Source organism: Seriola aureovittata, chromosome 8, assembly GCF_021018895.1.
Source record: "Seriola aureovittata isolate HTS-2021-v1 ecotype China chromosome 8, ASM2101889v1, whole genome shotgun sequence".
Classification (NCBI taxonomy): Eukaryota; Metazoa; Chordata; class Actinopteri; order Carangiformes; family Carangidae; genus Seriola; species Seriola aureovittata.
This window is the reverse complement of record NC_079371.1, coordinates 21744894-21815880: the sequence shown is the minus strand read 5'-3', so window position 1 is coordinate 21815880 and position 70987 is coordinate 21744894. Positions and strand designations below refer to the sequence as shown.

The 70987-nt window shown below is 42.5% G+C and overlaps 6 protein-coding genes across 6 annotated transcripts; 5 read left to right on the top strand and 1 right to left on the bottom strand.

Annotated features, from left to right (window-relative positions):
- Positions 1 to 165: 165 nt before the first annotated feature.
- On the top strand, positions 166 to 8739 carry LOC130174097 (mucin-2). The gene is made up of 3 exons (XM_056383715.1): positions 166 to 505; positions 3005 to 3319; positions 3693 to 8739. The coding sequence occupies exons 1-3, from the start codon at positions 491 to 493 to the stop codon at positions 7128 to 7130; spliced, it is 3768 nt and encodes a 1255-aa protein (XP_056239690.1). The 5' UTR covers positions 166 to 490; the 3' UTR covers positions 7131 to 8739.
- Positions 8740 to 16420: 7681 nt separating this feature from the next.
- On the bottom strand, positions 16421 to 19807 carry hmgn6 (high mobility group nucleosome binding domain 6). Its single transcript, XM_056382984.1, has 6 exons — positions 19653 to 19807; positions 18664 to 18690; positions 18446 to 18475; positions 17648 to 17695; positions 17427 to 17546; positions 16421 to 17331 (listed from the first exon to the last, which is right to left on the bottom strand). The coding sequence occupies exons 1-6, from the start codon at positions 19665 to 19667 to the stop codon at positions 17284 to 17286; spliced, it is 288 nt and encodes a 95-aa protein (XP_056238959.1). The 5' UTR covers positions 19668 to 19807; the 3' UTR covers positions 16421 to 17283.
- A 910-nt stretch (positions 19808 to 20717) lies between these two features.
- sh3bgrl (SH3 domain binding glutamate-rich protein like) lies at positions 20718 to 31634 on the top strand. Its single transcript, XM_056382983.1, has 4 exons — positions 20718 to 20968; positions 28258 to 28443; positions 30243 to 30323; positions 30715 to 31634. The coding sequence occupies exons 1-4, from the start codon at positions 20924 to 20926 to the stop codon at positions 30748 to 30750; spliced, it is 348 nt and encodes a 115-aa protein (XP_056238958.1). The 5' UTR covers positions 20718 to 20923; the 3' UTR covers positions 30751 to 31634.
- A 302-nt stretch (positions 31635 to 31936) lies between these two features.
- On the top strand, positions 31937 to 47339 carry LOC130174080 (sodium/hydrogen exchanger 2-like). Its single transcript, XM_056383691.1, has 14 exons — positions 31937 to 32617; positions 37803 to 38058; positions 38619 to 38841; positions 39598 to 39838; positions 39966 to 40216; positions 40326 to 40543; positions 42592 to 42788; positions 42908 to 42997; positions 43427 to 43497; positions 43690 to 43824; positions 44895 to 44991; positions 45117 to 45245; positions 46510 to 46573; positions 46957 to 47339. The coding sequence occupies exons 2-14, from the start codon at positions 37815 to 37817 to the stop codon at positions 47139 to 47141; spliced, it is 2145 nt and encodes a 714-aa protein (XP_056239666.1). The 5' UTR covers positions 31937 to 32617; positions 37803 to 37814; the 3' UTR covers positions 47142 to 47339.
- si:dkey-237j10.2 (uncharacterized protein LOC568721 homolog) lies at positions 32614 to 35141 on the top strand. Its single transcript, XM_056383689.1, has 2 exons — positions 32614 to 33558; positions 33818 to 35141. Exons 1-2 carry the CDS (start codon positions 33390 to 33392, stop codon positions 34513 to 34515), a joined length of 867 nt encoding a protein of 288 aa, XP_056239664.1. The 5' UTR covers positions 32614 to 33389; the 3' UTR covers positions 34516 to 35141.
- Positions 47340 to 47697: 358 nt separating the features above from the next.
- LOC130174079 (transmembrane protein 182-like) lies at positions 47698 to 52781 on the top strand. The gene is made up of 5 exons (XM_056383690.1): positions 47698 to 48034; positions 49224 to 49335; positions 49757 to 49855; positions 50398 to 50535; positions 50856 to 52781. The coding sequence occupies exons 1-5, from the start codon at positions 47861 to 47863 to the stop codon at positions 51074 to 51076; spliced, it is 744 nt and encodes a 247-aa protein (XP_056239665.1). The 5' UTR covers positions 47698 to 47860; the 3' UTR covers positions 51077 to 52781.
- The last annotated feature ends 18206 nt before the right edge of the window (positions 52782 to 70987 follow it).

The following is a 70987-nucleotide window of genomic DNA, read 5'->3' as shown; positions in this document are numbered from 1 at the left end:
AAGACGGACAAACATGGAGCTGCCACAAATACTCGAATTAACTCTGACACCTGTTAACGCCCCCCGCGCCACCACCACAACACACAACCCCACCATCATTGTTGTGAGCTTAGACCGCTGTACACGCACACACACACACACACACACACACACTCCACAGTCATAACTGAATGACGGCAGGTCGCTATGGAAACTGCGTTACGCTCCTGGCGGTCGGAGGAGAAAACAAGAGCGCGAGGACTCATTTCGGTCCTCATTTCAGCACCACGCGCCTCCTGGACAGCGCCCGAATGAACTCGCGCACAGACTCCAGCCTCGTTTGCCTCGGAAGGGACAGAGTCGCATCAGCACCGAGTCTAACCGGACAGGATAGGGACCTCAGAAGAAAAACAAACCCACGTACAAGAGACACAGACTCTGCGAACCTGAAGGTCGGTGGATACTTTAGGTTTAATTCCGCTGTCAAGCCAGGAGCCAGTCGCTCCCTCAAATGCCACAGCAACAGGTAAGAAGCTTCGACTTTGTAAAGTTGAATAATACACTTTTGAGCGGCTGTATGAAGCACATACACGTATCTGATTTGTTTTAATCCTGGAACTCAGAAGTACTACTGCCGTTTATCCTGCTAGGTACTTAACTGTGGTTAATTGCGTTCAGCATCTCAGGTGTAAGTAAGTGCGTAATTAGGTGGTTAGAGTGAAGCCCAGCGGGGCAGAGTGAAGCTGTGGATCATGTCCAGTAAATCATAGGTAGTGATGGAGTGTGAAACTGTACAAGAGGAAAATTATAAGCTCCAGTTGGTGGTTATTTCATTGGAAAATAACTGCCATTCTTTTCAGAAAACTATATTTTCAGGGAACAAGTTTAGAAGCTGCATTTTAAAGATCCTATATACTATATAAGGAGAGACCTATATGTATATTTTTTTTTTCAAAAAATATCTGGTCAGTATACATTGAAATAACCTAACAGCAAATATTTAAATATTAAGCAACAAATATTTAGTTGTTTACCTTTTCTTGCAGTATTAACCAGTATCATCAATTTAAGTGAATGGCAGAGAAAAAGTAAACACATTTAGATAAATGCAAGTATACTGTATAATTCTAAAAAGTCAGGGACACATAGGGCTATTCTGGTAGTATCTAGTGTTTTCTACACATAGGACAAAATATATCTCTGTCTCTTGATAAAGACAGGGTATCTGTACACACAGGGCAGACTTGTTTGGTTTCTTGTGTGCTACTTTATAGAATTTAAATCTGAGACAGGAGCATTATTGTTTGTGTTTGTTTTAGATTTAGTTCAGCGTCTATGAGATCCTTGTATTTGTTGGGTTTTCAGTGGCCATAGATTATGTGCGAGCTGAGCCGATACGCCTGGATGAGTCACTCAGGCTGCAAGTTTGCAGAAGAGTGAGGAAGGGGAGGGGGAGACATGGGGGCCAGCTGGAAAACAGTCCCGCAGTGCCTCTCTGCCTCCTCAACACATTGTCTCACTGTATATATATCTAGTGTCAACATCTGGACTGTATTTATCACCTCTGGATCTATGATTACTATTTTCTGCAAGCTGAAGTTCACCTTGTTAAAGTGGGGTACAGACAGATGTCTCAACCACAACAGTTTTTTTTTAGGAGCTTTTGTTCTCAGACCCAAATTTTTTGTCTCCTGGTAAGGAAGCATGCTGTTTTTGAATGAGCACAGAGGGTGTTATTTGTAGCTTTACAGATGCAGTGGAGTTAAGTGCTGTTTGCTGAAGTGTGTACAACATGGATTCGAACATTTTATAAACACTGCCTATAATAGATTGTTTGTGGTTGTTACAGACTATAGCCCTCTGATGTCTGACAAACTGCTACCAGAAAGCATCCCATTACTGCTCATTAGTATCCCAATGTTTACCCTGCTAGTATTGACAAATCATAGCAATCAGCAGCATTCAGCTGTAGCGCTGAGTGACAACTATTGATTAAAGCAAACAATAGATCATAATGGGCTGCTATGAACCACAGTTGCACTCAAACACAAGCACTCACTCCCTGAAACACTTTGACGTGCGCCCACAAACACACTCTCAATCACTTAACAGAGACTCTTCTGACCAACTTAGTTAGGAAAATGTTGTTCGGTTTATTAAAAAAATGAGTGTAGTTTGTAGAGATTGATTGATGGAGTTTGGATTCAGAGGCTACATGCATAACTGCCAGGAAGATTACATGTGTGAAAGCCAAACAGAAATAATTGGCTAAAATTAAATCTCACTTTGTTCCAATTTATGTTACAATTTACAAAAGGTGTTACATAAAAGCTTGTGTGCGCTCACATGAATGTGTGTAGGAGTCATTGTTTGTAATCTATACACATCATGTGCTGCACACACGGACACAAAAACAGATGTGTGTCTTTAATTAGTGACGTTGGTGTGATTAATGCAGTCTGCTGTTGATGACTCATTCAGCTTAACCCTTGCTCCTCTGGTGGAAACAATCAATAAACAAAGATTTAGACTGGCTTTACATCTCATTGTTGTCATTATTATTTTTATCCTACACAATAATTGTTTATATGTAAATATTTATTGTTCTTTGTAATGCTAAAGAGCTGGACTGGACCCTGATGTGTTTGATAAGTGTAAAGAAAAGAGCTACTTGGTGTGATATGTCTTGGTTAGTAAATACTATAATGTGTTTCATTTTATGTGATTCCAGTCAAACACAAACCTCTTAATTTGTTGTGATGTGGTTCAGCAGTGGAAGAATATTTATGCGGAGCACATCTACATGGTTCTCTCCATGTGTCAGCTTGTCAACACAGCAGTTACATTAGCATTGTGGAAAAGCTGTCAGCCAAACTGTGACTTACAGACAGCAGACTGGCAGGGAGTGAGAGCGAGTCCTAAGTGTGTGTGTTTGTGTGAGAGACAGAGCAAGCAAGAGAGTTAAACACATCGCACATTTTGCCGGGGGAGTTGTAATAAACTCGCCCTCCTTCCCTCCCTTCAGGGCAGCAGCATGTCTGAAACCAAATCCAGCCAGCGGTTCCACAGCCTGAATGCCGAGCAGGTGGAGGTTCTCCATCAGGTTCTGTCAGAGGTGGTTCCAATCCACGGACGTGGGAACTTCCCCACGTTGGAGCTGCGTCCTCGAGACATCATCATAGCTGTTCGGGCCAGGCTGCAGAAGCAGGGGATCACTGTCAGAGATGTTCGTCTGAACGGCTCCACGGCCAGCCACGTCCTCGTCCGAGACAACGGAACCAGCTACAAGGACCTGGACATCATCTTTGGAGTGGAGCTGCCCAGTCAGGAGGAGTTCCAGGTATGATTAGTGTACTGCTTAGTTATGAAAAGGAACCAGGTCAATGTAATTGGAGGTGAGCACTGGGGATCAATATCCTGCATTGACCAGCATTCATTCTGCTGTATTATCCATAAGCACAGCACTGAATATCTCCTTTCCCTGGGGTGTTGCAGTATTGATTTTTGTGGCGCTATATTGATAATGATGTTGCACTCCTAACTAATTTTAATACATTTTACCATAGGGATGAATCAGTGGTATCGAATTTAATATTTTAACTGCATTGAACAGAAAACTATCACAATATTCAGTTCAACAATAGAAGCAAAATTGCACTTAGATAGCAGTCATTAGTTGTAGCTGTCATGTTGTTGACCTCTTCCTCTCCCAGGTAATCAAAGAGTCAGTGCTGGGCTGCTTGCTGGACTGCCTACCTGCCGGGGTCAACAGGGAGCGGATCAGCAGCGCGACAATGAAGGAGGCCTACGTCCAGAAAATGGTCAAGGTCTTCAATGAACATGACCGCTGGAGCCTCATCTCCCTCTCAAACAACAGTGGCAAGAATCTGGAGCTCAAATTTGTGAGCGCGTTGAGGAGGCAGTTTGAGTTCAGCGTCGACTCCTTCCAGATCATTCTGGATCGTCTCCTGGAGTCCTACATGCAGCAGGAGTCACAGCACAAAACTAATACTGTTGATCTTAAGGAGCAGCCTGCAGAAAATCAGAATAAAGACTCTACTTCTCTGCTTAAACAGCCCACTGCTCCAGAAACAGAGAGGACCACTGGTAGAGACTCATCCAGCAAAGAGGGTGCTCCAATCAGCCAGAACCAGCAGAGAGATGAGGTGCACGAAAAGGGGTCGCAGACAGACCTCTCACAACAAACTGAACATTCAAACCAGACAAAAGAGTCCAAAGTTGAAAAAGACAACAAAGAGGAAACACCTGCAGAGCGTAAAGACATGTCAGAACATAGAGAAAATTTAAAGGAGACAGACGTCTCTGAGCAGACACCTCTAAACCCATTGTCAGAACAGAAACAAACCTCTGAGAAAACTGAAACACCAACACCAACACAGATTGAACTCAGACATGAGCCAGAGCTCTCGGACAACACCAACTGCTCAACGAAGGTAGAACAGTCAGAGCAAATCCAGTCCAACGAGGGCCACCAACCAGCACATTCAGATCACGAGGAACTCTCTGTCCGGAAAGAACCATCTAACCACAAAAAACCCCCCGATGAACAGAAAGATCTCACCGAGCAAATGGGAGAGTCCAAGTTGCCAGAAAACTCAAACGAAACCCAGGCAGAATCTTTAAACCTGGAAGAAGAATCACACGCTACAGAGCACTCTGATAAAACAGACATCTCTAAGTGTTTCAATGTGGATCAGAGTAGCAATGATAAAGATAAAACACAACATGTGTCTGCTGCAGACGCTATCACATTTCCACATGCTAAGGTAGAGACACAGTTAGCAGATGAAAGAAAAGTAGAAACAGAGACAGGGGAGCAGACACAAGCAGAGAGGAAAAATGACTCTGAAACCAGCGAAATGGCAGAAGAGATTTTAGCATCAGAAGCAAAAAACACAGAAAACACACAGGGTAGTGATTGTTCCTGCTCCTCCTCTTCCATATCTCTTACATTTCACAACACACAACCTACCGGCACACAGGATACACTGGAGGTTCACAGCACAGTACACACAGATAACTCAGAAAAATCATCTAACATACTTGATGCTGTCAGCCCTCCAGATACTCAGGATATTTTACCTGCACCACCCAGCCTTGTTTCTGACAAAAAGACCTCCTCTTCTCCCTCTAGTAAGGCCTCAGATAGACTATCTCACATGGTGGTGCTCAAACACTCGTCTCCCAAACCCCCCCGGAGGATGTGTAGGAAGGTTACCCCGAGTCCTAACTCCGGTCCGGCCTCTGAAAGTGAACCTGTCATAGCGCCATGTGTAGATCCAAACCCCTGCCCCAGCCCTGAACCTGAGATAGCCTTTAACCCCAAGCCAACAGCTCCCATTTCAGACCCTACACCTACTCCAACAACCAGTATCATTACTAAAACAAACCCCGAGCTTGAACCCAACCCTTCCAGTGACCCAGCTTCAAAGCTAGACCTTACCTCAGATCCTGATCCAGCCCCTGATATAGTCTCCACTTCTGCTGTGGAGCCCATGTCTTTACCTCAAGAGCCATCGTCCTCTCAGCCAATCACAGATGGTTCATGTGAGACGAGCCTAAAAGAGGAACCATCTACACATGTGGCTTTTGATGAAGAAAGCCAGTCCTCGCCTGAAGAACCTGTCTCTACATCCAAACAATCAGAGTCTCTCGACTCAGCGGACACGTTAGTGTCACACACTGATGCGTCCAGCTCAAACACCCAAGAACCTGTTCATACCTCAGAAGTTGAGCTCAGCGATGAAGACGAAAACAGAGAACAACCGACCAAAAAGATGGAGTTGAATCAGCCAAACACCAGCCCACAAGAGACCACACTCAGTTCACCCTCCTCTTCCCACTGTGTCACCCCTCCCGTTTCCTGTCCCACCCCTCCCGTCCTCAGTCTCTCCCCTCCCTGCTTCACTCACTCACCCCCCAGTCTCAGTCCTCCCCCATGTCCTACCCCTCCCCCTCATTGCCTCTCATCTCCGATGCCGAGCACCGCCAGCCTTGCTACGAGCTTTAGCTCTCCACCCCTGAGTTTCAGCCCTACCTCATCCTGCCTCAGCTCACCTCCTTACCTCACTCCTCCTATGCTCAGCCTTAGCCCTCCTCCACTCTGTCTTACCCCACCTTCCCCCTGCCTCAGCCCTCCCCTCCTCTGCCTCACTCCCCCAGTGGAGTCAGAGGACCTTGTACCTCAGGTATCTTCAGACATGGAGCCTTTGATACTGAACACAGACAGCGAGGAACAGATTGAAGAGTCATCCCCTCAGCCACGAGTTCCTCTCCTACAGTCGGAGGACGAAAAGGAACAAGATTACATTTCGTCGTTGCCTCGGGTTGCAGAGCCTGTCTCTTTTCCAATCACAATCCCGAGCTCCACCTCACATGTGCTGCCTCACTCTCAGTCTGTAGGCCCAGGGGAATCTGCCCCTCCAAAAGCCGATGAGGCATCCAGCTCCATGCCTGAGAACAAAGAGGCCCCTAAGGTAACCGCAGACATGCCTGAACAGAGCAATGTTCCTTGGGCCTCTGGCTCGGTCCCTGCTGTTGAGGTCCTAGCAGAGAGCATGTATGGTGACTTTGAGGCAGCCATGGACCACCTGCGCTACCGGCTAATCGCTACCAGGAACCCAGAGGAGATTCGAGGGGGTGGCTTGTTAAAATACAGCAACCTGTTGGTCAGGGACTACCGACCGGCCAGTGAGACTCAGATAAAGACACTGGAGCGCTACATGTGCTCACGCTTTTTCATCGATTTCCCCGACGTGCAGGAGCAGCAGAGGAAGATCCTGTCCTACTTGAAGAACCACTTCATTGGTGAAGAAAGAAGCAAGTACCAGTACCTGATGACGCTGCGTCGCGTGGTAGACGACAGCACGGTGTGTCTGATGGGACACGAGAGGCGTCAGACGCTGAACATGATCACGGTGCTGGCACTGAAGGTTCTGGGAGAGCAGAACATTATCCCTAACACAGACCATGTGACATGCTTCTACCAGCCTGCCCCGTACCTTGCTGAGCACAGTGCCCCTTATCTAGCAGAACCCAGCTACTGCAGCTACTACATACCCCAAGGGGGATCAACTCTGCTTTACCAACCTTACCCCTTACACCTGAGCACACAGACTGGACTAGTCTGAAACACACAAACACACACTTAATTACACATAAGACATAATCGTGCAAGGGGAAGGTGCTCTGCCATGATGAAAGAGCTGGAGAATGGAAATATAATCCAGGGATAAACTGTTTGGTCTATAATAGACTTGTGGGGGTGGGATTGAGTGGGTTTTTACAGTAAACTCCCAGAGTACTCTGTAAGGTCCTAACATGATTATATGTAATTATCTGGGCTTTGTGGGAAAATAATAATTCTTCCGATATTGTTGAAATTCCAGAAAATGCTGTATGCACTGCATGAGTCATAGCCCTTTGGTCTCCCTGGGAAACCAACTGCGCTGTTGACATTCACACATGCACGGACACACACAAAACACACACACACACAAACACAGACAGACACACACACACACACACACACACACACACACACACACACACACACACACACACACACACACACACACACACACACACACGTGCAAACACACTTCCAGGTTCTTGAATTGTTGTACACTCTTTTCATGTTCTTACTGTGTTGTTCTTAATGGGTTTGTTCAGAACGTGGACCTTGCCTGTGGTTGATATTGTGCATGGATAAATTAGGACTGTTCTCTCACTGCCAAATACTGTGTGACTACTATGCTTCTTAAACAGTTTAATGTAACTTTGTTATTCCTTTACTCAAGGGGGTGTATTCTGAAAAAATACTGAGGGACAAGTCTACCGGTGTGTACAGTATTTTCATCAAAACACACGCATGCACAACACATACACCCAAATACACATATATACATACAAACAAAGAAACGTGCAGTCTACTGTATGCACACAGAGTTGGACAACGCATGAGTAGCTAAATATATAGATCACATCCCGAAGTCAAAGCAAAGGCTTTTAATTTAATAAAAATTGATCTATTTTTGCAAGACTTTCCAAGATAATACTCAGTGGTAAACAGACTGGTTAGTTCCTACATGAAAATGCCAACAACAATGCCTTTGCAATAGACTGTACAGCGTATTGATTACAGTATATTGTGTGCGAATACACTGCATTGTTTCAGGTAAATTGTGTTAAGATGTAGTGCTTGATTTCTTTCCCTTGTGGAGTCTTTTCTGTAATCACGTGAAGTACTGTACCATCTAGTGTTGATTTATTTAATGCTAAAGTTTGCTCTATGGAGGTGGTCAGGTTATAACCATCTTTGGGTCATCTCTAAACATGGCAGATGCAGATCTGTCCAAACTGAAAGAAATTACATTTAGACTTGTAGGGACTCCTCTCAGCATGAATCAGCATTCTCTAATTCACTCAGTCCGAATCAACAAGTTCAAATCCACCTCAAACCTGTTTGAATCTAAGTTTAAAAGCCGTGCAACAGCAACTATGACCAAAGATGGTTCGGTAGGGAAATCAAGTGCCTAAATGTGAGACATGATTGGCATGTCTTTATCTCACTGCACTGGGGGTGTTAATGGGGTGGGCTTGGGGCTGGGTTGGGTGTGTGTTCAGTTGTTGACCCCTGTTATTGCTGCCTGTTTTGATGTCTTCTTTAATGTAGTCCTTTGTTGTAGTTTGTTCATGTACATTTTGATAAAAAATAAAGGGGAACCCAACAAACCTTCAGATGCGAGAGAAATTGAATTCTTTCAAAGCAGCTAAGCCCTGTCTTTAAAGAGAAGAAGAACTCCAATATCACTGTTTTCTTGTCTTTTTTTCCTCCTTTCTCATTCACCCTCCCTTCCACTAGTCCACAAAATGACATGCTGTACAGCTTACGTATCCACCCCATGATTACCCTCTGCAATGATCCACTTAAGCGTGACCGTCAAATCACGATGGTGCCCAGGAGAGCGACCCAAAGCTGTGAAATTCTGTCTGTGTGAGGCCTCTTATCACAAATCACCTGTCCTTCAGATGTGTTTGGACCCGAATGACGCATGGTCTACGCAACACAGGAGGCTCAACAATGTGTAAATGTGAGGAGAATACGGTTTGTGAGGTGTGAGACTGAGAGGGGAGACAGGAGAGGAGGGGGGCAGAGAGAGAGTGTGTGTGTGCATGTGTGTGTCTTTTTGTGCGTATGTGTGTGTGCTTCAGATGGGAATACATGTGCAGAGGTGGTATCAGGTGCTCCCCCTCTCCACCTACTAATTGAAGAGACCTACAGTATAATGAAACAATAGGGCTCGCTCCTTACTCCCTCTTTGCCTCCATCCTCTCCCGCTTTTTCACACCACTGATAGTCCATGAGGGGAGGGGGGTGTTTTGTGTGATGGCAGGTAGTGGCATGGTCACACACTGTCTATTTACACACAGTATAGGCTTGCGCTTATGTGCACAAGGTTGCAAGCATGTGGCTCTCTGGGAGAGAAAGAGAGCGTGTGATCTAATAGGGTCTGTATCAGTGTCTCACAGACCTCTGAGCCACTCTTGTCCACTCGAGGTTTCCATAGAGACAGAGACAGGCAGCATTGTGGGCGCAGAGAGCATGACGGAAAGCAGGGAAGACCCACACACCAAATGAGGGGGAGAGAGATGAAAACAAAAAAGAAAAAGGAGGTGGGTGAAATGAAAAGAGAAAGATAGTGGACTGAGACATGGATGCGTGCGAAAAAAGAGTTGAGGGGGAGACAGACGGCGAAGGACAGAGTGAGTGGAGTGTGTGTGGTGGGGGGCGGGGTTATAGATAAAGCGAGGCGAGAGGAGGGGGAGCAGGGGAGTTGATGGGGAGAGCGTGGGAGGTTGTCAGGCCCTCAGTCACAAGGGAGTCACTGTGAGGTGGCTGCAGTGACGGCAGCAGTGATGTCAGAGCAAGGGCACACACACACACGTGTACACAGCTGCATGCACATTAATTTTCCTAATGGCCTGCCCACCCATCCACCCTCAACAAACATTTTCAAACTCACCGAGACAAAAAGAGAACATCACCCACACAGCTGTCCTTCTCCCTTTCTGTCTCATGCATACATTTTATCTCACTGTCTCCTCAGAATCATCATACAGGTTTAACAGGTTTAATAGTCAAGCTTTTTCTTTTGCTCAGATTTCCAAATCTTTTCATACCTCAGAGTTAGTTAAACATGAAAAACAGATTCTGAAGTATAAATAAAAACAGAAGCATCAAGTTGGGGTTAGTAGAAGCTTAAAGGGGCAAAACATGTTGCTCCATCTCAGGTGTGAGTTGAGATAATTGTGGCTGCCAGACAATTTATTTGAATTCCTTCATCTTATTGTCCAGATTAATTCCTCTCTAACAGTCTGTCGATTACCAACCCCTTTAAAGTGTCATTCTAAAATATGACAGTCACCATTAAATAAACCTGCAATTACAAAACACTTAGTGACACACAATTAATAGACACCATAATCATTTGTGAGGGTTTTATGCTCCATTGCAGGCAGAATTTCTGTCTCTGAGACTGATGAACACCAGGTAATAAAATGGATGCGTAGTATTCACCATTCATAATTTTTTTTCATTCACTACAATCTCCCCCCTCCTCTTCACCCATACCACCCACGTCCTCTACCTTTCTCCTCACCCCCACTCCCCCCCTATCCACTGTGTGCCTCCCACCCACCTGCTTCCTTGACTGAGCTATGACTCAGTCCTCTCCCAGCTGAGGGTACAAGAGGATAAAAACCTTGATGAAAAACAGCCAAGAAAACCATTTTACTCAAAGAAATAGAGCAATTGGCAAGGTAAGTGGCTGCTGCATCTTTAGTTTCTAATGCCACCCACCATACACACACACCCCTCCAACCCCCCCTCATCAGAAATACACACACACACACACACCGCCCCGGCATTGAAATTGATGCACTCTTACTTTATCCACTAATTCATGCTTAAAAGCAAAATTGGGAAGGCAGTGAGGAGTGTTTCAAAAATAGTTTTTCATTTCTCTAGATAGAAGTCTGTGTCGTCACGACTCTGTGACATGGATGGATGATTTCTTAAAGGCGAACTTGCCAAATACATGCCATACATGGAGCCTGAATCAGAAAACCTTGAGGAATCAAACCTGTCATTCATATTACTTTCTTATCCCACTTACAACTTTAACCCGTCTGTGCTATTTTCAGGCTCAAATTGTACCATAATTACTTAAACTCCTCATGCACCAATCCAAATGGTGCAGTGATGCAGAATGTAGTTTGAGGCGATTATGTTCCCTAAATGGTGTCTGCACTATCTGTCTCTCAGGTATCAAATCTGTTTAGGAATCTGTGGGTCACTGAGACCTTTCTTTGTTAATTATGCAAACTAAAAGCAGCATGATGGATCATATTGTTTGCCATGTGACAAAGACACACGCTTGTGTAACAGGCGATCAATCAGGTGGACAGACAGGCAGATTTACATCAGAGTGAGGGGTACAGTTTAGTGAGAAAGGCAGCTCCGGCGTACATGCAGCTGGCTGGTGTAGAGGTTTACCATTTATTTAACATCGCACAGCAGCCTATGTGGCTCTGTGTTATTGGTCATATAGGTTTTCTCAATCATATGGCTTTAGTAAGTAAACGTTGAGATACAGACCACCGGTTTTGCACATAAAGATCAGTTTATTTGTTGTGGCACTACAAATTCTGGTCATTCCTCTTGAGATGTGTCTACAACTTCACTGGAGTCCATCTGTGTCAAACCAAAATGATTGGACACAGTTTAGAAAGAGCACACGTGTATATAAGGTTCCACAATTCACACTGCATATCAGGACAGAAACCAAGCCATGAAGTCTGATGAACCCCTTGTAGACCTCCGCAATAATATTGTGGTGAGGCATGGATCAGGGCAAGGGTATAAAACCATTTCTAAAGCTTTGAGTGTTCCCAGGAGCGCAGTGTCCTCAATTATGTGAAATGGGAGAAGTTTGGAACCACCAGGACTCTTCCTAGAGTGGGCTGTCCTGCCAAACTTCTTTGAGGTGACCAAGAACCCAGTGGTCACTCTAACAGAGTTTCAGAAGTCCTCTGCAGAGATGGATGAACCTGCTGGGAGGACGACCATGTCAGCAGCTCTCCATCAATCAGGCCTTTATGGTAGAGCGGCTGGACAGAGGCCACTTTGACAAGAAGGCACATGACAAAACGTGAGCCCTTTGGGCAGAACTCTAAATATGTGTGACGTGCGGCCTGATACTTGGGCGACGGTTCTCCTTTTAGCACAGCAATGATCTGAAGCGTACCAACAAGACAACACTGGATAGGCTTCAGGACAACATTGAGTGGCTCAGCCAAAGCCCAGACTCAAACCCCACTGATCATCTGTGGAGGGACCTGAAGATGGGATCACCGCTTCCCATCCCATCTGAGGGAAATTGAGAGGATCTGCCAGGAAGAATAGGATAAACTGCCCAAATCGACGTGTTCTACAAAATACTGAATTAAGAATCTGAATGCCTTTGTAAATGAGAAATATCTCAAACATCTTTTCACTTTGACTATAATGATAATAGTTTGTCATTACGGGTTATGAGTGTAGAAATGTAATTTCATCCATTTACTATGAAATGTACAAAACAATAAAGTGTGAGAGTGGAGAAGTCTGAATACTTTCTGAGGTGACTGTACGTTCCTCTGACGTATTTTTACAATGATATACTGGTACTGGTATTAACCGAAGGATCCGAGTTCTTCTTTCACTGCTGTCTATAAAAGGAATGATTGACAGAAATGATAGCGTCGCATCATCAGCTAGGTCAGGGATGAAACTCAGATCTGCATGTCTGAATGTCTGAATGTGCGTATTCTCATGTTTGTATTTGGTGGTGGGGGGTGGGGGGGCTGTTTGTGTGTGCTGATGTTTATGCCTGTGATTCGTAGCACTGCTGCTGTTTGCAGTGAAGCATGTATTAGCATGGGACTGGTGGAGGAGGGGAGTAGCTCAATGTGTGTGTGTGTGTGTGTGTGTGTCTGTGTGTGTGTGTGTGTGTGTGTGTGTCTACACTGATTGACGTCACAGACGCCCACTCATTTCCATCTTGTCTGCGTGCGTGGAGAGAATAGATCCCCATCTGCATCCAGCTCCTCTCCCCTGCACACTTCCTCTCCTCTCCTCTTTGCCCCCCTCTCCCCACCTTCCCCTCCTTCTCACCCTGCCTCTTCCCATTCACTCGCTCTTGTACATCCCACCCCCGTAGAGTGCTGTGGGCCTAGTAGATAAACAAATCAGTCGAACACAAACAATTTAAGACAGCCAGGCAGCGCCATCCTCTCAGAGAAGCATACTAGAGAACCTTGCCACTAAACATCTGCTCGACTCAAGCGTCACTGAGGTCCAGTCCGGAGGGAGGAGGTTTGACTCAGGCTTTTCCACACAATGTGAATGTGTACCTGTTGGCAACACTGTGTGTGTGTGTGTGTGTGTGTGTGTGTGTGTGTGTTGTGTGTGTGTGTGTGTGTGTGTGTGTGTGTGTGTGTGTGCAAAAGTGTGACGTTCTTTCCACAACAAATGCTCATCCACATTCACTCACTAGTATCCCTGGTGACGACAGGACATCATTTAAATCGCTTCCTCGTAAAAGGTCATCCTCATCCTTTACACCAAGAGTTGCCTCCCTCCCCCTCTTTGCACTACAACACAACAACGCACATGAGAAGGTGTTGGTGTGTGCAAACACGCAGGGTCCCTCCCACACAAACACTCATTCAACCCATCCTGCCTGCGAGACCTTGACCAGAATGATGTGGACAGTGGATGTGAATGGGAGAGTGTGGGGAGGAGACAGGGGCTGGGAGTGCGTGGGATGGATGAGAGAATAAGACATGCACATGTTTAAAAAGGGAAAACTGTGCTATTTTAGTCAACATATCATAACCCATCAGAGAGATGAGGGTGCATACTGGGGGCTTGTGCACGGCTGGGTCACATCTCCCTTGTGATTACTCAGGCTCAGACAGTGAAAGGAGACAGACGAGGATGAACAGCAGACAAGCAGGCAGACTGGCAGATGGTCACACAGACAGTTAAGCATGTAGACAAACATTCAGTTCAGACAGACCAGGCAGACAGCATGCACAGACACAACATAAAATAATACTGGAGTAATTAGCTCTTTAATGTCAGTGTGTATGTCTGCTGGCGTGTGTGTTTGTCTACATCTCAGTATCAAAGCCGCTAACGAGTCAGAGGGCTGATCACAGGAGACAGGATGAATGGACGGATCAGTGAAGGTGTAAGAGCTGAGGAAAATCACAAAGAGCACTCAGATGAAAAGAAGAAACAACGTGGCTGAGATCTGAAACTTTCTGTCGGATCAATAATGTATTTCCTTTCGTTTCCCTCGCATCACTGCACTTTATCAATGGAGCTCGTACAGAGGATGCTGGATTCACAGCCTGGGCCTGAGGAGTTGCTCTTAATTGAACTGTCTGGTTGAAAACTGGTTAAATAGGAAAGTAAATGTATCAAACAGATGATGCTGACAAAGGATTAAAAGAAAGTATGAAGGGAGATGAAAGCCTGGAGGGATCCACTTTTTGAGTGTTTGAAGTGCTTTTTCATACTGAAATGTGTGATCTGCCTCCTATTTTTCAATGGTTCCTTGTAATATGCCCCAGGAAAAGTAAAAACACTTTTAATATATCAGCTAATAAAATGTAAGGTTATTTAAAGCTCCACAGGGCACAATGATCGTTGCTCCTCTGCGTTTGCAGGAGTAAAGCTAATACGAGGCTGCCATCTAGCGGCGGCGCGGCGCAATAACGCTCCGCACAACACTAAATATCGACAAAATGGTGCCCGGTTCTCGGCCATGACAATGCAGGTCAGAGGAGCTGCAACTGCTGCACAAAATAGCGGAAGATCAGTCAAACTCGAGTGTAGCGTCATGTTCTGTGGAAAATGCAGACAAGTGATTCATGGTTAAAGTAACACTAGCAGCTGCTGCAGAGTGTGAAGCAGAGGGCCTGATGCAGCCTGATGCAGCCAGTTGCAGCTTATCCTTAAAAAAAAGTCTTTTTACAGAGGGGATCACAAAAATGTCTACATGCATATTTTAATGCACTGCAAAGTGAGATTTGGGCTTGAAAGAATCCTGCGAATATGTATACACATACACACTTACACGCCGTAGGTGCTGGAGGCAAATGTGCACACACAAAGCTCGGTGAAAGCCTATTCAATGTGTGTTTGCTTAATAGACTGCATGCATTCTCTCATGCCTGCTGCTGCCAGGCTTCTGATGCATGCAGCTTTGAATGCAAAAACTAAATATGGAGCAGTCTTTAAATGATGTTGCTAAAATAAACCAGTGATATTTTGTTAGAGGGGTGAGACTGATATGGGTCACAACGCTCATAACTTGAGTTGATGTAGAGTTAAATATGAGTCTGTGAATCCTAAAGGGGAAGGAAGATGCTGGGTGGATAGACACAGTCTGCTCTTTTTTTTGGGCGGGGGGGGGGTCAGCCTCAACTGGAAAGGATTCACAGAGTGCTATAACTTCCCTCAGTATTGTGATGTTACAAACACTAAGGCATACAAGATATAGGCTTCACTAAAGGCCTTCATTCAGTTGTGGAGTATAATGTCCTTTACTTTAACACTTGATTCATAACCAGGATGAATCATTCTTTAAGGATGATGAATGAATGAGAGACTGTTTCCCAGTAAGACACACACCCCATATCAGGGAATCTTGGACTAGTGTCCCAGCTACTGACCTTATGCCTGACCTCCCTGTGGATCTGTAGCAAGAACATCTGTGGAATAAAACACACTGCTTTGAAGATCACAGAGGACAGATCCAAATCCACAAATCCAAAACCCCATCTAACAAATACTGGCCTAAATTTGGAGGAAACTCCCTCTGTAATCTGTTAAGAATCTGTATCCTTCAACAGTCCTCTAGAAGGAAATGTTGGATTTGTCTACAGTGAAGTAACATTACAGACGTGTTTTATTTAGTCAGAGGTCAACGCACTAATCTGAATCCTGTTGTACAAGTCCCGCTTCTATTTGAGTGAATGCAATCATGTGCATTACACGTCTGGTTGTACATCTCTTTATACAGATTAACACTGAAAAGCTCTTATATGTGGTAAATAATAGAGATTGCATATGAAGTTGGCAGAGTACAGGTTTGGAGGTGCAGCTTTAAACTTTAATTTCATCATGATCCATTGTTGCAATTACTACAAAGAGTTTTAAGCTGTGCACTCTGAGCTGTGAAGTTGACTGTGGTTATAGATACATATTTACAAAGGTTAGAATTTGACTATTTGGTGATAATGTAGAAGCTTCATCTTCTATCTATACAATACAAAATCTCTTGAAGAAACAAAGTCGAGACACAGATTCGAGGAAAATTCCCAGGACTTCTTTTTATTAAGAGAATTTCAGAACATAAGAGAGGGACCAGACACCTGCATTTGTCAGAGAAGGTTTCCAAATTCGATCGTTTTAAAAAAACCAGAGTGTTTAGAAAAGCTGACATGACAGCGTGGATGGAGCAGGAGCTGTTTTACACGCAGGGTCGTCTAGGAGACGGGTCGGAGGCAATCGCTGTTCCCGGAATGTTTCACATGTTCGTCTTCCTCTTTCTTATGGACAACACTCTTCAATACGCTTTTTTTTTTTTTTTTTAAACACGATTTCAATGAAAAAAAAAAAAAAAAAAAAAAAAAACAAGACCATGAGACAGAAGCAAAGGGAACTCACTGCACATTTAGAGGTCTAAAAGAATCACCCACATTAACATGGCTGAACCGTTAATAAAACATGGATAAAGGCTGAACTGTAGGGGGAGGAAGGTCTAATCTGTGGAGGAAGAAGAGGGGAGGAGGGGAAAGATCAGGGGAAGGGCGGAAAAACACAGGAATACACAACTCACGACATAGCCAATCCGGCAGGGACGCACTTTCTACACCAAACAAGCCTTCAACAATCATGAAATGCCATTTAAAAAAGATTTTAGTGTGTTCATCTTGCTTGCAGACACTTGATATGACCACTGCAAATCTGCAAGGCGCTCCATAATCAGCTTTGCTTTTTGTGCTAAAAATCTGTACGGATACTTATAAAATCATTGATAAAAATATTCCTCTGTTAACAATACGCCTTGGAGGGAAACCATGTGAGAGACTTGGGGGGGCTGGCTGGCTGGCTGGGGGGTTCAGAGGGGAGGGATTGTAGAGGAGGAGGAAGCTTGGGCAGTGGTGCTACTCGGACTTGGCCTCCTCCTTGGCCTCCTCAGGGGCTGCCTCCACCTGTGGGACAAAGAAGACAGGCCAAGGTCAAAACTTTTGATTCTGTGTATCTTCAGTCTATGATGGACGACTTGAGAACTTTTTCGTCCACTCACCTCGTTGGTCTTGGCCTCTCCGTTCTCAGAGTGGTTTTCCTCGTTTGCCTCTGCCTCTGCGTTCTCCTTTGCCTTCTTGGTCTTCTTGTCCTCCTTCTTATCATTCACAGCCTTTTCTTTCTGCAGTGGCAACAGGACAAGCCGTTAGCAGGCTGAATATTCACACACAACCTGTATCTTGTAATGCAAGTTAACTTAGAACCCGGGCCAGCGTCTCCTACCTTTGCCGCCTTCTTGACCTTTGGTTCCGGCTTGGGTGGGGCCGGTTTCTGCAAAAAGAAAAAGGGAAAGGAATGAAGAAACAGCTACAATTACACACTAAAGCACTGTCTTTGCTAATCTACTAGTTTTCTCATTATTCTGAAGACATGAGAGGACTTTGGCCACCATAAGACACTTTTTTAAATGGATGAAAAAGAGTTTAAGTCTAAAATATTCCCCAAAAGTTAACCTCTGTGAATAAAGATACTGTCAGAGGCTTTCTAACCTTAATATGACAGTCCTTTAATCAGTTAATTAAGGAATTTAGACAATATTAAGATACTAAAAGTAACAATTCTGAGAGCCTCTATTATGCCAGCTACTGGTATTTAGTTAAAACTACAAGTAGATACATGTGCAGATGCTTTAAGTGATCAGTCCTGCAATTTTTACTTCCTCTAATGTTTATAAATCAAGTTTTAATTGTGTAATAATTGATTTTATCATCTCTGATGCATTTCTGCCAACTTTATTGCTAACTAATGCACTACATGAATATTATTTAGTGATTCTTCAGCTCTGTAATGTAAAAATAACATGTTTTGTAGTTTTGTATATCAATTAATCAAGCTAAAGTATTCATGATACGACAAACTATTTCTATACTTGTTTTTGCTTCTCTTAAAGCAGAGTTTGGCTTGATTTAATGAGTTTCATGTGCGTAACCACTTTTAAGAATTCCACTATGCTTTACATGTTAATTAACTGCATCTGTTAATGTAAATGGGTTTCGTGACATTGTATGTGTGTCTTCTTACCGCTGATAACCGAGCTGATCTCCTCTGGGGCTGAAACAGAACAAAGACTGTTATCAAGGGGCTTTTATTTTGATTGAGACTGTATTCAGGAAACACACATTTGAATTTAATACCAAAGTACTTTCTTTTAGACAATTGCCCACACATATCCCACATACTCATTAAACCTGAATTTTTAGCACATGTATGAGGTGTTGTTTAACGTGCCCGCAGCTTACCTCCTCCTTTTCTCCTCCTTCTGTTCCCTGTGCACAAGAAACACAAATATAACAGGTTAAAATACAAAAAAATCACATACAGCATTATTAAGAGTTTATATGGTGTTTATATTAACAGGAAACAGCTGTTAAATGCTTCAGGCACATATTATGAATAATTACAGACCTGCTGAAAAAACTTTTTAGTTTCATGTGAAAACAAAAAAATATTTCAAATACAGCTAAATTTAATGGATTAGAGCCCAGGAATGTAGGGGTAATGTGTCATTTCAGTAATAGGCTGTGAGAGCTCAGCCATGCGGGCCTCTGGAACCATATTTTGAGGGCCCAGGCCCTGCTTTTCCCTTTCACTCCCCCATCTCTTTCTCTCATTCAATGCATGAAGCTCAGATTTGAAAGCTGGCGCGGGAGTCTTTGAGAAGGGGGAGGGACCTGCTAAGGCTCGCGCGCGCCACCGGGCGGAAGAGCCACGCCATCGCAGCCATTTGGGACTATGAACAAAGAGAGAAAATATATAATTTTATCGAAACGCGACGGCGAATGTTTGTTTTTGCGGTCAAAATGCAAACTAAAGGCACTAAAGCATTTTCTGGCGGCACTTTTGGCCGGTTTGGTGGCGAAATGGCGATAAGTGAAGCGTTTGTTCTCGGTAGGTCGGCGACGAAGGTGGACAAGAGCTGCAAAGCATGGCTGCTGCTTGTGCTTTAACTGCATGGAGACCGAAAGAGACTTCTGACTCCCCAAAGGACAGCGGCTCTCACATGAAAACGCGTTTTAAAGGCCGTGTCCGAGCAGGAAAATATTCATTCCAACACATAAAAAATGTATATTATATCTAGAAAATAGGCAAAAATTACCAGCGAGAAATAACGGTTATACATTGCGTTATAATTAAGTAATGTCTCAGAGGGATGTCTTCACAATCGTTTGCATTGCATTAATAGCTGATATCCCCCTCAAACTATTTTTATTATTTTGAGAATACGTACCTTTCTCTTGGGCATGTTGATCTCTTGGAGGTTTTCTTACAAATACAACTAAAAACTGTTTTTCTTAGTGGGTTCAGTGCATGTGAAGACGAGTGTCTCCCTTATGCTCGGCAGTGTAGTAAACACACTGGAACAGAGAGGCGAGTGGTTGAATGGGGGGAGGGGTGCGGCTAAAGGCATGATTGATAGGCTCTCGGCCAATCAGGTGACGCCATTCGGGGCTGCAGAACACTTGGAATTTTGGAGCCGGTGATGTTCTGGGGTCTGCGCGAATGGCTTCTTGCAGGGAGAGATGGGAGGAAGCCTGCAAGAATGAAAGGATTGCATTCGAGGACATATTGCCTTCATACAAGTGTGATCGTTTACTGTCAGAGAGAGAGGCCGCGAGGCTAACCTGTATGCACGGTTACACAGGCCCCGGCGGCGGGCAACATGCCCCGGTGTAAAGCCATGCAATCCACGCTGGCTCGTCTAAATGCCAGGGCTCACATCTGCAGCAGCCAGCGAGGAGACATTTCTACATAAATTCACTTCGTGTTTGAGTCCAATATGGCGCCCACTCCTCTCCGACACATTTTTTTTGTTTGTCAGTCGGCTTTCCTAAATTCGTTTCAGGGAAAAGCCTTGCGTCGTCTGCCCCAGACGCCTGCAGGGGGCCCACAAAGCCCGTCTAATCAATGTGGCTGCTAAAGACGGCGCTTCCAGAGGCTGTGCTGTTACACAAAAGCTCTCAGAAGTGTTCAAAAAAAAAATCATTGCAGATTTTTATACCTTGTTCACTTTTATAACATAACCATACCTGTATTTACAACAACACATGCAACGGTGCATGTGTGCAGCGTTTACAGAACAATAGCTAAAGTCTGACTTGCAGACAATGGGGTCGAAGCTAAAATTCAGACAATATACCCTCACTGTGTTGCCAGCATGATAGGCCTAGTGCCTTTCTGTGCGTGCGTGTACGTGTCTCTGAGTGTGTGCTCTTGCTCTACAGAGAGAGAGAAAGAGAGAGAGAGAGTAGAAGGGGCGGGGAGGCAGAGTATAGGCGGAGGAGGAATGCCAAGCTCCATCCAGTGCTGAGAACCGGAGCATTTGCGCAGATAGTCTGCGCTGCCTACAACAGACACACAGCATTTCAGCCTGGGAAGTTTGTTGTTGTTGTTGTGTTTTTGTCTCACTGCCGAGCAATCCGCCTGCACAGTGTCTGCAAGGAGCAAGGCATCCAACCAACCGCTGCTTTACCGGAGTCCAGTCAGCATCAGGGATTTAACATGGTGATCAAAGTGTACATAGCATCGTCCTCTGGATCCACTTCGGTAAGGGACAAAAGAACGGCATGGCTTTTATATAACCGGGGTTTTAGCTGGGTTTATCTGCTGCATCCAGCTTGTTAGGCAGGAGAAAGGAGGCTGAACTTTTATTGAACTCACTAACTGATGTCCATCCGGCTGTCATCCTCTCAGTCTGGAGTGGTCTGACTCATCAGTAAGCATGCAGCTCTGCCCTCCTCAAGACTTTGGACACAGATGGAGTCTGTCAAAGTCTTTCCCCTCTCTCCCCCTCTCTCTCTCTCTCTTTGCCCTTATTTAAACTTTGTCACAGAGGCAGACGTAGAAAGGAAGTTTGAGGTGGGCAGCTGAGAGTATAGGTGCTTCCTGGAGCGACAATTGAATGCTATTGCAAATGGAACCAGGCTGAAAACAGGAAAGGCATGTAGTAAAAATCAATAATTGTACTCCAAATTGCCCACTCTGTTACCTGATGCCAGGACAGACAGCTTGTGCATCTGAATGTTTGTTTCACTGTGCTGCAGCCTGGAGGATCTTCAGCTTCATTTTTTGCCAGTTTCTTCCAGACTGGAGAGGAATGATGGTGATGCAATTCTCCAGGGCCCCTTTTCAGATATGCAGCTGCAGCCCAGGAATACTTAGGCACTGTTTAGGACATGTTGGAGGTCTGGAACAGCCTGGACATGCTATACCACAGTAGGGATTCAGTAAACCTTAAATTCTGGCTATAACATGTCATTTTTTTCAGTCAAATCTATGTTGCTCACAGCTATTGCAATATTCTTGACATAATCTGTGATGTAAAGTATTTCTAGCATTTAAGCATCTGTCTCTCATAGTTGAGGGTGTTACTAAATTGTTCAATAGTGCAAATTTGAAAGGTGCTGTGATGGAAATAGCACAGGAATAACAGTCTTATATCAAAATCCTCACAAAAAAAAAACTCAAAAGTCACTTAAATGAAAGTCACTTGTCACATCTGGTGGTGTAAATCACCTTTGGGATAATTTACCCTCATTAAGCAGCTCACACAGAGGAAATGATCGAACAGAACACAGAGCCTCTTCTCAGTTGGACAGGATTGAATTACTTTATTGCTCGTCCAGAGAAGTGACATTTGCAAAGGCTCAGCCGCAGCAGTCTTACAGGACGGGAGCTTCCTATAAAGTGAGAGCAGTCGGAGTGTAGAGCCGGTGATGCCATCACTGTGCTGGAGCCTGTCTGTGAAAATGCATTACCTCTCATTGATCTGTCTTTGGAAGAGTCTGCCAGAACTAGTGGGCGAGGTTATGTTCTCTTAAATGCTGCATAGACACACTTATACTCACATTATCATATTCATTCTCCATCTTTTTATAATTATTTTTATTTGGCAGATCAGCAGCAGTGTACTGACTAAACCGAGCTGCCATAAACACATCTTATCAGTTTTATCTTGATCTGGTAGCTCATTTGTTTGAATTCATTTACATATGGGACATTCTGTCACATTATAGAGTTTGTGGGGATTCACCGCTACTTCTGATTAGGACAGTTTTTATTTTTACAGTCTCTCCCTGATGCAGTGAGAACATGTTTGTGAAATGGAGTGCATTTGCTGATCGACTGAATGACAAATTGTGGTCGAAACTCTGCCCTCACCGAGCTTGCAGTTCGATTGCATCACTGACACAGCAATGTGATTTGCATTCCACTATCCAGCACTGTCTGCTGCTACATTAATCAGTCCAGTTTAGTTAAGCATGTGAATGGGGCACCAGCCTCAACAGAGAGACAAGTAAGTATATCAAAACCAACATTTAAAGCTCATGCCCCACTTAGGAAACAACTGCAGGTCAGTGAGGGAGACAGTGTTAGCCAGAGGGATGCATCAGATTCAGCAGCTGACGAGCTACAACATTCAGCATTATTCAGACAGATGTATTTTTTCTAAAGCCATTACGTTTTGGTTCATGTTCAAGCACTTTAATAGCTTTTGGTGTTTATTGATTTTATGCAGAATGTGATTCACATAACAGCGGGTTGTTATTATGAATGGTTTTATGTAGCTGCAAGGCTCAAACATCTCAAGAACCAAGTTTTCTAAGGTTTGATGGACAAAAGTCTTAAATTCCTAATATAAAATAACAACAGCTGATTCACAAAAGATGTGTTCCACAAAGCTCAGTTAGAGAGAAGTACAGTATGTTAACAACAGATAATGAAGAACTCAGGTGAGCCATGTCAACCAACTGCGGGTATGTTGAATAGATTAGGTTGGGTGTGTCGGCTCTTCCTCTATACTTGTATATACTTATTGCAGTGTAATGAAATGGTCTTGGAATAAATGTTGTGTAAAACTGTTTGAAGAGGAACATAAATGCCTTATAATATAATGCTATTTGGAGAAATCCTACAAACTACAGTCTTGCATATTATTGTGTGGAATCAACACCTTTGTGACAGAAAAAAAGGGGGTATGATAAGTTACAAAATCAGATTGTAGCCACAGCTAGTGAGAGTTAGTGTCCCTGAGCAAAGCACTGATTGCCAGCTTATTCTCTCCTGACCCGTGACCTGGGCTAATCCAATGTGAAGGGTGGTATCCCTGCAAACTGAATGAGAGTTGACATCATCGTATTTCCACCCAGTAATGAGAAGCAGAGTGTTTGAGTCACCTGAAAAATGGTGTTGTGACTCGCTGTCAATTCTCTAGAGACACTTCTAGTGTTACCGGCAGTGGCTTTGTAAAGATTAGGTCATACTACATACACTTCTCCTTGTATAAACCTTAGCTGTGACAAAAATGTAAAGAGAATTCTTATGAGATTTGTACACACGGTATCTGTGAGGGATTAGCACCACATTTACCTCTTCACCTGGTTACATTGAGGCCAAATTTGCATTGCAAACCTTGAAATGCCTTTAAATACAGACATGTAAATGCATACATGCAAACACACACACGCACACACACACACGCACGTGCGTGCAAACAAACCCACAGCCGTGTATCTAGACTAGAGCACTAGGCCAACTGGGCAAACTGAAACAAATTCTGTGAAAAGAGCACATTTACTGCCTGCAACCACAGTATTGTACAGTTTCCTCATTGCCACAATAAGCACACTAAGAATCAGCAATAACTTTCACACTGAACATTCTCGGTGAGATTGTGCATATGTGTCGTATCTGTGTATGCCCAGGTTCTAAGCTTTCTACCTCACAGTCTCTGATTTACTGGACTTTCTCCTCTATTGGTTTGACATTTATGGTGTATAGGTCAAGCTTGAGTTGGCAGTGAGTCAGTTAGTTGGTATAACAGGTCATTGTTTGTTTTTTTTTTTGTTTTTTTGGCCTTTTGCTGTTGTTTCACCTTTAGGCAGCAGCGAGGGAACTCAGCCAGTGCAGCAGTGTAAGGCTCTTTTGTAACAATGTTGTAATGCTGACTGAGCTCAGGATTGGGTGGAGGCTACAGTTGTTGCTGCTAAAATTCCAGTAAGTGACTGTTTTCAGCACAAATCAGACTTGATCTAATCAAGACAAAACCTTTATTCCTTACAAACACACAGGGCCGGGGCTGATTCATGCTTCCTTTAGTCCAGAGAGGGGATTGTCCTGCCTTTGAATGTTGGACTGGAGAGGTCATTTAGTCTTACGGTATCTGTGAAGAAATTCTTTGACAAATCCAGTTTAAATGTCTTTTCTTTTTCATCTGAGTGAATTGAGCACAAATTGACCCCAGCCCCAAGTCAACATCACTGATTGAATCAGTCTCCAGCATATTGATCCAAGCCTGTGTTGTGGATATAGTGCATCCGATCAATGCCTGCCATTGTCTGGCAACTGTTAAAGCCAGAGTCCTGACCTTTCTTCTGGGACTGATCAAGTCTGATTCTCATCTCATTGCTCTGTTGCCACAACTCTCACATGACGATGATGATGGTTATCTGGATTGTAAGCCACACAACATATGATACAGATTCCTTTTCCACACTTGTGTTTTACTCAGGTTCTAGTCAAAAATAATGATCAGTGCAACAATATGTATGTTGCGCTAAAACCTGCCTCTGATCTATTGTGTTGTTGTTGGACTGTTGTCTAAAATAGAATAAAAAATAGCAGTTATTGAATCTGCAACTTGAGCTCTGCAGATCATATTGTTGCAGGAACAACCAAATGCACTTGTCCTCATTCTAGACCGACTTACTTTGGTGAATCATCTAATGATACAGCAGTTCTTCCATGGGTGTGTCCACAGACTGTCTTGGGAATGTGATAACAGCGTCAGGTCACTGCTGATAAAAGTGTTATCTGTTTGCAGTTATTAACAGATTTGTGTCAAATCATGTTTCTCTCATTTGTGTATCAGTGAACTACAATCAGAAGGAAAATTTAAAATCAGTTTAGTAAAATTTTGTGTGAATGACAATTTACCTTTTCACTTTACTAATTCATTACACAAAACTAAGAATCTACAGTAAGCTGTGTGAGGGCTGTGCATTGGTTCTTTCAGATAAATGCAAACACCAGCGTGCTAACATGAGCACAATGACAATGCTAACATGCTGGTGTTTAGCAGGTTTCACGTTTGCTATGTTCACAATCTTAGTTTAGCGCTTTGCTAATTAACACTAAACACAGAGTACAGCAGAGGCCGATGGGAGCAGCATTAGTTTTGCAGTGTTTTGGTCATAACCCAAAGTTCAAATTCAAATTTGATCTTATGATGGCTAGAAGAGCAGTGTGGGGATGACCAAAGTTATTACAATTCATCTTGAGGGGGACACAAATGCCTGTGCTAATCCATATAATCATACTCATAGTGGTGCTAGAGGAAAAGTCAAGGAATCATCGAAGTCATTAGGGTACATCCTCTGGGAGCCATGAATGTCAGCACAGAATTTGGTCTATTCTGTCCAGTAGATATGGAAATATTTTACAGGATATGTAAAAACTCTCACCTGTTGGTAGCACTAGAGGAAAAGTGATTGGATCATCAGTGACACCAGGATTCATCGTCTGGGGACCATGAATGTGTGTACTAAATTTCATGGCAATCCATCCAATAGGCCTAGTTGTTGAGCCATTTCTGTCAACACGAATGACAAAAGTTGTGGATCGACTGGCGTACTCTAGCTAAAAACACCACTACTTACTACCTGAATCACGTGTGGACATAACAAACAACAAAGGGACACTGTTCACCTGGTTTTGCATTATGTTAAGCTCAGTGTCGATATGTGTTTGCATACGCAGACAAGCTGTGAGAAAGCATGGATTATGGAAATCAAATTCAAGGCGTTCAGCTCCTGTCAGTTGACTGTCTGCAGGCGTGACTCTGGCTCTGCTCCCTCACTCTCTGTCTGTCTAGTTATTTTGTGGCATTCCAGACTCATAGATAAGGAGTGAACAAGGCAAGGAAACAAGAGAAGAGTAGTTGTTTATTACCACACCCAAAGAAAACAGGGACAGTCTGGTTTTTTCCATAAAAACACAAAAACAAATCAACAGGATTCCCACTGAAGACACCACAGAGCAATACAAATTGCTGGAAGGGGCAAAGCTGAGAACTCTCACTGTGCAATTACAGTTAGTGGCAGATGGTATGTGGCCAGTTTGCCCTACAAATTAATTTTCCTTGGCAACAGTACAATGCAGGCTTGTTGGGGGAATGGTCAGCGTGCACCAAAGTGGAGGAGAAGAGAGGAGAAAGCGGATCCCTATGTTTAACTTGTCATTTTAGCATTTTAAGTTCAAGTTTGTCAAATAAGAGACAACATGTGGAGTGAGTGTGAAAAGGAGGCTGTGCAGATTCCTAGCTCAGAGAGAGCATTGTCTCTGTGTGTGTTTGGAGAGACAGAGTGAGTCAAAGTGAGTCTGAGCTCATGGCGTTCCACTTGGCTGCTTTGTCCCAGGCAGGTGGAGAGAGAGTGAGAGCTGGTTTTTTAGGACTTTGGCCTTGGGAGTGCAACGGCCATTAAATGATTCAAACTGTGCGGCAGCTAATCTGCCGGCATTGTCAGCTCCCTCATTTCCATGCCTCAGTGTTGTTTCAGCAGATGGCTGTTAAATAATCCACCTGTCTGTCTCGTCTGCACGCCATAAAGCAGGGTGCAGCTCTCGCATGGTGTTCTCTGGACTGACATGAGGACAATTAGTCCAATATTAAATGTATAACTGTATTATGTTTTATCATGGAGTTGGCTCAGTTTCATTTTAAGTGTGTGAATGTTTGTGTGTGTGCAGCAGAGGCTGAATGAGTGTGTCTCCTTGCAGCAGGCCTTATTTGGCTTGTGTTTGACCAGTTACCTCCTCTCGAGTCCCAGAGGAGCTCTTGTTTCCGTCTGGCCTTGTAGGGCCATCCTCCCTCTTAAACACACCCACTGAGAGATCATTGGACCACAATTTCATACAGTAAATCACACACACACATCTGTATAGATAGAGGCAGAAGCAGGAATCTGTAGCATCTTTCATTATCTTGCTGTGTGTGACTGTGTTTGGGATACCTTGTGATATAGCAAAGGACACACTTGATAGTTCACTATAAATGAGGTGAGATCCCAAAGGATGTCACCATGTTATTGTAGACACACTTTCATTTTCTTTGCAGGGATTTGCTCTTAGATGAAAGGTTTGCAGTTTTGCACCCAGCAGGATGGACTGCTTTAAGTGTCACAAATGACACAAGTGTTAATGTTAAATATATCGTAGTAATACAACAGAACTGCTTTTTTTTTTTTTTTTTGAGCATGGAGTCCCTGTCAGAAATAATCCCATCTGCATAAAAGTCTCAGATAGTGAGAAAGACAGCAACTCTCACGTGTGAACTGTCAACACAGTCTTTCTTTGCAGGAAATTTACCCACTTTATTGTATAAAAATTGTAGGTTTGGGCATTCTGTCAGATTAAAAGTATGCAACATGTCACATATGCCTTCGAAATGGTTCAATTTTTAACAATAAATTGATATTTGCTGTTAAAATGAAAGAGTATGGCAGGAGTCCAGTCTTGGGAGTTGCTGTCTTCCTCACTATCTGGCATTTTTGATGCAGATAAAACACAATGTGTCCCTGCTTAGCCTTGCCTGAGTTCACCCTCTTCAATACTCTTGCACTTCATTCACTTGTAAGCAAACGAGTGGTAACTTAGTAACAGAGCAGCCTGTGATCTCTGTAGTGTAATTTCTCACAGCAGCGTAGAAGTGTTCTTATTTTTGCAGCAGACTGACGGTGACGGTGAACTGAGGCCCTTATGCTTCCTCATACGGCTGAAGTTAACACACACATTTAACTGACAACTTCCCCTGTCTCGTCCCCCCCCCCCCCACACAGATCAAGAAGCAGCAGCAGGATGTGATGGGCTTCCTGGCAGCCAATAAGATCGAGTTCGAGGAGTGTGACATCGCAGCCAATGAGGCCAACAGGAAATGGATGAGAGAGAATATTCCGGAGGAGTCCAGGCCGGCCACAGGGAACCCTCTGCCCCCACAGATATTTAATGAAATCAAATATTGCGGGGTGAGACACATGCAGACAGGAGCAATGCAATTACAGTGTTACTCTGATAGGTCACACACACTGAGGAAGCTCATGTCCTCAGTACACACAAAAGAATCATGGAGGGCTTTGAATGCTGATTCTGCTCTTATGTTTAAAGCTGTAATAAATAATATTTTTATATTAACAATAAATCAAATCATTAATGTGAAAGGTGTCGCTCATAGTGAAGAAGTCTGCAGTTCAAAGCATTTTAGTGTCTTTTAGCTCATTGTTTTGTTGTGCAGCCCACAACTTTACTGTTCTGGTTCCCTCTCACCACTTTCATCAGTCGCACCAACTTTCTAGATGCAACAGGCAGCTGTTTCTTTGAAAAAGCTCTGGTAACCAGATATATCCCTCAGAAGTTGGTGGAGATGTGAATTTTGGCCCCGAAACTGACGGGTGGACAGAAACAGGATGCTAACGTTCCTCCATATCTGCTGGATTTTGTAAAAAAGGAAACTGCTGGCTGACATGTTAAAGATAACGTGAAAATATGTTAATTTTAGCTTGTTCCACGTCCCCCAAATGGCCATGAAATGAACTATGGTTACTTTGCATTTACAATAATATTAAAATTAAATTAAAATGAAAGGGCTTTCTACCAGATTTTTTTTCCCTGGCAGCATAGGGAAGTTTTCAAAACAGCCAATTGAAGAAATAGTTTAACACTGATCAAAGACCGATACCAATCTTTTATCTGTTAAACATGAAGCTGGTTAGCTTAGTTTAGCAGTTTAGTAGTAGTAGTTACTAGTTTAGGGACCTGAAACGGAGAGAAATGGCTAGAGTGGGTTTGTCAGAAGGTAACAAATTACACTGTGTCTCGTTTGTTGAACATGTACAAACCCATTGTGCCAAAACGGCAAACAGGCCTCGTTAAAACAAGCAACTTGTTGTTTATTTCACTTTGGTTTATGTCCAGATTAAATAAACACAATATAAAATGTAGATAAATCTAGAACTGCCTCCAGTCTTTGTGCTAAGTAAAGCTAACTGTCAACTGGCTTAGTTGAAATGGACAAAAATTAGGCTGGTATTGATCTTCTCATTTATCAGAACTGAAAATTCCCAGACTATGTTTTTAGCTATTCAGAACTGACTTGGGGGTATGGGATTACAAAGAAAGGTTTTTTGACATCTGACCTCAGTATTTCTAACATCCTAGCAATGGCCCTGCTCAGATATACTCTACCTTGTACCCTAGCCTGGTGTCCTGTGTTACTCCCATCCGACAGACACTGAGCCCTCAGCCTGAGTGCACTGGGGCATCATGCTGTGCAGCTAATGGATGGCTGGATGTGAAGTTGCACATGCCGAATGGGCCATATTGAATGACACAGGCAAAGAGAGCATCATTTCCCAGGATACTTGCAGCTGTAGGACTCCTTTTGAAAAATGTGTTTGTGTGTGTGTACTGGTATGTGAGTGTGGGAGAAAAAGGAGGGAAACAAAGGAATGAGAGGGAGTGGGGGATCAAGAATGAGAGAGACTGTAGACAGCTAAACAGTAAATGGGTGAATGTGCTAGTTTGTTTACACAGGGTTGCTTTCTCAAAGACAATACCCTCCCATCAGATTGACTACAGAGGCCTGTTCTTCGACAAATAACAGAACCTCGACTGTTTCTCATGGATTCAGATTGTTGCCCTCAGGCGCTGCTCCAAAGTTTGCCTCACATTATCATTCCTTTGGTGGCAGTTCAGATTTAGGCGAGCTGATCCGCTGAATTGATCTGCATCTAAACTTCTCTTTCCGTGTCTTCCCCTTCTTTCTCAGAACTATGAGGCCTTCTTCGATGCCAGAGAGGACAATGCTGTGTATGCATTTCTGGGTCTGACTGCTCCCCCAGGCTCTAAGGTATAGCTTATGAACACAAACGCTCACTGATAGCTGTCCTCTCTTTGAACTGCATTCCTACAGTCTCACCATGTTTCCTGTAAAACCGGCTTATGTGCCCAAATATATATTTATCCTCGCTGTGTGATTTCCATACAGAAAACACACATATTACGTAATACATCTGTTCATGATAATCTAACACCCAAGCAGGCCTCTTCTCCTCTTCCTCTTCCTACTGCACACTGGCGCCTCCTCTCGGTCACCACAGGAACTACAGGGAGGTGTGCCAGTTACCATAGAAACAGAGGGGTTTTCCTCTGAGCTGTGGCAGGGGATATATAAACCAGTATCCTCCATTTTAATTTAACACGCTCTCTCCCTCTTGTTCTCCCCCTCTGTCTCTCTCCAGGAGGCCGAGGCTCTAGCGAAGAAAGCACAGCAGTAGCAGCTTTGCACCATTTCTACCTGAGACCTAAGGCTTAGACCTAGACCCAGACCCTGGACCCAGACTGCCCTGGAAAAGATCCAGGAATAAAAAGAAGCAACATTTCACTTAGCTTATAAATATGTGGACGGTTTTGATTTTTCAGTATGTTTTTTTTTATTACTCTGTGTTCAGCTGTGCCTTTTCAGCTGTAGTGAAAGGAGGTACTAAAGCAGAGAATTTTGGGGTATCTAAAAACAGCTCTGCCTCCTCCATTAACCTCAGCCTGCTAAGCCTATTGGCCTAATGACATGTCAATCAACCATACGCATGAATGTGTAGCTTCCTGTCGATCAACACATCATGAGATACAAAAAAACGAGCACACCTTGAAAAATTGTGTCACAGATTCATTGTTTGGCCAACAGAGTGTCATCCATGTTAACATTAGATCATAAAACATCATTATTATTTATGTAACCCGACAGGTTTAATCAGTATATGACTTATCTGTTGAATTATGGAAACATCGAATCAAATGTTGTGCTCCTGCCAGTCATGTTGTCGCCAAAACCTTGCAGCACTTTCTGTAGGAGTTGTCTAATACAATCCCATTCTCTATGTTTTGTTTTACTTTATATCGTCTTAATGCTGTTTTAATAGCAAACCTTTTTCTACGAAATGCTATATGTTTGAAAATGATGATACATGCCAAAATGTACAAGTATGCAAACACAGAGGGATGTGAAATGGACTTTTTTTTTTTTTTTGCTGTTTTCGTTGTTAAGGAGAGTTGGTAGCTGTTTCATTTCGCTGGTGGTATCCTGTTTCACATTGTTTTGTAAATCCCTGTCTTACATAAGTTGATACCTTCCCTAGAAAATAAAATAGAAATAAAACTGCAATCCTGACTCTTGATATTCTTTTCCTGTTGGTAATACTCATGAAATAAATCTTGCCTCCTCATTAAAAACTCTTACTCTTTACAGAATGTGACTGTTTTCTTTACAGTGGATAATGCCAAAACTACTTTGAGTAATTAAAAAGTTAGTGAGAATGATGACTCCTATATACAGTAGTCCTGCAAGAGGAAGACCAGCAGTTGGTCATAATGTTGCTACTACAATGTATTACATGTTTTACAGTTGCATTGATTTTTGTGTATCCAGCACCTATCCCACAGAGGTTTGGTAGATGCACCCAAGACTTTGATTAACCAGATGTTATCAGTGTTTTTCACTTGTGACTTTCTACAAAGAACAGTGTCTGGTTGGGGGCCCTCGTCAGGTTTCATTCAGTTATTAGTTTCACATAAGAGAGATGTTTCCTCTATTCACTTCTCACATGGTTTTAAACTGTTTGAAACCCACATAGATTAAACTCTTCAATATCCTCAAAAAAACAAAGATTACAGAAACTTGAATATGGAGTCCTCATAACCATTAAACTGCATAACTGTACAGTAGTAAAATGAGCTCCATCTTAAGTAGCTTGGAACAGTAAAATGCTACTTACATAGTGATTTCACAGTACAAACAGTTAGCAATGTTATATCAGAATACATCAGTCGCAGGGGGCTGAATCACCGTTTTTGCTAATATACTTGAAAGGAGCTATTTTTAAGTTTTGCTCTCCTCGCTAGCATTTATGGCTATTTACATACCAGTCTTGCCTAGAGCTTCAGCCATGGTTGCATTGATGAAACGAGATGTTATAACACACCCTCAGAGCAGCTGCTTCTTCTTCAGGGCAGACTGGACTCTGTCGATTCGACCGGGAAGAAGTGATAGAAATAGAATAGAGTACTTTTCACCTCTGGAGACAGCTCTGAGTGAGTGAGTAAAGGAATGAAGGTTGATGCTGAACTGGCAACATTTCTTCTAGACTGGTAAGTAAACAGCTGTTAATACTAATGTGGGCTATGTAGCATTAGCAAAACCATTGCTTGACAAGAGCCTCGGGCATAGTTGTGTTTACAAGACAAGAGGTTATAATACATCCTGTGAGAAGCGCTACGTCTTCAGGACAGATTGGAGGCTACAGTGAGTTGCTATCGGAAAGTGACATGACAGGCCGGGGGTTGGTTAGTTAGCGTGAGGGAGAGACGTAAAGACGTAATAGAGACAAGAGTTAACATTTGCCTTACTTTTCCACCGTTATACAGCTCTAGGCAAGTAAAGGAATGAAGTTTTATACTGAACTCACAACGTTTCTTCTAGACTGTTAAGTAAACAGCTGTTAATGCTAATGTGGGCTACGTAGCATAACAAAACTTACAAATAGCTCCTTCCAAGTTCTTTTTGCTAATACTGTACTTTACCATGTGCTATAATTTAAGTAGAATTTTCAGTGTAAGATTTTTACTATTAATGGGGTATTTTTAGATTGTTGTATTGTTGCTGAAAGCGTAAAGGATCTGAATACTTCTGGCCCTTAGTTTAACTTTTCTCAGCTTGTGTGTAACAATGAATTTCAGTTATAGTTTATTAAAGGAAGTAGACTATCTAGTGGTGGGTGGAGGGGCCAGCTCTCATTTGCAGAAGTGAAACAGGCCTAAAGAACATTTCAGTGGCAAACGCTATCACATTGGGTGCGCCTAAGACTTACACCCAGAAAAAGCGAAAGAGAGACATCAAAGAAGAGGACAGTCCGCTTGCGCCATGCTGGCCGAAGGTTTTCTCAGAGTGCTGCTTTACAGGGAGGAGAGAAAGTTTGCCTCTGCTTCCAAACGACACAAAACACAGACGCACACTCATCGTCCGGACCCGTTGAAGTGTAGTCTCTCGGAGTCAGACTCTACAGACATACGGACGGATTCAACTGAAGCAGGTAAACAGCTTCATCAAATGTTTTAACATACAGATTACACAAATTACAAATTACCTGAGGTAACGAGAAGTCTAATTTACCATACTCGTTTCAGGAGCTAATTTCACATGGTCTAGTTCTCTTGCTTCCCTTTTACTGAAATGTTCTTGCTCTATCAGAAATTATTTTACTAATGAGTTCATACAATTTAGCAAAAATGACAGACCAAACTAAATTAAACTGAAAACAACTAAATGACCAGTTTATTTTCTGTAATCAGGTTCAAACCAGGAGGAGTTAGACTCCACCCATGCTCAGGGACTGAGAGTGCTGCCTCAAGATCCTGTAGGCCTCTCAATCCCTGGGTGCTCCCCTGCCCTCACCCTGGACCCTGACCCTGTTTACAGCCTTGACGACTGTAGCCTCCTGGAACAGTATCCAGACCTGCAGGTGGTCGACTCAGGCCGCATCTCACACAACCTGCTGAGAGCCACTATCGCTCAGCAGGATTTGTACACTGCTCTCTCTGAAAATCACCAACATCCAGGATGGGCAGCCCAGCAGGAGCCACAAGGGGAACCTGTTTCATCCATACCAGACCAGGGGTATCTGGTTATGGGGGCCAGTGTGAACATCAGCCTGGATCTGCCCGGATCAGGGTTGGAGCCCATGTCAAACTCTGTATTGAATGGGCTGCTGGAGAAACAGCTAGAAGAGGTGTACATGCAGCACCTGACTGACAACTTGGCTCGATGCAACTCCCACCTGGGGAACAGCCTCCTGCACGGCCTGGTGCCGCCGCCGCAGCCCGGCAGCCAGCCGCAGGGGCCAGACTCACTGGAGGCCAGTCTGGAAAGATCAGGAGGAGACAGCGACAAGAAGATTAGTTATCTGAGCACCCAGAACATAGTTCCCTGCTCATCCAACTTCAGCTCCCCTGTACTGAGGATTTCAGAGACTGACAATACTCATCAGTAATGAAACGTGATGAATACATCCTGCAAAAGTATTAAATGTAATGGTTAGTTAAGCTTTTTCATGCCTCTGTACTTCACTCCCAAGTTTACACATACACATGTATAGCTATGATTGTGAAATAGAGAGAAAGCGCAATTCACTAAAATAGTTCATACTTTTATTTTTAACTGTCTACATAGTGAATTTGTTAACTTGCTTGATGAAATGATGCCTCAGATTCACCTGCTCTCATGTGCCACCTGCTGATAGATTGTTGTACTACAACACACTGAATTTACCTGTTATACATGAGAATTTCTTTTACTGACATTATAAGTGGGTGTCTGATAGGCAGGTAAGATGATAGAGCAAACTGTAAGATCATTCTGCACATTGGGGAAACCTTGTAGGCATGTATCCTGCAAAATAATCCCTACGGTATAAATAAACTAAAATGAAAAAATCTTGTCTTCTGCTTTGACAAGGGAAATAATAAAGAAAATATGCTCATTGTTTCTTTCTGTACCAGAATACAGCAGGAAATATATGATGTATCATGAGCTGAAGGACACATGTAAATGCCACATTTCTAAATGTGGAACTGAAATCTGATATCAATCTCAAATTACAGGTTACAGGTTTTTTTTTTGAAGATTAACAGATTAACAACTCCGTCATTAAAGTTCTGAACCTTTTCTGCTGTTTCAGTTTCAGGTAATGACAAAAATTATACAAATCCAGTGCCAATTTTGTTTTCAATGGACCAACTGCAGCTGATGATACGTTACCTGATGATAACTTAATCTTGATATTTTTGTTTTTAAATTAGGAAGACAGTTGTCTTCTGTCTATTATATATTTTGACTTTACTATGAAATATAATTAAGGTTTTGCCTGCTCCACAGATCTCAGTGAGGTCCAGCATGAGCTGACGGAGGAACAGCCTAAAGATTTATGATGCCTCTGCCTGCTTAAGGTTGATTTGTAACCTTTGAGGCTCAGATCCTCACGTCTGGGCCTCTCAGAGCTCCCACAGTGAGGGTAATGGGGATCCAATAACATGCACTAAATCACTTGGCTTTTTGGAAACCTAAGCCACTTCACTTATCTATGCTAAAAGATGGAAAATAAAGATTCCCAGAGTTTCTTTTCTGTAATTAACAGATTTGAGGTGACGGTTTCTAATCAGACTTTGTTACATACAATGTCAGTGAAGAGATTGGAGCATTTATTAACTGCTAATCTGAAAATTAAACGCAAAACAAAAAGGAGATTTTACCCTTGGGAGATGTATAACCAAAACGGCTTATTCACTTATTATAAGTGAGCGGGATCCAGGATCCTTGTGTTGTGCCTGCTGGCTCACTGGGACGCTGAAAGAAACGGAGCCACTGCTAACAAAATCTGAATCACCTGTGCTTTTCCTACTGTGACAAGTCAAAATGTCTGCAGTGATAAAGGTTCACTGAGGAGAGGCAGCCAAGCTAACTTCATGTTAGTATTGCAGAGGGCTTCAGAAATGTAGACAATGTCACATTCAGACCTTTAAGGGAAACTTGAGTCAAAACTATAAATTCTAGAGGCTGCACAACTTCAGATCCAAACATTTCAAAGTGCAGTGAAGATCTGCTATCAACACAGTTATATTATATTATATATCAACAAGTGATATTACTGTCCATGTACAAGAATTGTACTAGTATTGTATTGTATACCTGCATGGGCACATTTGCATAGTTACTCAGTGTTTACAGCAACAGACTTAATTCACTGCAGACATTTCGACAGCAGTCATTATTCTTGTTATTAATTACGCCTGTGCTTTTCCTGTTTCATCAAAAACAAACCAGTGTAATATCACTGGGAGCCAATAGTCAGAGTAAGAGATGAAAAAAAATCTTGACTTAGCCCTTAAGTCACATGAGAAGACACCACTTTCTCATAAGGCATCTTTAATAAAGATTTTATAGAATGGTCCTTATGCTCTGCAGCTCTTTTCCATAAGGCGTTAAACTCTCCACTGAGCAAACAAACAAAGCAGGCGATATCTGAAGAGGTCTGGCATCCTAAAACTTGTTCTTAACAGTGACTTATTAATCACGAATACGTTTATTTAAGAAAACGTTTAGTTACAGCAACAACAAAGTTTAAAAGCATGCGTCAGCAGAAAGTGTTAACAACGTCACTTTCTCTTTTTTGAGCTCTGGTTTTTATTATTCTGCAATCTGTGATTGCTTTATTTTTATTACTACCTAACTAATTTCAATTTCAAATGGCAAGCTATTCCCTGTGTGGTGCTCTGAAAAACTGGTTCATTTTCAATATCTGTGGTTATTGTTTCATCAATAATTCATCATTAAACAGATATTAGAAAAAGACAAAACTGAGCTTCAGTCTGTTCATTTGGAGCAGAGAAGAACGTGAAACAACTCTCCAAAAGCTGCAAGAGATTTTAAAACTGGAGAAAAATATTTTCACATGCCATCTGTTTGAAATTTTGTTAGTCACAAAAGCTGCACATGCAACATATTTTTAATATTAAGAGCATATTTGTTGTGTAGATGACCTGCACAACTAAATTCACTAACCCCATTATTGAAGCAAAAGCGTTATTCTGATAGCAGTCCTCATGTTGGCCATGAAACTGACTAGACTGTGGGCATATTGAGATGATGTATGACAACATAGGAAGATGACAAGCTCTGAAATTAATAATAAGACCCTGGAAGGGAAAGATATTGTCTTGGCTGCAAATTAAAATCTTTTTGAGGATGTTTGTTCATTTCAGATAAAAAATCTCATGAACTCCATGATGTGCTATTCTAACCTGTTTGTTTGTCTGAAATGTGTGATATGTGGTGAGTTTACCATTCCAGTTATATCTGCACATATCTGGATATTAGAAATTCAAGAAATGAAGCATTGCCGTCACTATATTATACTTTTTCATGTCTCAGTATTAGAAAACAAAAGATGTCACCAGTCATTTCAAATTATGTAAACTAATTTGCGTGCATGTGTGTGTTTGTGTGTACGCGCGTGTGTGCGTGTGTGAGTGTGTGTGTGTTGAGCTCTGTACTGCTGGTTAGATATCATTGCTAGCTCAGGGATTCCTGTGCACATTAGTGGCTGCATGAGTTGTGGTCAGGTTGTTTTGTGTTGGTGTGTGTGCGTGTGTGTGTGTGTGTGTGTGTGTGTGTGTGTGTGTGTGTGTGTGTATGTGTGGTGCTGTTTGCCCTCCCCCATGTCCATAACCCCTTTCCCATTCTCTCTCTCTGTCTCTCTCCCTCTCTCTCCTGTTGTCCCAGCATGGCCGCAGGATGGCTGCTCTGTGGACTCTCTCTCTGCTGCTCTCTGTCTGCCTGGGATGTTTGGGCCTGACACCCCCAGCTGACTTCCCTCAGCCCCACATTCAGCCCCCCTCGCTGGGGTTCAACAGCAGCGATGGTGGCCTGTCCGTGGATCTGCCCATGGCTCTGAGGGTTTTCAGCGTGGACTACCACCATGTGCAGGCTCCCTTTGAGATCGTGCTGTGGATCATGCTGGCCTCACTGGCCAAACTGGGTAAACCTCAGATTTACTTCGTACAAGCTAACTTTGATTGGATATCACAGGTGGTTAGATGTTGTAATAGGTGTAAAACTGAACAGAGAATGTGGGAGTTACAGAATGTGACATTCATTCAGGGGTGGGAATGTTAATAAATGTTACTTTTTTATAGTGATGTTTAAATTTCTGTTACTTTCAGATCACTTACTTACTTACATTTCAAATATAAAGCCAAAAAAGGAAAAAGTTTGAATAAAATTCAGCTTGTTTATATCACATAAACAATAAAGGAGAATTTCTCTGTTCCACATTTTACAAAGAACTGGAACTTTAGTGCTTTTGTGAACTTCTTAGTTTCATTTTCCCTTTCTGTAATTGTTCACAAAAAGGCATTGTAAAGGAAACCAACAAGAGCATCTTGTTAACAGCCAACTCCATCATTATAAGAATTTGTTTATGTGTGTGATGTGGAGAGAGTGTAAATTCTTGCGGCTCAAACAGTCACAACTCTGTTAAATCGAACTGTTGTGACGTCCTTTCAGCTGTTCTTCTCTCTCTCTCTCTCTACCCCTCAGGTTTCCACTGGTCTGGTCGAGTCCCTGCAGTCGTCCCAGAGAGCTGTCTCCTCATCATGGTGGGCCTCCTGGTGGGAGGTGTGATATATGGTGTTCGTCACTCTGCTCCCCCGACTCTCAGCGCTGATGCTTTCTTCCTCTTTCTGCTTCCGCCAATCGTCTTGGACGCAGGATACTTCCTGCCAGGGAGGCTGTTCTTTGAAAATCTCGGTACCATCCTCTGGTCGGTACACTGTCAATGTTCGATATGTCTGAGTACAAAAACTGTTGAATACACTTTGTGTTTGGGAGGACACTTTCACTAAACATTTTAAAACTTTTAGACAGAGTTCTGTTTTAAATAGAAAGTTAAATTCTCCAGTTTGGATTATCAAGTTCTAAAATGTGCCAAATATGTCTATGTCACAGGGAAATATATATTGAATTTTGCATTGAACATACGTGGTGTAATTGAAGCCCTGAAACAAGCAGCTAAAAATATGATGGAGAAAGAAATGATGTTCCCATCAGCATCAGCTGTATTTTGTGCTTAGTGCTTATTAGCTAATGTTAGCATGTTAGCACACTAAACTAAAATTGCGATCATGGTAAACGTTGTTGTTGTTTGTCATTGTCAGAATGTTAGCATGCTGACATTAGCATTTAGCTAAAAGTATTGCGTGTTTATGTACAGCCTGACCCATAGACTCCCCTCAGTTTTGGCATCTTTCAGCTCATTGTTTTGGTTTTATTCTCCCACACTTCTACAACTGTTTGGTAAGAACCTGTTCTCCATATCAACTATAAGGTGATGATGTCAGTGTTGTTTACAGCTTGTTGCACTGCCCACAAGTGACACAAAAAATGAAATAATGCAGATTTAAAGAGTTCATAAAGTTTAAAGAGTTTAAATTTAAGAGTTATATTGGGAACACGTGACTTCATTGGGTGTTATGAGGCCTGTATACTGTAAAGCTGTTGATTCTGTACATATTTCCAGGTATGCAGTCCTGGGAACCTTATGGAACGTGCTGGGCATCGGCCTGTCTCTGTACGGTGTGTGTGTGTTGGCCCAGAGCTCTCTGGGAGACGTCTCTCTGCTTCACTGCCTGCTGTTCGGCTCTCTGATCGCTGCTGTCGACCCTGTGGCCGTGCTCTCTGTCTTCCAGGAGATGCATGTTAACGAACAACTGCATATCTTGGTGTTTGGAGAGTCGCTGCTCAACGACGCTGTTACTGTGGTGAGGGGAGAGGTGGTGTTTATGCGTGTGTGTGTGTGTGTGTGTGTGTGTGTGTGTGTGTGTGTGTGTGTGTGTGTGTGAAATCAAATATTTTATTGTGTATGTAATACACTTCTTTTCCCATCAGGTCCTCTACAAGCTGTTTGAGTCCTTTCTCCGTCTGCCATCAGTGTCAGGGCTGGATGTGTTGCTGGGTGGGTGCAGGGTGGTGGTGGTGGGCCTCGGTGGCCTGTGCGTAGGCCTCTTCTTCGGCCTGTTGGCAGCCCTCACCTCGCGGTTCACCTCCAGAGCCCAGGTCATCGCCCCGCTCTTTGTCTTCCTCTACTCCTACTTGTCCTACCTGACCTCAGAGATGCTTCACCTCTCTGGCATCATGGCGTGAGTGCTGCTGAGCATTAACTCAACCTAAAACACTTCCTTTTGTAAATGTTTTGTTTGGTAAAATTTGATTTTGTTTAACAGTCTTTGTTCCTTCACCTTCCTGTAGCATTGTGACCTGTGCCGTCACCATGAAACAGTATGTGGAGGCTAATGTGTCAGAGCGCAGCAACACCAGCATCCAGTACTTCCTGAAGATGTGGAGCAGCGTCAGTGAAACCTTGATCTTCATCTTCCTGGGTGTGTCCACCATACAGGACGTCCATATGTGGAGCTGGCCCTTTGTCTGCTCCACACTGCTGCTCTGCCTCGTGTGGAGGGCCACAGGTAACTTTAAAAATCATTCCTGCACTTTAAGCTCATTTTTTTCATGTCTACCAATGTACCAATGATGAACAGTTGACAAAGGGAAGCCTCAGGGATTACTTCAGGGACACTTGCATCAAGCCGGCATGTCGTAGTAAAAAACATCACAAAACAGGAAAACGCCGACCAGTTTCAATCCACACTTCATCAGGGAGGAGTAAACCAGAGTGGAGTGTCGTGATTCCACATATAGGCAATTAATGGCCGCGGAGGTTAAACCAGCATGTCACACAGTAAATATACAACATGTAGACTATGTTGAAAAGAAGCTAAAACTCACAGTAACAATTATGATCATAACGATAAAAGTAACAGTAAAAAATATCCACAATAACACCAGCAACGATGACAGGAGGATGAAAGTCACGTCTGTGTTTCTGAGAATTATATGTATGCATAATGAATGAAATAAAGACATCATTATCCGCCCAGTATTATACAGAACTGTGTACTAACCCTCTTCCATGAAGGAACTCACTGCTCTTTGGAATATAGAGACTGTAATTGGAAAAAGACTCATCACTTTCTATATGTTACCTAAAGTTCATAAATAATTAAAAGAGGCCCACTGTGGCTGCAAATGGGACCCATCACAGTTTACAGTCTACCATTTAAAAGACTATGTTCCTAAGATATCGTCATATGTGCGGGATGCTACAGATGATATTGCCTGGGACTTCATGGGTATTATAGAAGCATTATATACTAATATTTAGTCATTCATATCTGCCAGACAGAGAGGGGAGAGACACCCCCTACAGGTTTCATTGTGGAACTTACTAAGTGGGTGTTGAATAATAATGTTCCCCTGTTTCAAGACCAGTTGTTCAGGAAATGTAAAGGGACGATTATGGGGGTTAGCTTCGCCCCAGAATACGCTCTCATCTATCTTGGACTTTGTGAGTCTGAATATGTCTTTAACCCTGAAATGAATCGCTTTAGTGACAACATAGAAATATATTATGATTTCTTCTTTATAAGGTTAGTTGTAAGGATTTGATGAATCTCTATAATTATCTTTATAACACTAATAAGAACATAGAAATCAACTATTGAACACTATAAAGAGAGGCTCCATTTCCTAGATTAAAACCATCTAACCAATGAGATGATGATAAATTACATACTTTTTCAGTGGTTGAGAAGGATCTGTGACCTGCACTCAGATTTTTAGACAGATCATATAAAAAGACCACAATCTCCACAGCTCAGGCTAAGGCGGCCTCTATTGGACGTCATCACTTCCTATAATAATCAAACAGACACAGAAAAGACGCCTCAGATATACAGTGAATTACTACAGAGAGAGACTTACTACATTTTTTAATTCAATGCTTTAATTTATCTTCTTAATGAGGAAATAGATTTCAGATCTTTTTCAGATCCATCGTTGCTGGTGTCATAGTGGATATTTTTTTATTGTTACTTTGACTGTTATGATTATAATTGTTACTGTGACCATTAATTTTGTTTCTACCTAGTCTGATTGTTGTGTATGTGTGTATATTTATATTTAGTATAGATAACAATATTTATCATATTTCATTTGCCCCAAACTAACAAAGGCACTTTAACCTCCTAAGACCCGAACTCTATTCTTTGCTATTTAGGCTGATTGGGACCTGAGAAAAATGATGTCCACATATGAGGACATTAGTTTTAAATTTCGATTACTGAGTGGCAGTATAATATCCTCATATGTGGTCACCAGGCCCTTGTTGAGAAAAAGTTAGTATTGTGGTCTAGAGAACCCAAAATGTGAGGTCCACATATGTGGACGCCAGGTCCTAGGAGGTTAATTACATCAATGGCTCAGTGCGAGTGTGACTGAAGTAAGGCCAGAGGCTTCCCTTTGTCCACAGTTGACCAGTTTAACTTCTAGAGCACCTTGCATTCACCTGGACTTTACTACTTCATAACCCTGAGAACCTGGTAATTCTCATTTGCCTTCGGAAACTCTTGATAAATAGTTGTCAAAATGTTGTCAACATCTTCCCCCTCCTCTCGAGGTGTTCTGTTGCTGACCGCTGTGGTGAACAAGCTCCGGAGGAATGCTGTGACCTTTAGAGATCAGTTCATCATCGCCTACGGTGGCCTGAGAGGGGCGATCTGTTTCTCCCTGGTCTTCCTCATCGATGACTTCCCAAAGAAAAGACTCTTCATCACAACAACCATTGTGGTCATTCTCTTCACTGTCTTTGTACAGGTGGAAGAATAATGTCAAATGTGAATGTGGAAGAAAAACCAGTTCCTGTATTTATTATTTGTCTTGGACATGTTTGGTTTCATGGGGTATTTTTGTGGTTATATTTGTCTGGTTTCCAGGGGATGACCATTAAGCCTCTGGTAGAGCTGTTGGATGTGAAGAGGAAGAAGAGAGCTCTGCCTACTGTCAGTGAGGAGATCCACAGCAGGGTGAGAAATTACAGCAATCACAGTGAAGTGCAGCGTCTGTAATTTAGAACACCAATATTACAGTGTACGGCCATTTTATTTATAGCTCAGAATTTAATTAATACATCGCCCCAATATAGCTAGGTTTACCTTTGTGACTCACCAACAAGAGCATGTGTTGTAGCTTTATTCAAAATTTTATATCAGCTTCACTGTATTTCAATTTTCTTACTTTTGGGAACACATTACTACACAATGTACACAATGTACTTTGTGCATGTTTGTGAATTACTTTGTAGGAGTTGCACATGCAGGGATGGCGTTGTGGGTATAGTGCGCAGATTCACATCGCATTTGAAAATACAAATCATGGCACAAAGCATATGGAACAATGTATTTAGAATCAAGACAAATATATGAATGATACGTTGATATCATGTCTCTTCTCAGCTCATTGATCACCTGCTGGCCGGGATAGAGGATGTGGTTGGTTACTGGGGGCAGCACTACTGGAAAGACAAGTTAGTTTCACTTTATTTTACCTTCTCCATGGATTTCCCCTGACATGTGTGGCGGGGCATGTTCATAAGAATAGGACCAGAAATCACCAGTAGATGGCAGCAAACACCACATGCAAAAGTTTTTTGATCATTTTCCACATTCAACTGGAAACTAATGCATGTTGTGTGTGTGTACCTGTGTGTGTGAGTGAGGTTTGAGCAGTTCAACAGAAAGTACCTTCGTCGTTTCCTGATCCGTGAGGACCACCAAGCTCGCTCCAGCATCCTCAGAGTTTACCAGGAGCTGGAGAGAAGGGAGCAGAGAGGAGACGAGGAGGCACCCCCAATGTGAGAAACTATTTTTTGTTACTTTATATCAGCATCTTGCACAGAAAGGAGTCCTAAAAACAGTGAGAAATGTTTCATGACCATCATGATTATCTGTGTTGCTTCAAATCTTAAAAAAAAAACACACTGCTCCTCGATGGTGAACCCTGGTTCAACGCAAATAATTTGTGAGATTCCCTCACAACAATATATGCATTTGTTTGAAAGTCAAAAGTAATAGAATAGAAACACTTTCCCTGTCAATTCTGATGGTTTCTCCTACTTAAGACCCCAGTTAAAACACTGAAGCTGATTGAATATGTGAGTCTTCACTAGTGGTGTAGTGGTGCCTGGTGAAATGGGTATCCTATTAATTTATGCCCCATTTTTTTTAAAGCAGCCCATCCAGTAAAGGATAAACACCCTGTGTTATAAACAGTGACATGTACGACTACAATTTAATTCACCCAATAATGGGCCAGCAGTATTTGCTCGTTGTCACTTGAGTTCTGCTGCTTGACATCAGGGAGTTAGGATCATTATGAATTTAACATTACTACAGAAGAGATGCAGATTTTTGCAATCAATACTGGCCCACAGACTAGGTGATGCTGTCTTAGTGGGGCAGGGTGCAGTTGTGGGTGCTGGGCTATTGTTACTTGAGCTTCTGGCTAACAGCACCGATGTAGCATCATTGTAATTCTTAAAGCAAATTTTTGTTTCAGTATTTTTCTTCATTTCCCCTATTAATTTCATTAATGAAAATAAAGAGGACTTTTTCTTTTTTTTTGCACTATTATAGAGGTGAACCAACAGGGCAGGTAGGCAGCAGGTGATTTCTTTTTCCCAGGTTGGCGAAGCGCAGGCCTAACCCTAACCCTAATCCTAACCCTGATTGGCTTATCTTCATATTCTTACCCCAACCCTAACCAATCATTAAGGTGCCAATCAGAGGCTGAGTAGGGTGGGTCATGCCACTGCCGAAATAAGTAGGTATACGCCGTTCACTTGCATATACTCTACACTGCACCACTGGTCTTCACAACACAGCTTTTGGCTACATCATTGTGAACCTTCACACTTTACTTTAGAGTGGACCCTCGCTCTCACAGCCGTCCTCTCTTACCCGAGGAGATGGACAGCATCAGGCGTATCCTCTCCAGAAACCTTCATAACTTCAACAATAAGGTAAATTCAGAACTTTTGGCATGAAAACAATATTTTCATAGCATTATGATATTAGACCAGAGAACTTCTACAGGCATGTGCTATTCATATGTCCTTTTCTGGGTTTGTGTGTGGTCTGACTCCAGCAGACGCCGGCTTACAGCAGACATACTTTGCATCAGTACGCTACCACGGAGAAAACAAGGAGACCTCTTCACAGACACCAGAGTCTGGGAGAGAGATACTCATATAATACAATCACACACTGGTCACAGGTACTGTATGCATGTAAACACGCAGGTTTGCCTGAATTAACATGTCATTAAGCCTTATTTTGACTCATTTTTCTTGAAACAAGAAAAAAATGATAACATAGTAATTCCATGTGTGGAGTTTAATTCCAAAATGCTAAATACTTCATCCACTCTGCAGAAAGAAACTGCCACATGAAGTTTATCGGGCAGTGTTTGAAGATATAAATGATGAAGTGTATTTTGTCATGTTAGGATAAATACAGTATGGTAGATTAATATTTTTCTAAAGAAAAGACAACTTTTTTTAAAGGTACTATATGTAAGAACTGTGTTACCAGATTGTGAACAGATTGTAACATAACCAAAAAAATCTTTTTTTCCCGACTTTATCGATTGCGTATAACAGCCTATGGATTTCTATCTAAAAGACTTTTCCAGGAAAATTGTGTCTAAGGATGTGACGTTTATACTCGCTCCAGAGTGCCTTATCGCCTCAGTGCCTCTCTTCTGCTTCCCTACAGGGCCAACACTGTGCGACACTAGCTAACGTTTAGAATTGGAGTCCTCTAACGTCAAACAAGACCGGCTCCCAACAACAAAATGTCTGTTCTTTAGAACCTGTTACTTTGTAGGTTTTATGTGCATTATCAAATTATTACTCATCCCACTCCTATCATCTGTTTATGTTAGTTTAGGATTATTGTTGTCTCAACTCACTGCCAGACACATTGAGTACATTAACATAACTTGTCAGATCTATTCTATTATACTGAAACATTAGCACATCTACTTAGGGAAATGAGAGTTGTGATGGAAAATATCACATCAATTATGAAGTGTGGTAGTTCACCTTATTTATAATATTATGCCCTGTTCACCAACAGTTAGTGTTAGCATCCAGCAAATTATTGACATTGCTGAGACTCTGAGTTAAAGCTAGACACACAGCAATTGATAAAAGCTGGCTAGTTAGCTAACGCAAATATATCAAATAAATGCAGTCAGTATATCATGCAAAGAGAATGGATTAGTTCAAAATCCCTATAGCCTATATTGTGCTAACTAGCAAGCTGATCACCATATAGCTTTATAGATCCTATTTCAGAAAAACGTAACGTTAGTCGAACTATAGTCAGTTCATTGCCAGTCCTTTCGCCACACTTCTCTTTAGTGATGTGACAGCGCTGGAGAGTCACATAGTCTAAAATATAATATCAAACTGACATCGTGGGGACATTGTTTCAGGTAGCTATTGTCACATTTCACTGTGTTTCCATTGTTACAGCGGGAGGATAGAGAGTTCGATGGATCACACAGAGTGAGAGCAGGACTCAGCAGGTCTCACACAGGTAAAGTGCGAAACATATTAACCACATATTAAAAGCAGGTTCTCCGTCCAACATCTACCCTGGACTAAGATCCCAAGGACTTTTATGCACAGATTTGATTGAAATACTGCTGCACAATGAAAATAGATTACAGAGAGTTCAACAGAAAGACTGTTTTTACTCAATTTATGTTTCAAGAAATGATTGTTTTATCCGCGCATCTGCTCTCTCTCAAGTTTTCAGTACTCACCAAAAAACACATAATATAACACAGAGTATAGAGACATATCATCAGATTGTCCCTTGTCTCGCTCCTCCTTCCCGCCTTTGACCCTGACAACCGCAGTTTGACTCTTCTGACTTTGTGGCTCTTGAGTCCACTTTAGCCTCTCCTCTCTCGCCAGTGTGCTCCATAAGCCCAAGGCCCATCCTCCAGGATTCATCAGTCCCAACAGCCTCAGCTCAGACTGGGCAAGTGGATCCAAAATCATCAGCTGCCAGAGAGGATCGGATCTCTCCCCAGCATCAAATACCCGTGGGAAGAACCCCTAAGAAACATCTCAGCTTTGTGTTGGAGAACGAGAAGTAGCAATGAAGACAGACTGTGAGAAAGAAAAAGAGAGGAAAAGACATGTAAAGCAATGAATTCTGTATGTTCAGCCATTTTAAAACGGCTCCATAAAGTAATAAGTTACTATTTGTCGGGTGCAAGACTGGGTTGATGATCGGTTTTAGCCAATTACGGACATTTTCCAAATGAAATTATTAAACTGGGTTCAATTATTCACCTTCAGCTTTTATCATTTTGAGTGTTTGCCAGCCACAATAAAGCTTTCCTCAGCTCCATGTTTCACCTTTTGAACAGCTCTGGTGGAGGTTTGAGGGTCATTTACATCTCCGGTCTAATTCATTTTCAAAGTGGCTCTCCAAGAGTTACACCTCCTTTAGAAATACCTTGCAGTCATAAATGCTGATAGTCGCTGTCCACATTGTAACACACACACAAACCAATACTGTCTCTCCTTGTTTTCTTTATAAATGCACAGCACACCCACTGGTAATTTGACAAGGACAGCCTTCCTAAAATAACTCCTGCACCCCCCCGCTTGACCTCCTCAGTTGCTGTAGTTTCTTTCCCTGTAGCTCCCAGCATGCCGGGGAGTGGCTGGCAGAGCCAGACTGTTTTCTTTAGGACTGGGGCTGAGCAGAGGGCTTCAGTGGACGCCAGTGAGGGGCTGAGGAGTCACTGACCTGAGGGCTGAAAGCTGAGGAGAAAGGGCACAGTGAAGGAGGTTTTAGGCTAGAGTCATGAGGGTGGGAGCAGCAGCCTTGGCTGGGGGGATTTTTGGGGCGGTAGCGACCCTGTGTTTCTTCCTGGCCTTTGGTACAGACTACTGGCTGGTGGCCAGTGACAACTGTGGACCATATACACTGCCAACGCAAACAACCCTGACAGGGGAAAAAGATGCCAATGGGACTGAGGTAGGACAGATACATGTGTGCACATAATCGTCCATAAACAAATTCATGCACAGAATGTAAACTTCACTGTTAGAACTGGTTGCTGCTCTCCAGTTAAGCAAATGCATATAATAATAGTCACAGCAGCATAATATCTTTAACAGTGAAACATCACATGTGATAACCACAAAAAGACCAGTGTGGAACCTGATCAGGTGCTATGTAGACAGTGGGGTGCATGCTATGCCATTGTAGGATATTTAAAGATGTAGTGAAGCAATTTAGTGTTGCACTTCTATATAAGAGACCGAAAAACACTGGACAAAATCAATGCAACAGAGACTGAGAGATCCTGACTTTTAGTCTGACTTTTGACAGACATTTAGAATGGGTCGACTCCCAGAAATGCCAGATCTTATGCTCCCAAAATGCAGTTATTGCTTCATTAGACCCTCCCTGCCCGGTCAACTCACAGGTCTGTCAAACCCCATGTCCCCAGTTTGCAAAACAGTCTTTCTGTTGACAGATTAAGAGTCTACAGTCATGCTAACATGCTAAAACTGTTAACATTAGCATGCTAATACTCTCACCATGACAATGCTAACAAGCTGATGTAAACTAAGTACAATGTTTAACATGTTCACTATCCTGGTTTGGTATGTTAGCATGCTAACATTTAGTAGTAGTCCAAAATAACCCTGATGACATCTTCAGTGCCATGATACAACTGTTTTCATTGATTGAGTAGTCAACTGATCTTCATGTGTAAAATCATGTGTACGGCCCTTTTAATTTCCCAGTTTATTCTTCCATACCACATTTGTGAGAAAGTTCTCAAAATGCAAAGTAAGGGATATATTTATAAAAGTAAATCCCCTGTGAGTTTCTCATGAACATCACAGCAAAACAGTCTTTCATTTTCAATAAAAGACGATGATTAAAGTTGCTGTGTGTTATTTGGTGCCATCAATCATATTTTTGACAACCAAGTGGAGAGTATCACTCATGCGTGTTTCATAAGTTCCCCTTGAAAACCTCACAGACCAGCAGGCCATAATCAGAACCACGTTTGATGTCGTGGCACCACTGAAGCACAGGCACACACAGAGCAGCTAACACAGACAGGCGTTGACAAAGCTGACAGACATTAAGGTTCATCCATCTTTAGATATTTGAATGTGTTCATCCCCAATCTCTGTCTCTTCTTTAGATCCAGTTGGACGTTCCTCCTCCGTCTCACACCCTCCACCATGAGGGTTTCTTCTGGCGCTGTGTGTTTCAGGTGGAGCCCACAACACATGCAGTCCTGGCCACTCTCTTCAGTATGTAAAAAACTTTCTTTTAAGGTAGCAAAAAGTTTTTGTTGGGGCTTGTCCAATGTGGTGGCATGTCTCATGCTCAGTTATGTGGTCTCCCTGACATGCTAACAAGTGTAGGAAAGAAAAATGTCTATAATTTGGATATTTGACAGAAATATACAATAAGAAGAATTATGTTGGCTTTTATTTCAGTTTATGAGGCGTTTTTGGTTTTTCTCTAAGTTTTTCACTCTTGTGGTGTTTCTTATTTTTCCCTGGACCCAACCACATCCAGTCATTTTCAGAACCACATTATTTTTCTTAGGTTTTGAATTTTCTTTTTGAGCCTTAGACTTTTTTTACTTTACTTACAATTTTTTTATTTTACTTTACTCACTATTTTTTTGTGATTTTTTTTTACTATCCCCATTTCTTTTAACTATAGCAAACCAGCCAGAGTCCAAGGTGTGTATCCATGGTTACCTCTTCCCTCTGCCTGTTGCACTTGGACCAGTGCCTCATCCAAGTTATGATGCTACAGCAGGTAATTCACAAAGTCACAAACACATGCTGTATGTACACACACATGCAAGTATTTCCACAATATTGTAACTAACAGTGAAAGTAAAATTTCAAGGCGGTTATGACGGAGAAATAGATAAAAAAATATAGACATATTTCCGTTTCATATACATACAAACCAGGGTCAAAACCATGGGTCAAAGTCCTACAATATTACTCCCAACAGAAACATTTTTTTAATTATTTGGATTTTTGACATGTATTTAAGTTCAATATTTTCTTAATGTTTCATATCCCAACATGAGGATCTAAATGCTGTGTCAGAGCCATCCCCACAGTCTCCAGTAATACAGTTCTAGTGGTAATTACTGAATCTGATTAACTATTCTATACTATACTTACTATACTATTCTATACTACTAAGTATTCAACTTTAAGTGTAGAAATATTGGTATCTGGCTATATGACCCAAAAAATATTGAGGACATGACCTCCTCGTCCTGAGGACCAATATACATATAGGTCCACTGCTCTGATGGAGGCCTTGTTGTGTTTCTTGTGCAGTGTTTCGGGGTTTCTGGACCCTGCTGATAATCCTCGGGCTGGTCTCAGCTCTGACTGGAGGTTTCCTCTTGGTCTGTGGTGTCCCCTTCATCAGCCACAAACTCTACAAGTTAGGAGGAGCCTTCCTCATCACTGCCGGTAAAATCTAAACTACTGCATGTGTACATGTGGAGTTCATATAGTGGTGTGAAATATACTGCCGGGGGAATAGGTGAATGTACAGACACAAACACATATTGCAGTCATTGCTGCTGTCAGCTGTTCATGCCTGTCACATTACAAATACATGCACACAGGGCAGCAGATGTCACTCTGCAGCACTGTCACTATAACAACAGCAGGTGTAAACACTGCTACCGTGGTAACAGTAGAGATGAGTAGGAGCTGCATTCCTCTGCTGTTACTCATAGCAGTGATAGCCTCTGTGTCTCCCTGACACTCTCTTTATCACTCCACAGCTTGCCTGTTCCTGTTCTTGCTCCTGCTCTATGTGCTGTGGATGGAGGTGGTGGACGTGAAGCGCTACGTCCTGCAGGAGAGAGGAGAGGCATGTCCAGATGCCAAGGTTTCAGTGCTCTACGGCCTGTCATTCATGGTGGCGGCAGCCGGCGTGCCTCTGGAGCTCGTCTCTGGGTTGGTCTTCATGATGGTGGGCCGAGCGCTGCATGCCAGCAAGTGAGCTCATCATCTGGCCCGAAGGAGAAGAGTGGACTGACCTTTTCATGTCCTGCACTGGGACTCAGCAGCACACTTGTGGGATGTAAATACTGGCAGGAAAGATACGACCAACATTACAGCACCACCCTTTGGATGTTAGGTAGCATGCAGACAGAGACACTGCTGCTGTAGCAGTTTTCTATCACTTTCTGTGATTGATTTCCACAAAAATCACCAGTTACACAGGAATATTAAAACCACGATAGTTCAGTGGTAGAGTTTATAGGATTAATGTGATATGATATGGATATGATACTGGCGCTAAGGAGCAGTATAAGATCTTTTTTTCTAAGCAAAACTCTGAATATAAATATTTCTTCCACTCCGCTGAATCCCACTGTCATTCTACCATTTGCTTCTTTTATCAATGCTGCAAATGAGCGGAAGGTGAGAAATGCATGGGTGAACCAGCTGTGTCCCCTGTCCTGGTTTTGGCACAGGATCAGAGTAGGCTAGCTGGAGCAGAGTGAGGAGGGAGGGAGGAATGGCTGGATGGACTGGAAACAGAAATGGCAGGTTTGGGTGTGGGGGTGGAGCAGGAGAGGGATGGATGTGGGTGTAGGGGGGATAGAGAAAGAATTGATGCGTGCAGGGGGGCAACAAGGGGGCTTTGAGAAATGAACAGATGTCTGTGGGTTTGGTTGGTGTGCAGCGGGCCGGCCACCTGCCTCCTTCACCCCAATCATATTTCACCCCCTCATTCAAATCCTTATGCTTTCTGTTTTCAGCCTCACACTATTATGTTTCTCCATCCCACCCTACATGTAAATGTTAAATTCAGAAACCCCCAAACCCCTGCCTCTAATAGATGTTCTACTGACACATATCCATGCACACACACACACACACACACACACACACACACACACACACACACACAAACAATCCCCCACACCATTCTGTCTGTTCCAAAGGGGAAACACAGACATGTGATTGTATCATAACTGCAACAATATTAGATCATCCTCCTTTTTCATTGGGCTGAATGGGCAGCATGTGGAAACAAGCAAGTGGACTCTCAATCACACATATCAGCTTTCATCTGCTGTAGTGTGGAGAAGGAGTGGTGTTGGGCTGGGGGTGTGTGTGTGTGTGTTGAATGTTTGCTTCAAAGACCTCACTGATCAAACACACACGTTTATGCACACACACACACACACACACACACACACACACACACACACACACACACCCCCACACACACACACACACTTGCTGAGATCAAACTGAAACCAATGCTAATTATTTAAATAAACTGTTTAATCCACACACAGTGCTGATCCTAGTCCTGATTTATGTAATATATGTAAGACTGTAATCTAGCACCATGCTATAGGACAGCTGAGTTTACCACACTGCCTGTGATGTCAGAGGACACCCTCTAACTTTGGTACTTTGCAGCTGTTCTTTTACATGATGGTTACTGGTAAATGTGTGTGTGTGTGTGTGTGTGATTATATGATATACAGTATATTCAGTGGTGTGTGCTTGTTATTAGTTTTCATAGTCGTTCACTAGGACTAGTGAGTACAGAAGCAGCTTTTTATCAAACATGGTGAAGGTCACCCGATGTACATTTGTCAAACGGTTTTCGTCCATAAAGACTTTTCTCTTGTTAAAAGCAATACACGATGTTCGAAAATATCTCCAATAAACCATAATGTATATGTTTCTGTGTCTGTCTGTGCTTCTTCACTTCATTAGGACTAGTTAAAGCTAAAACACTCACTTTAACTTAGCTTAGCTTTGAGAGCTAGCAACAACTGCAGTTACAGTCATGACTGAACTATTCTGAGCTCCTTACCAGTAAAAAAAAAAAAGTAACATTTATCCTGAGGGTGGTGGATGAAAAGTCATGGGGTTATTGAAGTCAAAAGGGTTAATCCTTGGAGGGGCACAAATGTGAGACTGACTTCTGAATTTATTTTTTCCACCAGTGCAAATATTGGCCTGTGGGTGGAGAGGTCAGGAGGGCAACCAAAAATCCCATGACTATAACAAATTTAACAGAAATCTTGCTAACATATCATATAACATTGCTTTGGCCCAAAAACCAGTCAATGATCATGGACAAGCCAAGAAACATGAAGACACGCTATTGCAGCAACACGCAGTTTAAGGAAAATACCGACAGGTTAGGAGGTTTCAGGGTTGAAACGGCCAACGTTCAGGGGTCATGTAAATGACACTCATTAGCCACACCAAACTAATTAGTCATTATTCACAACCTCGATAAATAGCTGGCATCATGTTCACTTGACTCATCAAGGTGGTCGAATTACCACAGTCAGCCAGCAGAGGGCTCTCCAGCTCTCCTCTTCAAAAGGACAATCTCCCATGCATGGACAGACAGAGGGGAGAATATGAGAGCAGTCAGTGGAAAGGAAAGGAAAGGAAAGGAAAGGAAAGGAAAGGAAAGGAAAGGACGCAATTACTGAACAGAGTATTGAGCTAGAACGCTGGCTTGTTCAATGACTGTAGCTCTTCCTAATCATAGTTAATTAACTCTTATGTCTCCTCCCCTGTCATCCACAACAATGGAAACACACTATCACTTCATTTAAGGAAGAAATAATCTTGCACTTGAAGTGTCAGCAATAATGGCATTATAATATTATGCATATGGCATAGTGAGCATCACGTGAATTAAGACATGACATGATAATAAAGTAATAAATGCTTTGCAAATTAACCCCGGCAGACCCAAGCAACCCAAAGAGCATACGTCTCGTTGATTAGGGGTAATGAGTGTGAATCATATGTATGTGTATGTGTGGATGCATTTGCATGGATATGGATATTTGTTGATAATTTCCCAGTATTTGCCAAAGGTTCCATGGATGCGATGTGTCAGACAGCAAACAGCAGGATGTGGCCCCACACTTGGTAGGGAAAATGAACCCTGTAGGCGGATTCCCCACCCCTCCGTCCTTCAGAGCACCTGGACTGAATACTGGTGGGCTCTAATCCAGTCAAAGAGGGGGATACACTTGGTGAGAGCTCTCTCCGTCCTTTCTCTAACCCCCTAACTCTACTAGTGAGCCGATTACCTACTCTGTGTGTGTGAGCTCCAGCCCGCCACGGCCTGACTGTGGCTCTTTGTGGGTGTATGTGAGTGTGAGTGTGTGCGTGTGTGTGTTTGTGTGTATGTGTTTGTGTGTGTGTGCAAAGGGCCAGACGGACACAGTTTCTCGCAGATAAAGGCTTTTCTCCTGTCAAAAATGACTGCCCTGATAAGAGCTGATATGAGAGAATAGCAAGCCTTATGGCATCACTCTTGCTTTTTTGTTTCTTTTGTACACCCCAAATCCCCAGGAACAGCCCCACCACCTCCTTACACACACACACACACACACACACACACACACACACACACACACACACACACACACACACACACACACACACCACTAATCTGTATTGGGGAGTATAGTGGAGGTAGAGAGGGAGCAGGTGGAGGGATAAAGAATAGTTGCTGCGTGTGTTTCTTTTTCAATTTTTGTATAAATAACTAGCGTGGTCTTATTAAAGACATCCCTCCCCTCAAACACCACCCCTCTCTCCACACACACACACACACACACACACACACACACACACACACACACATGCATACACACTGTTCATGCAGACAGATTATGTCTCAGACAGTCAGAGCTCCTGCCTTCAATTAACCTCACAAAGACAGGATCACTTACACACACATACTCTGATGATGATAGTAGGAGGGAGACAGTGAGGAGTGTGTGCGTGACTGGCTGCTGTAACAGACAGCTTCTACTCCATAGTCATGATACAATAGTCGACTTATGAGTGGACGTTATATCATATGCTCTGTCTCCTGAGAGCATGTGCAAACATTCCTGTGTAGCGCCAAACATGTTCAAACTACTGAATATAACATGTTTTCAAATGTTACAGCTAATTCACCAGATGTTGTTTTCGCTGCTGAAAAAAGTAAAGAAATTAAAAATTCAAGGTGGAGGTACTTTTGTGTGTAGTCTCAAGAAAATACACACTGGATGTATAGTAAATGGAAACAGCTTGTTTTTTTACATTTGGCAAGGGAGTTCTTCAGACTGGTGAGGTGAGGTGCAGATAGCAGGGATGCCAAAGAAAAGGGCTGAAAGTACTGGCAAGGTGCTGCTCTGTATTTGTATTTACTGGCATTCACCACAGTGAGAGGAAGTGCTGCTGCTAGTTTATAGACTGAAAAATAGAAACCAGCATATAACTGTACTTTTATCTTTATTTATGTAATATATTTGTCCCTGGTTTGGCTGCACAAACCTGGTTTCTGTCTTTTTTAGTGTTTGGTCAAAGTGAAGGCCTTAGTATGTTGCAAACAAAGAGCTTGTCAGATTATCTAACAGCAACTCAAACTCTCTTTCTAATGCCGAGTTTGGAGGACACTTCTGGTAACGTTTCAAAACACGCGTTTCCAACAAGAACGCCCATTTTGGCCAGGCGACTGGCCATGTGTGCAGAGGTGTGAATGTAAGGCAGGATTTGAACTTTGCTCTCACACTTTACAGACTATTTCTGTCACTTGTTGTGTGTAATACCATGACTGGATTTCAGTTTGTACAATTCTTTGCAATGACGACAGCAGAAACATCCAAAAGACAGAGTTGTTGAAGTTGGGGATGCAGTGTAACGCGTGGGAGGATATGATGGCAGGTTTTTTTCTTTTTGCTCCACCTCTGTATGTAGCCATGTATCATATTTGATTAGAAACACAAACAACATACTAATGATGGAAAAACTTATAATAAATAAATGATTAAACTTAAATAAATGCTCCACAAATGTGTTTTGTTGGGACGTCCTGGTGGGTTTGACCTTTAAGATGCTGACAACAGTGTCCATGAGCCAGGGGTTTGAATCTGGCTTTTGATCAATGCTGAAGGTTGTCCAATATCTCTTTCTCTGTCCTCATTGCCTGACCGATCTATATTGTCACTATTTCAGGTAAAGTGCCTTTTAAATATAGCACTATAGCCTAGTGCTATATTTAGCAACACCGTTAACTAAAAAAAAACCTGGCACAGAGCAAACGTGATGTAAAACTGACCCTGTATCAGCTAAGCTAGGGGAAGCATCCAGGAACTAAACGTCCTCTCAAATGAGCCAACTGTGCGGTCATGTGTTTGTTTTGGGGTTCACAGGTCAGCTGGAGAGCTGGCAGATTAAGTCAAACTCCCCAGTAAATACAGCAGTGTGGTTGATATAATACACAAATTTAGTCATATTTTTTTGCTGTGGCTGCCTTCTTCATTCACTTGCTGCTGATCTACAGGAGGATGTAAAGCTGTTTTGGCCCAGTCTGTGTGTTTGTGTTTTGGACCTGGCACACACCACTACCTGGGTAGGACACACTCAAAGCACACAGATACACACGAACCACTGTGTACATGCACTGTTCACTGTTGGAGCTGTCAGGCAAACAAACCAAATCCAGTACAGATACAGTGCAATCCAATTGAACAATAAATATATAAATACACTAAAGTAAAACAGAAACAAAGAGCTTAGTATAAAGATAAGCATGAAGAGCTCCACGTGGACAGACAGAACAGAGGAGACACTGCACTAGGCTTGTGTCTCAACCATCTCTTTTCTTCTTCTCAACTGTATGTCTTTATTTCCCTTTAAACACCCCCCCAACACACACACACACACACACACACACACACACACACACACCCACCCCCCTGCACACACCAGTCCTCTCCCCAACTTCTTTCATTTCTGCTGAAAGAGAGGAAGAGGAGACATAGGAGAGGAGGAGGAGGGGGTTGCGATTAGTTTCAGGGTTCCAGCCCGCTTGATTGGCAGCTGGCAGCATATGGAGCTGTGAGGAAGGTTTGCCCACGCTCACTTCTGAGGAAACAAATATTTGCCTGAAGGGGGGAGAGAGAGAGTGAGAGAGAAAAAAATATTAATTAGTTTGCAGACGCACTGAGAGATAAAAGTCGGCAAGACATATCCATCAAAAGGCTGCAGAGTTAGCTGCAAAATGGAAATTTTCCCCAAGTTGACAGATCCAGTAGGCTGCTGGCTGAGCTGAGGGGAAGAACACATGCGCACTGGGAGAGCACTGAGGTGCACAACACAAGAGCCCTACGTGGAGTCTTCATTAACATCTGTGCATACGTTAACATATTCTGAGTGGAATTAACATTTAGGCATGCATCTTCCACGCTTGAGAAACATTTCACTAGCCCCTCCAATTATTTCTTAATTACTGTCTCCATGTCGAAACAGAGCTGTGTGTAGATACGATCGACACATATGCATTGCATCGGATGCACTCAAGGTAAACATACAGATGCCAGTCAAGACTGACATTATTTTTGATTATAAATCTATAAATTATTTTTGTGCTTCTCTGCAGCCACAAACAGATGTACACACCTGCAATGGCCACTTTAGCTCTTCATGGACACACTGTTTAGTTTTGCTGACAGGGAATCAAGCAGCGTGTCGGTGACTGTTCACACTGTTAAAGTTGTTTATTTTGGGAAATTGTGTTTTCTTTCCAAATGCAAAGATTGACATAAATCTCATGCTTGTGTGTAAAGTACAGAGCTGGTTAAAAGAGCCATAAGTTTTGCTATTGCTACATAGCCAACATTAGCATTAAAAGCTGTTTACTTACAGTCTTGTCAAGATCTTCAGCCATCTTTATGTTTACAATACAAGAAGTTATAACATGACTAATGAGCAGCACTACTTCTTCAGGGCAGTCTGGATTCTACAGTGACCGGTATCGGAAAAATCGGCCAAACCAGAGCTAGAAGATTAGCATGCTAACCTCAGTAGAAGAAAAGAAGTAATAGAAATAGAAGCAAAATATGCCTTAAAATTGGTGTTGCTCTTGATGAGTAAAGGACTGAAGTTTTATGCTGAACTCGCAATGTTTCAGCTAGACTGGTAAGTAAACAGCTGTTAATACTAACACTGGCTAAAAAAGCACAAAAAGAAATGTAAAAATAATATTTGGTGTTACAAGAAATGATTTCTTTGCTGTTGTTGCTACAGTGGGTCCCAGGTTCGTGCCTTTACACAGATCAAAACCAAACACAAACCCTACATGCAACCTGTTCCATAGCCAGACATTCTGCACTTAGATACTGGGTGTAAAACAAACAAGGTACAAGATGTCAAGCTTTAGAGGTGTTGTAACCATTATTTTGAACTTTGGACAGAGCCAGGCTAGCTGTTTCCCCCTTCATGCTAAGCTAAGCTAATCACCTCCCAGCTCGAGCTCTGTATTTAAAGTACAGACATGATGGTTTCAATCTTCTTATTCTCAGAGAGAAAGCAAATAAGCACATTTCCAAAAAATGCAGAGCTGTTTCTTTAACATCATATCTACGAACCAGGCCAGCACGTTACTTTGTTTTTATTGCTCCTATGACACAAGAGTAATTCTCTGGGGCAACAATTAGAATTAGCTGAGCACTACTACACTAAATAAACAAAATAAAACAAACACCTATTTCTATTTTCTCCTCGAGACATTAATTGTTAGTAAAAATAACTGACTTCATCTGCAATCCTAAACCGCTGAATTCACTAATCAGAACCAAAAACAGCACATGAAAGAGACTTGCTTTGCTTTGATACATGGCGTTCAGACACTGACCATGGGATTATGCAGCACTGATAAGGTAATTAACAGACTATGATAGTGTAATTAAGCAACATCTGAGAAGAAAGGCTGCTGGAGTGGCGTGTTGGTGTGGGTGCACATCAAAGCCTGTGGCACTGCTTTAAAGGAAGATTGGCTATGCAGAACATTTGGTTGAGCACGGTTCCTCCGCGAAGGTACCGACGTGGGCTAAAAGAAAGCTTGTTATGCCATTGAGAATTAGCTGACAACACCAAATAACTTTATTGTGATGGAAATAAAATGCTTTTTTTTCTCTTTTTATTTTTGGAGCAATTCAGTCGTATAAAATGGACAGAGATCATATCCAGGGAACACAGAGACAGTAACTGATAGCTCCATTGTTGGAGAGCCAAATGGTGTCTCTCTCTATCAGTGCAAAGTCTCAACAGATTTCAGTAAATAAATGGAAGTTGCATGAATTCACTTAGCTATTTACCTTGCTTTACTTTATTGAGAATGCATCTTTGTGGGGTTTGTCGTCAGGCCGCGCAGAGTGCTCTCCCTCCATTTCCCTCTCCCCCCTCTCCCTCTGTGTGCACTGAACCAGCACAAATTCGTTTTTATTGTATTTATTTGTTTATTTACTCTTATCTCTTTTCCATTTCAGAGGCTTCCTATCAGAGACCTGCAAACCTCAGAAGCCGAGTGGCAGGGGAGCCGTGGGTTTACATTTGTGTGTGGAAGTGCATGAGTGTGTGTGTGTGTGTGTGTGTGTGTGTGTGTGTGTGTGTGTGTGTGTGTGTGTGTGTTTCAGGGGATTGGTATAAAATTAAAATACAAATAGAAAGGAAACATTGGAATCATCACTTTTGTTATCGCCTGCTATACGGTTTACAGCTCCCACTGTTAACAAACTCCTCCAGGGTGATGAAACAGAAAGCGCTGAAATGTACTCACTTCATGACTCACAGAATATCTTTCAAGTAATATTATAAACACTTGGCAAGAGTTCCACTGCAATGGGTGTGAAACTCATTTTAGGCATTAGATGAGAAAAAACATCATTGCATCCAACAATGAAGCGTTCCGCCTATGATGAGTACATTCACAGAGTTGTTTCACATGTATAACTCTGAGCCAAGTCTGTAGGAATCTCCAGGGACAGCAACACTTACAGTATACCTTATGTATAAAACTGATTATCCTTGTATCTCTAGGAATTACTCTGACTCCAACAGACTGTTTCCTAAAGGTTAATCATCCACACTGAAATGACAAGTGACAGGCCTGTGAGCCCCAGCAGCTTTGTGCCATTTATTTATTTTATTTTATTTACTATTACTATACTATTACAGTACACAGCTGAGAAACGTTGGGACAAGAGCAAGGATGAGAACACAGAGAGAGCAAGACATGCAACAGAGGTCAAGGTCACCAGCCGAGATCAAACTGACGCTGTTTGGATTTGGTGATGTGGTGATTACATGCTACAAGTAGACCGCATGACAATCAGACGCCTGAAATCATACGACAGCGATGCGTCAGTCTTCTCAAAAAATTCCACTTTCCCTTCAAACAAATAATACGAGACCAGAGATCTCAAATGTCTTCATTTTGAAGAGCATTTTTTAAATAATCTGTTTCTGCGGGATGAATGATCAATTGAGTTTGGGTGGAAGGCCAAACCAGAAAGAAAGGATGGGTTGGGGTCAAATGTATCCACATTAGCATTACAGTCATAGCCTAAAGCCAACAGTATAATCTGAAACAAAATAGCATTTGGTGTGATCTCAGAGTCCACATGCATGAAAACCGTACTGACTGCAGCTCCAGGTGTGTTTGTTTTGTCATGCCCGTGACACATGAAGAAGAGTGGGAATCACAGTGGGAGTGCACACGCAAGAAGTTAACTTTTAAACTGGTGTAACTCTGTGGAGATAGAACTAAAATTCAACCCAAATGTGGGGGCTTCTTCTCCTCTCATTTTTCTTATGCACACAGATTTGATTTTATTTGGAGTGTACTCATATACTGGTGGTTTAAGACAGTGCGGTAAGGAAGCATAAAGTCCCATCAATCACTGCCTCATTACCACCACCACCGTCATCCTCGCCAGTCACCCCGAGTACTTCAGCGTTTGTGTGTGTGTCTGTGTGAGTCTCTGGTCCACTCAGGAGGAGAGAGCGAGCGATCTCGCCAGGATCTGAACCGCCTCTTTGATCTCCCAAAGCCAAACAGAGGGAGAGAGACGCTCGCCCCTCACAGAGAGGATTAAATATCCCTGAGTCGGGACATCACAACTCCCTCTCACCACTCTCCTCCCCCTCCCTCCATCCCTCTTTCCTCCGCTCCCTTCCTCCTCCCGTCTACCCTGGTTATCACTGAGTCTCCAGAGGGGCTGGAGGGAAAGGAGAGCGAGCGAGGAAGAGAGGAGGAGAAAAGCAAGTAAAGGAGAGACTGCAGTTATAAAAGCCAAGAGGACATCTGGGTCCACAAGGACTTTGACTGTTTCACCCACACAGGTCAAAGTCTGGATAGGTCACAGTTCTGAGCATGAGCTCTTTGTTTGTGTGTCTGTGTGTGTGTGTGTGTGTGTGTGTGTGTGTGTCTGTATTCGGAGGGGTATTGTCTGGGTCACGAGGGAACAGCCGAGATCTCACATCGGGCAGGATTTATTTAAGAGTTAGTAGGTTGTCAGAAACAAGAGGATTTGTTTAAGAGAGTGCAGTGGAAGGGGTGGAGGGGACAGAGGGATGTTGAAACAGCCAGATGAAAGAGTGCAGGAGGTCTGAGCTGTTGTGCTAACCTCCGTACCCTCGGAGGTGCCCCGTGTGACTTCCACCCCACACGTATCTCTGAGAAATTCTTTTATTAAAGACTTTCCTCTCCGGCCAACTAGATAAGATGGTCTGTTCCAGGCGAGAGTGAACATCTGATTTATAATGTATCAAAAGAAAATGTCTTCTATTTTACTGTATGAGTCATTTTTATTATTTTTATTATTCTAAAATAATCTGAATATTTTTATGTCGCCCTTTTTTCTTTGTAATTTCTCTGTTAAAGGATTATTATAGGTGCCTGTGTGAAGGCATCTGGGTTAATGTGGGTGATATTTTGGTTAGATATCACATGGACAGGGAGTCACTGGTGATAGATACACTAATCTTCTGTCAAACCGGCAATGAAAATAAGCCAACTGAGGTTGTAACTCTCAAGGGAAGAGATATGAAGCAGTATTTAGTGTCTTGACATTCATTCCTCCGGATGTAAGTGATTATGGGGGAGAACTGGAGATACTGCAAACGTGCAGGTCTTTTAGTCAGCTGACAGTGGCAGTGCTTGTGGCTCATTTAAACCTCAGAGGCCAGCTGTTCTTTTAGTTGGGCGAGTTATATTAATCCTGAGACTACAATACGAGCACTGTCTTTGGCACTCTTGTTAGAAAATAAGGCCTGAAGTGGGACGTGTGGTTATTTTACGAACAAATGCAGCACGTTCAGGATAGAGGCGTATGAATCACTTTTCCTGATTCTAATTATTTCTTTGCATCAGATAGTGACCACCACTCCATTTTTTAGCAGTGCTGATTCTCACTGTCCTCTCTTCAGTCTGCTGTCTGTTCAGTTCAGTACAGAACGCCACTGGAACTATACAGTACAAGCACTGTTTATGAAGTTAATACCTCCACAGAGTTTCCACATTATACATATTTCTGTAGCATTTGCTGTTTTCAGTAATCTCCTAGCAAGTCAGTAACATACAGTTTATCCCAGCTGAGTCGTGCTTTCAGTCACCAGTGAGGGGAGCTCCACAGCTTAACGCTACTGTTCAGTCACTGACAGCAGACAGCCAGCATAGTCCGATCAGTTTGAAAGATTCGTACGTACGTGTACTACACACCTCTACATCACGTCTGAAGAACTGTTGCATCATGCTGGAATACAAGAAATCACATAACATTTAGTTACATAATATTAAACCACAGATTAATTTAGACAACCCACTGACACCCCAGTGTATGATACTAAAAACATCACTCCTATTTTTCTTGACCCACCTGTACAAATATATACCTTATACCGAGCTCTCATTCATTCAGATAGTAATTTAATGTTCGCTTCAGTATCAAAAATGTATCAATACATGACTTATACACCACTCTTATCTTTGTCATACAAAAATAGCCTGCACATGCCCTCAGTATTCCTTATCTAGCTAATTATTAGAGCTAATTACTTCTTATACAGAGGGGCTTGAAAGCAAAACAAGGATGAAAAAATTTGTAACAAGCAACCACAAGATCTTCTCCACCGGTAACCATTACAAAACACACAAAGTATGTGAGTTGACCACATATACACAATTGGGGAAATTTGCAACTTCAAGTGTGCAGGTACATAAATAACTACATTCCAGCAACAATCTCCATAATATAGTTAATACGTCTAGACATGGTGGATATATATGTGCATATGAAATACGAGCCTCACTTTATTTATATGTAAAAGTACTTTGTTACCGTTCACCCATGCTGAAGATGGGTTTGAAGCTAAGAGTGGGCGCGTGTGGAGCTGAGACTTCGTTGCATGCTGGTTACTGGTGGATACACTCACCAACCTGTCACTCTAAGTACCACGCCCTCAATTATGCATAACTTTAAGCCTTAATAGAATTTTAAGTAGTGGGTTATATAAAAATTCACCCCCAGGTTGCCATGAAGGGGAAATTCAGCTATAGGGCACACAAACCAGACTGTAAACATGTTTATATCTGCTGTAAAGTCGGTCATTTTAACATGGGAGTCTATGGGGATTGACTCGCTTTTGGGGCCAGCCTGAAGTGGCCATTCAAAGAACTGCAGTTTTTGGCACTTCAGCGTTGGCTTCATTATTCACCTCCGGAGGTTGCTGCTTGATTGAGTTGGTACCATGCAGAGGAAAAATGCTAAAAGTGGGCAGCATCTAATATCTCCTGAGGAGTCCTGTCTCACTAATTTGAAGAAACAGAAAAAAGACATCTTATTTTAGTTGTCATCAATTTATTCTTGGTGTCTACTAAAATAGATTTACATGCTTCAATGTTCCAAAAGACATTATTTTTCTTATAGCCTACTGTACCTCTCGCTGTACTCTACTCTGTCTGAAATGCTTTGTTAGGGGTCAGGGTCAGTCTGCCATGGACTTGACATGACAGTAATTATAACTTGGAATACTCTGATGAACTTTTTATCTGTGGACACGTATGGAGTGGAATAATGGAGGAATGGGCAGACAACCGGACTTCAAAGGTAGGGATGTGCCACCACTGATTTAAGATGCTGGTAAATCTGAATTGATTAAATACTTTTGCGCTTGTACTTAGTGAAAATGAACTCAATTGTGGAATTATGGATAGTTTATTGGAGCTAAGGACGTGCATCAGGTCGCTGGTGACCCTGTTAAACGTGAACTGTGAAAATCCAATGACAGATTGTGCATGGTTTTTGAAGCAGTCCTCCAGTGTCCCAGTTTTACTGCTCATGTTTTCTGGGGATATTTGTTTACATATTCCACTTCCTATGCTCCATGTTGTCTTTGAAGATTCGTCATTTGCACAATAGCAAGCCTACCTGCGTGTCTTTTGATTCATCAGTAAAATGTGCACTTGATCAATATTTGCGATCTGTTTACCAATAGAATACTCATCAAATCTGCATTACGGTTGCAACTCCATATCAACCTCAGGACAGTTGCACAAAATTGTAGATCTGACACTGGGTTTCTTGCTGCTGCCTCTCCTATCCAGCCAGAACTGGTCTTTGGTGCTCTATGCCCGTCCCAGCAGGTTTGCAGCACTTTTTTAGTTGGGTGGTTATCTTCCTAGAACAACTTTTCCTGGCCTTCATTCTAAGTAGTTGTGTGTTGTGCTCTAGGCCAAGCTTGCAGGGAGTGTCCAGATTGCAGGTGGGCTGTACTTAGGGACAATACTGACGTCAGTAGGTCTAGGAAGTAAGGCCTGGTCCCCTAATGAGGCATCTCATGCAAATGAGAAAAGTGGGTTTTGCCCTGGCAGTTACTCCATTTGATGTGTACTTTGAGCCTTGCGACTTTGTAGACAGGCACAAAAAGCTATATAACACACTACGGGAAAGTTAAAACTCGTAGAAACATAGAAGGTCCTCTTGGTCCTCATGAAATGTGGGGAGGAGAGGGCCATGGTGTCATGATACAAATACAGTAACTGTAACAAAAAAATGGTTAAATTTTTAATTGAAATGGCAATAAGGAGTTGCTTTAGACTGCCTTGTGATAGGAGTCTGGGCTTCCCCTCCCCACAGTGAAGTCCAAGCGACACTGGCTCCTGATGGACCAACACCAGAACTACTGCTGTTAGCCAAACACTCACAATTTATTACAATATTGTAATACACGTTATTGCACGTCACTTTATGGAAAGCGTTTTTTTTTTAAATTACACAAGCCACTAATTCCTCCAAAACTTTGGTGAATCCTGTAGTGTGAGTGTGCATGCTTTCAAACATATGTCTGCCTGTGTGTTCCTGCACTATTACCTCCAGCTGAACAGAAGCGAAGGTCAGCGCTCTCTACGAGGGGTTAATACAATCACCATTACTGCTTCCTGCTGCTGTGCCGGGGCAGAGGAGGAAGGGCGTGGGGAAAGAGTGGGGGTAGGATGGAGGATAAGAGAGGCAGCGAGGGCAGACAGAGAAAGGGGCAACTCTGACATGACAGTGACAAATTGCCTTGTATTTATTCAAATTGTGTAATGTGATCTTTTGGCTGTGTTGTAATGTGTGTTTTCAGAGTGTGTGACCCTGCTGATGAGTTAACACTAACGAGCTCTTAAAGAGGAGAAGGAGAGGTGAGCTGAAGACAATTAAGTGCGTGGACGCTCGACTGACAGGAACAATATTCAGATAGACTCACAGATTAGCACGAATCTGAAAAACACACGTCTATCGAGTCGGCTAATCGTGTGGTCAGTGTCTCATTGTAATTTTTGTATATGAAAATATTAAAACTTCATTGGAATATAATTAAGATTTAAGAAAGAAAACTTTACCCCTTTAATGAAATAATGTACAAATGACCAGACAAACTAATGGAAAAACCAACAACATATCTCATATCTAAAAGATACACCTTCACTGCTTCCTATAGATTCTCCAAGTCTCTGAACACCACTAGAGGGATGAACAAGGTTTTACCAAAACATATTCTTTTATGTTTGAAGATGGTTGAGAGCGCTGTCTGACACATTAGTCCGAAATCTCCCATAAGGGCCGAGTTAAGGCTGCGACCTGGAGACTCTGGAGACCATTAGGGTTGATGAAGCCTTGTTGTCAAGCCAACTGTGTTGAAAGTGTTCGCTTGGGACAAATACAAATACCACTATACACATTTTCTCCACAAGCTCCTCCATAACTTGAGCCATGAACATTTCAATTCGAAATATTTCCATACTGGAGAAAACAAGAAAGACCACAAAGAACAGAAAGCTAATACATCACTAATTTATACCATTCAGTGAGCCCTTGCTCCCTGTATGGAGGCAACTGCATTTGTTATGATTGCACTCATTTGTTCAAGTTTTTCTTTTAATTTGCCACCGGTCTGTATATTAGATATCAACAGCTAACAGTTGTGGACAGACTGTGCTCTCTCAGTGCTAGGGGAACCCAGCGGAGGCAGCATTACTGACACCCCCTGCGGACAACAGTAGCTTAGTTTTTTACAGCAGCAAAAACTTGAATTAGATGTCAGTGTTGGGTTTTCATTGACGAGAAACGGATGCGTCTCCAGTTTTTTTCACTCACATTGCTTTGTGTCTATCCATTCATTGTAAATACTGGTCCAGGACAGGTTAGCTTGGCACAGAGCCGGGAGGTGCTGGGTGGTGGCTACTTCCACCGCAAGAGGAACAACATGCCTCAAGTTGTGTTTTTCACATGGTTGGCCATCCACTGGTAGGCTACATTCAAGAATTAGTTTATGCAGAGATGGAGAGTGTGAAACGTGACGTTATCTTTTAATGGTGTGTGACACCTCCAAAATGTAGGCTAACTCCATGTTGAACCACAGTGTCTTGTTTTCTATCTCTACATATGTTAAATACTGAGTGAGTGAGTGTGGAGGCTTTGGAGTTGTTACCAGGCACCTTTGACAGAGCGAGTCTGAATGACAACAGTAATGTAACATGATAAGGTGCAGTTTATTGTCCTTTTTGGGAAATGTTTGTTTTTCATTACACATCATTATCTCAACAGACACTTAGCAGCATCCTTACAATCATTCAGACATTAAAATACATATTAAAAAGCCTCTGTCAACCAGCCAACTTGCAGGAACTATGGTCATAATCTTCCCATCCTGAGTTACAGCATTAGTGTTTTTGCAGGACATTATGATGTCACAGTGAAGTTGACCTTTGACCATATGGATATAAAATGTCATCATTTCATTTTATCCTCATGGACATTTGAGTTGAATTGTGTCATAATTGTGTATGAATTTGTGAGTTATGGCCAAAATGTGTTTTGTGAGGTGACCTTTGACCTTTGATCACCAAATTCTAATTAGTTCATCATTGAGTCTAAATGAATGTTTTTGTCCCCTCAAGGCGTTACTGAGATGTTGCGTTCATGAGACTGGGACGGACTTACCAATGGACAAACAACCCGAAATCATATTGCCTCCGGTCTTGGCTGTCGCCGGCACGGAGGCATAATAATTAGCGAGTTACCAAGTAACTTGCACAACACTGTGTAGCACAATGTATAAAAACCGGCGCTCACATGACACTTTATCGTTTCATTCACTTTAAAAGCAGAAACAGCACAATAGATCCATCTGCCAAAGTTTGTGAGTCTCTAGAGTTCAAACTATGACTTTTGAACTCGTATGACTTTATGTTACAATGATTAATATTTATTACAATAATTAAAAATACCAACAGATATGAATGCAGAAAAACACAAAGCCTATGAATTATTTTTCCTCTATTTCAGTATGATAAGACTGAGAAGACAGACCTCTTTGCCAAACTCTGTGACATAACATTAAGACAGACCCAGTGCTGGCGGACAGACGAAACAGCGGACGTAGCCTCCGCTGGTTCCCTTCTTTCTGCCCTGTGGATTATTGATACAGACACCTGCAGGGATCCGGGAAGTCGACACACACCGATGAACACGGCCAACACACACATACACTGACACACGGAGCCAGCACGCTGCGGGATGAGTCACAGAGAGCTGAGGTCAGTGCAGAGATCTGGAGACATTAAGTGAGGAGAGAGGGGAAGCACCTGCTCGAACAGGGAAGGCAGAGAAGGATGAAACTGCCTTTACCCTGCAAATTGTTCTCAGTGTAGCATGAAGTAAACATCGTGATCACTTCCCGTTTGATGCGTTTTTGTGTTTTGCAACAATGCTCACAAGATCCTGAGGATTTATCAGGAATAACAAACTTTAGCACTAATAATGCAATTTTGCTGCAGACACCTGCCATCCTCTGCAAGAAGAAAGCCGCAAAACTACATGTTGCATAATGAGATGTGGGTTGAAAACATACTGCTGGGTACAATGCCAGTAAGTCTGTGACTTATCATTAATTCTCGGATATCTGCAAATGTGCACACTGACTACCTTCCTAATGAGACATTCATATAAGTTAATATTACATATGGAGGTCAGAGTTCATGTAAACACGCTCTGAATATGATGATTAAATTAAGATGTGGGAAAACAAGGCACAATTAGAATATCTAACAAAACAAGGAAACACAGGAGACGCAGATTCTTGCACCTGTGATGGCAGGCTTTTTACCGCACCTTTGAGTGTGGGCATTCAGAGCAGGTGTAACGCCATCGCAATATCTGCCAAAAATAATCACGATATGATTTTCTCTGGATATCATTCAGCCGTAGTTCCCACCTTATTTCCCCGGTAACTACTTGGGAATTTCTGCACCTTCTGTAAAGTGTTTTGTCGCTCTCAGTTTAACAAAATGTTTCCTTCTTTTTCCTCAATGTCCTTCTCTTCCCTGTCCTCTCTTTTTCGCTCTCCTCTATCGTCTTGCTGAAGCCTTATCAGTGCTCCAGGGACTAACTGACATTCACACAGACGCTAATGACACCACAGGATTCGAGGCGCTTCACTCTCCGCTCTCTCCCCTCTCCGCTCTCTCCCCTCTCGCCTCTCTCTCCCTATCTGTTTCTCCCTTTCTCATTCTGGCTACTTTTTCTCTTGTTCTCTCTTCCTGGGCAATTAGACAGAGGGAGAAGTCCCAGTTGGCTCGCGGTGGTAATCAAACATCTTTTTCTTGTCCATTTAACACTGGGATTAATTTCCTACAAGGTTAATTAAAGAGGCCCATCAGACAGAACTGATTGTTGCAAAGGTTACTGTAGCACTGCTGCTCACTGTTTCCCTGCCTGTGTCTGTACACACACACAAGTGCAGGTGTGCACACGTACTTCTGCACTTATATGCACAGATAGTCTTATATGTACATGTGCCCAGAAGGCCTTCGTACAACCAGGATCATTTTGTTGATCATGCGGAATCTGTAGTTCGTAAATGATGAACAGTTATCGTAAGCAAGGTGATGTTTTGGAGGCATAATAGACTAACTGAAGGGTTACTGACCACATGTAAAGCATGTGAACTAATCGTTATTCTAGTATTCAAAAAACACACAGGCAAACTACACTGCTGAAATGGAGATGTATTTATTTTGAGTTGATGAAATGTGCGGTTGTTACTTTTTCCATTTTGGATTCAGGACTGTCACATTATGGTTTTTGACCAGCACCACAAAAACAACAACAACTAAGACGCTTCATCGTGGTAGCCATTATCCTACACAAGTGCTTGTGTTTTCCTAAATATAGAAATCCTGCCGTTACTGCCAGTAAACTGCCTTCTACATATCCTGCCTCCCCAAATCCTGCATTAGTTTTTCTTTTCAGTTTAATCATGAGGATGAAAATGTTGGAATTGATTTAATTTATTCCACTACTTTTTAAAAAACTGGTAAAAAGAGAGACAGAGAGCCAAAAGGCTTCCCGTGTTCTCAGCAACCTTTTATACTGTTATTTCTCATGTACAGTTACTCATTTACAAAAAGCCTCAAAATGAATATACTTAGCATTTATTGACGTTAAAACCCTAAACCTCACTCACCTGCCTGTGAGTCAGTCATTACAAACTCCTCCCGCTCACCCAAACATTTTTACTATTTAACAAAATCAGTCCTTTGTGTGTGTGTATTGTGTGTTTGTGTGTTCACAGCCTCTGAATATTTGCATGTGCCTCCCGTTTCATGGAGGACGTGTAAATCATGTTACCCATGGAGAACGAGCTGTGACTGCTCATGTCTACCTCTCAGCAATCACTGAGAACAAAGGTCACCATGACAGGTATAACTAGACAGAGAAAACATTCCTATTCAGCCGGTTACCATAACAGCGGAGAGTAAGACCAGGGTCACAGTCCATAACACACACACACACACACACACACACACACACACACACACAGTCAATTAGCAGAGCAGCAGCCAGCCAGTCCTCTGAATGCCAGCCTATTTGTGTTTATGCTGCACAGTGAGAAAGAGCCCTCAGGTGACACACACACACAGACACACACACACACGCAAAGTCACACATGTGCAGGTTCATTAGCATGCTAATTGGAGGTGAGGACAGTGTGGTGTGGAGGTGGTACAGAGCAGCCCCAGTGTATTAATCACAGGCTCAGGGAGACCAGCTGACTCCCCAACCTGGCCCTTCAGCCCCCTCACCCAGCTCCCCTCCTCCCTCATCCCTGCACCTCCTTCCACCCAGTCTGCCCACCTCCTACTCTCCCACTGAAGCCGGCCTCTATGACTCCCTGCCCAGCTGTTAAAGGGAGCTCTGGTGCACAAGGAACGCTGTGTTCACACAAGTTCATTGAGACTAAACACAGGAGTTTTCTTTTTCAAAATCTTTGCTGCGGCTCCAGAAACTACAACATACATGTGAATTTTACTAATGCATTTTACGGATGTACTTTTTTCATTCTTTGTTTTATGGTTTATGTTTTTTTTAATTCTTCTTAACCTTTTATCCTTGATCACAATTCTTAATTATTCTTTTATATTTCATTTACTTCATTCTAACTTTCTTTTTCATACTTCTCTTTCATGTTATATGTGGTGCTGCTATGTTGGTCACTCCTTTTAAAAGAGATTTAAATCTCAGTAAGACCCTGT

Coding starts and splice junctions, on each gene's coding strand:
- LOC130174097 (XM_056383715.1), top strand. Junction 3,320..3,692: donor CCAGTCAGGAGGAGTTCCAG/GTATGATTAGTG, acceptor TTCCTCTCCCAG/GTAATCAAAGAGTCAGTGCT.
- hmgn6 (XM_056382984.1), bottom strand. Junction 18,476..18,663: donor AAGGAGGAGAAAAGGAGGAG/GTAAGCTGCGGG, acceptor GTTCTGTTTCAG/CCCCAGAGGAGATCAGCTCG. Junction 17,547..17,647: donor AGGTCAAGAAGGCGGCAAAG/GTAGGAGACGCT, acceptor TTGCCACTGCAG/AAAGAAAAGGCTGTGAATGA.
- sh3bgrl (XM_056382983.1), top strand. CDS start 20,924: ATGGTGATCAAAGTGTACATAGCATCGTCCTCTGGATCCACTTCG. Junction 28,444..30,242: donor ATGAAATCAAATATTGCGGG/GTGAGACACATG, acceptor CTTCTTTCTCAG/AACTATGAGGCCTTCTTCGA. Junction 30,324..30,714: donor CTGCTCCCCCAGGCTCTAAG/GTATAGCTTATG, acceptor GTCTCTCTCCAG/GAGGCCGAGGCTCTAGCGAA.
- si:dkey-237j10.2 (XM_056383689.1), top strand. CDS start 33,390: ATGCTGGCCGAAGGTTTTCTCAGAGTGCTGCTTTACAGGGAGGAGAGA. Junction 33,559..33,817: donor GACGGATTCAACTGAAGCAG/GTAAACAGCTTC, acceptor TTCTGTAATCAG/GTTCAAACCAGGAGGAGTTA.
- LOC130174080 (XM_056383691.1), top strand. CDS start 37,815: ATGGCTGCTCTGTGGACTCTCTCTCTGCTGCTCTCTGTCTGCCTGGGA. Junction 40,217..40,325: donor CACCTCTCTGGCATCATGGC/GTGAGTGCTGCT, acceptor ACCTTCCTGTAG/CATTGTGACCTGTGCCGTCA. Junction 40,544..42,591: donor CCTCGTGTGGAGGGCCACAG/GTAACTTTAAAA, acceptor CCTCCTCTCGAG/GTGTTCTGTTGCTGACCGCT.
- LOC130174079 (XM_056383690.1), top strand. CDS start 47,861: ATGAGGGTGGGAGCAGCAGCCTTGGCTGGGGGGATTTTTGGGGCGGTA. Junction 49,336..49,756: donor AGTCCTGGCCACTCTCTTCA/GTATGTAAAAAA, acceptor TTTTAACTATAG/CAAACCAGCCAGAGTCCAAG. Junction 49,856..50,397: donor AAGTTATGATGCTACAGCAG/GTAATTCACAAA, acceptor TTTCTTGTGCAG/TGTTTCGGGGTTTCTGGACC.